Raw genomic sequence first — 72,089 nt, 5'->3', positions numbered from 1 at the left:
AGTGGGATCTCCACTCCGAGAATCGGAAAGATTCAAGCAACCCTAACTTTTATAGGATTGGTTGCTTAATCCAAGAAAAGAATTTCTCATTTATTGAGGTAAAATTCCGATTTTGGCCCTAACTTTTATAGGTTTGGCTAAAAAGGAAAAGGTGGAAGTCTTTCGTTTATCGAAAGGGATGGCCCGATCTTAGTCCTAACTATCTGTAAGTTTGACTAAGTGAGGTTGGAGGCAATCCTAACTTTTATAGATTTGATTGCTCAATTTGGAAGTGGACTTCTCGTTCATGGAAGGAATCGAGAGGGGATTTTGGTTATGGTCCTAACTGTTTAAAGGTTTGACCGAGATGGAAATTTGAGACGACCCTAACTGTTTAAAGGTTTGATCGTTCAATTTGTGGACCTCTCGTTCATGGAAGGAATCGAGAGGGGATTTTGGTTACGGTCCTAACTGTTTAAAGGTTTGACCAAGATGGGAATTTGAGACGACTCTAACTGTTTAAAGGTTTGATCATTCAATTTGTGGACCTCTCGTTCATAGAAAAAATCGAGAGGGGATTTTCGTTGTGGTCCTAACTGTTTAAAGGTTTGACCAAGTAGACAGTGGGAGTGGGAGTACAAATCACAGTAGGAGTATTGACTTACACAAGTCACTCAGAGGGGGTTCCTAGTGTTAAGTGACAAATACTTAACACAGAGAGGTTTGATAATCGTCAATGACCAGGAGATTAAAATTCTGAATACTATGTCCGGACTCTAACAATGAGAATGTTGAGTGCACAGACGTAGCGGGAGTTTGAGTGGGAGTTTTTTATTCATCACCTTCTTGTAGTAACCGGGTTATCCCTAAGAATACACTATAAAGAATTCTCTCAGGAACTTCCCGTTACATAAATTATCTACCCCCAGCTTTCTTCGTGAAACTGGGTCTAATATTGTACTCAGTTGTATGACCGGGTTATCCTTAAGAATACTAGGCATGGCACTCTTCAGGAACTTCCCGTGAAAGAAAAGAAATAGTTTAGACTCATATACCCATTGGAGTGTCAGGGAGCAGTTTAACCTCTTATACCGGTTAGAGGTTTGAGAAGCAGTTTATACTCATATACTCTTCGGAGCGTGAAGGAGTAGTTTATACTCTTATATTTTTCGGAGTGTGAAGGAGCAGTTTATACTCTTATACTTGTCGGAGTCTCGAGAAGCAGTTTATACTCGTATATTCTTCGGAGTGTGAAGGAGCAGTTTATACTCTTATACTTGTCGGAGTTTTCATTCGACTTAATTGAGCATTATGATACCGGCTTCAACCAAGGTTTGGATGCTATTTTGAGAGTAAAGCAATCCTTGGTAGGATGAAGGATCCTTCTGTGATACGTACAGTATTTTGGATCCGAGATATTATCAGCTTCCTCCTGATTTGTGATAGGTGGCAGCTTGATCTTATTGTTTTTAAGGAGAGATTCGAAAATAGCTGGAACATCTTCATCCTTGAATGAGTACTCTTTTTGGAGTCTCGGACCCGAAGTCTTCTGTTGTCTTCGGGGTTGCTGTTGTGACGTCTGATTAACATCAACAGCAGCTGCAGGAGCCTTCCTTTTACCACGAGAGACGAAGCTTGAGTTCGGAGAGTTAGTCGCTGGTTGGCTTCTCTCGGTTTTCTTTCTTCTGAGGAAGCGTTCGGCCTGCTCGCCACGCATCTTCAAATCTTTCCAAGTCTTAGACGGATTTAATCCTATAACTCCCAACACATCCAAAGAGAGGTTGTTGTGGCAAGTTTGTAGGATGAATTCCTCCGTGATCGGATCTCGGCAATTTATCGCCTTGTTCCGGAAGCATTTAACAAACTCGACGACTATTTCTCCATCTTTTTTGCTTCTCATCGAAGAGTGTCCTGATGGATACCTCGACGTCATCATCAAAGAAGTTCCCGAGGAATGAGCTCTCCATATCGTCCCAGCTGTTGATACTTCCAGGCTTGAGACGGAGGTACCAATCGAAAGCAGGCCCACAAAGGGTGCCGATGAATGACCGAACCATCAAGACTTCATTGTCGGAGATCGTGCGCAAGTGGGACTTGAAGTAGATTAGATGCTGAGTTGGCGAGCCCTTCCCGTTGAACGGTGTGAAGTTGATCAAGTTGAACTTCGCCGGATACGAAATCGAATCCCACTCTCTCGGGTAAGGACACGGAATGTCGGTCTTCTTTACCTCTCGAGCAGACATTAGAGCGTTTATTTTGCTCTCGAGGTCTTTCATCTTCTCGTCCTCGTCTGTATCATGTTTTGGATGATTTCCAAGAGGAAAAATGTGGTCACCCCCGGCCTTATTAACTTTGGCGGGACCACCCCCAGCATTGTTATCTGTAGGGAGTGCATTTGAACCACCCCTAGTATTTTTAGGGGATGCGTCGGCCAAGATGATTTCATCTACTTCTGGATCATTGTCAACTACGACGTTCTGGGTGCGGCGGCTGGATTCACCAAGTTAATTAGACAGAGCCTGCATCTGTCGGTCATGCTCTTCCTTCATCTGTATCATGGCTATTTCCAATTCGAACTTGAAGTTCTCTTTTTTCTTAGCCAAAGCATCCTCGATGATCTTGGTCATTTGTTCCGCATTGATCATGAACGTCTCACGAGATTGTCCTATGCTGGACACCGTATTGTCAGAAGCGATGGTAGAGTTCATATCTGATGCTTCATCATCTGAGGAAAATCTGCTATTCATCCTCTAATAGTTCCTACGCCTAGTAGTTTCTGCACATAACTGAGTTATATGTTAGGATACGTCCGAAAAATAACGAGAACTGAAACTTCGCGTTGACTTCCCTTTATCAGCTATATTGATAGTGACCTCTGGGAGTTCGTCATCTTGCGTAGCTGATCTTTTTCCATGGAAACGCCTTGGCTTAGTTTCCGACACTTTATAGGAAAGCCTTTGGAATACTGAGACCCTCTGTGGAGCGGTCTTGGGGTAGCTACATGCTGATAATACTATCCTGATAACTTTGGTACACGGATAGTAAGAATCCGCTTTTCGAATACCTCTCTTTCGAGATTTATTCGTACCCCCAGCCCGATAGTACAACTCATCGATGTTGCGGTCAGAGTAACCTATCGGCTGTTTACATGAATTCTCAGGTATAACACGTTCGTCTGCTTGACGCGTTTTCCTCTAAGTAAACAACACCTTGTTGGCGTCTGTAGGAGTCACTCGTTTGGAATCACACTTTTCTGAGGGTGAAACTTCAACGGGCTCCTGGCCTTCGACTCGCAGTCCGATGCGGCCAGTTGCTGGAATTTTCTCCTTATGAGAATGCTTCATATGGTCATGAGGGCGCATGCGACCCCCAGCTCGTTGAGTTGCTCGAGGTTCCTTCACCGGGCCCAAGCATTCTTTAATAGGAGTTTTGCCTCGATCTTCATATAGAGGACCCAAGCGAGCCTTCAATGGAATTCTTGATTTGGAGAGATCCACACTGTAGTAGGGCTTCACCAGAGGTGCGGGAGTAATAGGAGCGGGATCTGAAATTGACGAAAGCTGGAGATCAGCGTCGGGTGCTTTTGCCTTAGGCGCTGATTTGGCCTTTGACATCCAAACTTGCTTAGATCTTGGTGGCTTTTTGACCACCTTTTCCTTCTGCAACTCCTGTGCCTTCCGCATAATAATCCTTGTCTGTGCTATCAGTGCAAGGCGCTTATGTAAACGCTTCTCAAGAGTTGAACGGATCTTTTTGATACGAACCCATTCATTGGTTGCTGGTTTGGAAGAGGAGGCGTTTTCTTGCTGCTGGAACATTTGGCGCCTTCTGAGTTTCAGATCCGCATCATAGCAGGTCCCGTCAACAAGCTCCAAAAGCCTTAGCAAATTGGTGCGCGAGATTTTGACGACGCCTTTGACGAGCCCTCCTCATCAGCACTGGTGCACTTTCAATGGGCAACTCATTAATTTTCAAGGAGTCGTCACGAACGTTAGATCTGGTTTCTTTAGAGGCTGGTGGATCGTTACGAGGTGCAACTGCAGCAGCGACGACGGAGAGATCGTCTTCTTGGGTCTTCAAATCTGAAGACCAGCGGATCTTCCTAGAGGAGGAGGCCTTCCTATACCTGCAAGGAGAGGAGGATCTGGAGGAGGAGGAGGAGGCCTTCTTGTACGTGCAAGGAGAGGAGGATCTGGAGGAGGAGGAGGAGACGTACTCCTCGAACTTCTGTTGGTCAAACTCGTATTTGACCTCTTCAGCCATGAGGATCTTGATCGTTGGCTGCGACACGACGGCTTCGGCAACGAAGCTGTTGGCTCCCACTGTGGTCGCCAGCTTGTGTGCGGTGAAAGTTGATATCTTCATTTCTGAATCTATTGCACATTTATCGATTAAAGATTTAAAGTAAAATTAGTCTTTTTATAATACTTTCTTATACAATGAAAATAAGAAAAATACAACTCTCTTCAAACAAACGCAACGGATGTTTATCGCCTGCTGCTTGCGTATGATCTTGGCCTGTGACGGGGACGTTAATATCTGTGGACCACTAAAAGATCAGATCAGATCCGGAGCTTCGTCGATTCATGAAGGAATCAAGAAGCCGAAGCACTTATCTCGGCAACATCGAGATAATTGCTTTTCTTAAGATCACCGTAATGGGATAATCTTAAGGGACGAACCGGGTGTAGGCGTCTAAAAATGCCTATGGGTATCCACACACAGCTCGAGATGGAGAGAAGACGATGAACGTCATTATCCGAGTCTAAGAGGATTATCCGACGCCGACAAGCGCATGAAGCGAATCGGCGAACTGTTGATGACACGACAACGAACCACCACAATGACAGACGCCAAGTGGACCGCACGCGTCAATCAACTCAAAGCGTACAAACACGCCCAACAGTCAGTTAGCACGCACGCATCATTCAGCTCGTGCATGTAAATCCGTTCGCGCGTCAATCAGTTCGTGCGCGTCGGTTAACACGCGTGCATCAATCAACACGCGCGTATATCAATCAACGCGCGTTCGATGTTTGGCCTTGCGACGAAGCATACAAGTCAACAAATCGACCGAATACGCGACAAGAATAAGTCCCGGAAGAAAGAAAACAGAAAAAAGGAAAAAGTCGGCGAACCCGCGCGAGCGCAGGACGGGGCGATCCGACCCGCTCATGGGTCGGACTGATCCGACCCGCGCAAGCGCGGGTCAGACCAGTCTGCCGCGCTGTTTTGACCCCCTGACGTGTTTTTCGACAGTTTTAACGGTTTTCTTAGGATCTTTTCAATTCCAGAGGGTCCTAACTGACTTGATATCATCCCCAAACGTGGTTAGGCGGTTATTGACTGAAGATAAGGCCAAATCACTCATTCTCATCCACAAACCCGCATCTGGAGCCCTATAAATACAAGCCTAGGGCCTCCTTTCAGCGGGGCGGAGTTATTATCAAGATGTGGAGGTGCTGCTGGATTGAGGAGTCAAGGAGCACGAATTTCAGCGAAGGCAAATCAGATCCCGGCGAACTTCGGCATAAAGAAGGAGCTATTCGAAGGATCTGAACCACGTCCGTCCGTCCCTTGAGATTAGGCTTGGTCTTAATCTCGAGAAGAGCCCTGATTTCGCTTGGTCGATTTCAGCGCTTCAAATCAAATACTTCCTTGGCGAAGGCGAAGCTCTGCCGAATTTTCCATCAACCGGATCCAGATCAAAGGCGGTCCATGGATAAACCCTGGTACAGGCAAAGATCCCACGCAAGCAGAAGACCGATAAACGATCTCCCTGCGTTTGTTTGACGAGAATTGTATTTTTTTCATTTTCATTGTGTAAAAGTCTTATAAAAAGACTATCTTTTTGTTTTCATTGTAACGACCGAAGTTGTAATGAATACCGCAATGAATACATTAATTTTTGACGCAAACAAACTGGCGACCACAGTGGGAGCCGACAGCCTTTCTGCGAAGGCTGACGTGTCACAGCCTCGGATCCCGATCCCGGTTGAAAAGGAGGTCGAATATGAGTTCGACCAGCAGAAATACGAGGAGTACTTGTCCTCCTCCTCCAGATCGGCCTCTCCTCGCAGATGCAGGAAGGCCTACTCCAGGAAGACCCGTTGGACTTCAGCTGCAGAAGCCCAAGAAGAAGATCTTCCTGCCACCGCTGCACTCGTGGCTCACAATGCCCCGCCGGCATCCGACGAGGTTAAAACTACAGATCTGAACCCCTTGAGCAAGGGGTCGACTGTTGATGATGTGCCTACTCTATCAAAGAGAGCACGTCAGAGGCGACGCCAACGCCTCACACGCCAACTCGCCAAAGCCTTAGAACCAGTTGATGGAATCCGCTATGAAGCGGATCTGAAGTTCGGGAGGCGCCAACCACCACAACAGAGGGTGGACAACTCCTCCTCCTTCAAACCAGCGAGGAACGAATGGGTTCGCGTCTAAAGGACCCGATCAACTCTTCAAGAGCGGATTCAGAAACGCCGTGCATTGCTTGCACAAGCAAAAATTCTTATGCAAGAAGCCAAGAAATTGGAGAAAGAAGGAGTGGAAAATAAGCCACAAAGACTACACCAAGTATGGAGGCCAAAGTCTAAGACGGCGGCCAAAAAGTTCAAAAAATGCGGGTCACTCCAATCCGACTCACCGAAAACGCAGCGTCACTCCAATCGCGACCCGCCAATTCGCAGCTCCAATCCGACCCGTCAAAACGCAGGTCGCTCCAATTCGACCCGCCAAAACGCAGGTCACTTCAATCCGACCCGCCAAAACGCAGGTCACTCCAATCCGACCCGCCAATTTGTAGGTCACTTCAATCCGACCCGCTGAAACGCAGGTCACTCCAATCCGACCCGTCAATTTACAGGTCACTTCAATCCGACCCGCCAATCTGCAGGTCACCCAGATCCGACCTGCCAATCTGCAGGTCACCCAGATTCGACCCTCCAACTCACGGGTCACCTAAGTCTGACCCGCGCTAAGGTAAAGACAGAAGACGTTATGCACACGTTTCGTCGATCCCTTCGAGTTTCGTACCTCCGGCAGGGCACCATGACAGCGTGGATTTGTCCTAATTCAAGGTGAGGATAGTCGATCGCCTGGGTCCTTTGCACGAGGATCGAGGCAAAGTTCTGATCGAAGACAATCTCTCTGAAGGCGACCATGAGTATATCTCCGACTTACTATCGGGGAAAACTCCTGGTGCAGCCACGAAATCCAACGTTGGAGTCGGTCCAACAGAAGCAGGTCCTTCTAAAAGTAAGACCTTTATTCTGTAAACTACATATATGCATACATATATATTTTAACTTGATTAACCATATAAGTATTTGAATTATAGGACCAGTTGCTTTCTAAACACGTGACTCTTAAGAATGCTAATAAAGAGGCAAATCCCCTGAAAGAAACGTATTCATCTGACAATGACAACGTTATACCAGGGGAGTTATGTCAACACACGATAGGTTGCTCCGGTCATCTGACCGATGAGTTGTACTATCGGGCTGGGGGTATGAATGAGTCTCGGAAGAGATATGCCCGAGAAACCAAATCTCACTGCCCGTGCGCCGGACTAATCAGGGCAATATTATCAGCGTGCATTTGCCCTAAGACCGCTCCGCAGAGGGTCTCTGTATCCGAGAGGATCTCCAACGGAATGACTAAGTCCAAACCAAAGCGTCTCCGTAAAAAGCGATCGGTTGTTCAAGGTGACGAACTCCCGGAAATCACAATAAATATGGTTGATAAGGGAAAGTCGATTCGACCTTCTAGCTCTGACCCGCTTATATCTCATCGTCTAACCCGGTTGTGATCAGGGACCACTAGACGTAGGGACTACCAAAGAATGCAGAGAGGGTTATCGTCGGACGATGAAGCATCGGAAGCTAACTCTGCAGTTGCTTCTGACAATACGGTATCTAGCCCAGGACAATCCCGCGAAGTGTTTATGATTAACACCGAAGAAGCAACTAAAATGGTTGAGGATGCTCTAGCCAAGCAGAAGCAAGCATTTAAATTCAAAATGGAAATGGCTATGTTGCGGACGAGGGAAGAGCATGACCAACAGATCCGAGCCTTATCGAATCAGCTAGGTGAATCCGATCGTCGCAACAATGTTAGCCAAGCAGTTAGCGATTCAGACGTGGATGAATATATCAATGCTGATAAACCTCCCATTGACCAGAACACTGGGAGTGGTCCCACTAAAAACAATGACGTTGGGGGTGGTCCCACCAATGAAGACAATACCGGGGGTGGCCCCGTTGTTCCTATCACAAATCGTCCAAGCCCCGATACGAGCGAGGATGAGAAAATAAAAGATCTCGAGAGCAAAATCAACACTCTAATGTCTGCTCAAGAGGTGAAAAGGACCGGCATTCCATGTCCTTATCCAAGAGAGTGGGATTCAATAGCATACCCAGCGAAGTTCAACCTGATTAACTTCACGCCGTTTGACGGGAATGGTTCGCACACACAGCATCTGATCTACTTCAAGTCCCACTTGGGCATGATCTCCGGCAATGAAGCCTTGATGGTTCGGTCATTCGTTGGCACCCTTCGCGAGCCCACCTTTGATTGGTACCGCCGTCTCAAACCCGGAAGTATTAACAACTGGGACGATATGGAGAGCTCATTCCTCGGCAGTTTCTTTGATGACGACGATGAGGTATCCATCAGAACACTTTTCGATGAGAAACAAGAAGATGACGAGACAGTCGACGACTTCGTCAAGCGCTTTCGGAATAAAGCAATGAACTGCCGAGATCCGATCCTTTATCCTCCAGACATATCATAACAACCTATCTATTGAGATATTGGAAGTTATGGGAGTCGCACCGTCCAACACTTGGAAAGACTTGAAGGTGCGCGGTGAACAAGCCGAATGCTTCCTCCGAAGGAAGAAAGCCGAGAGGAGCCAATTGACGGTGAATCTTCCGAACTCAAACTTCGCCTCCCGTGGTAAAGGAAAGACACATGCATCGGTTGTAGACGTTAATCAGACATCGCAACAACAACCCTGAAGGCAGCAAAAGACTTTGGATCCGAGACTCCAAAAAGAGTACTCCTTCAAGGACGAAGATGTTCCGGCCATCTTCGAATCTTATGAGGTTAAACTGCTCCCTGATACTCCAATAGGTATATGAGTCTAAACTGTTCCCACTCTTGACGGGAAGTTCCTGGAGAATTTTTACATGTAATATTCTTAAGGATAACCTGGTCATGTAACTCACTATGATGTTAGACCCAGTTTCGCAAAGGAAGCTGGGGGTGGATGATTCATGTAACCAGAAGTTCCGGAAGAATTTTTACATGTAATTTTCTTAGGGATAACCCGATCACTACAAATAAAGTGATAAACACTAAACCCACCGTGATTTTCGAACACTCTTTTGCTGAGACAAGATTTGATCACTTCGTTGGATCAATCATCCCTCACAAAACTCCTATTGGTGTTTAACGACTCACGGTCTTCCACCACAAAATCCCCCACCGATCAGACTAATTGACGGTGGGACCACCAAAATTCCTTTCGGTTGAATCCACTCAAACTTCCGTTTTGTTCGTGCACTCAGCACTTTCATGGTTAGAGTCCGGATATAATGCTTGGAATTTTGATCTGTCCATCCTTGACGAATTGTCAAACCCCTTCGTGTTAAGTCCCTATCACTTAACACCAGGAACCCCATTTGAGTGATTTGTACAAATCAACACTCCTATTGTGATTTGCACTCCCACTCCATCTTGGTCAAACCTTTAAACAGTTAGGACCACAACCAAAATCCCCTCTCGATTCCTTCCATGAACGAGAGGTCCACAAATTAAACGATCAAACCTTTAAACAGTTAGGGTCGTCTTAAATTCTCATCTTGGTCAAACCTTCCTACAATTAGGACCACAATCAAAATCCCCTCTCGATTCCTCCAATGAACGAGAGGTCCACAAATCGAGCGATCAAATCTTCCTACAGTTAGGATCGTCTCAAACCTCCCACTTGGTCAAACCTTCCTACAGTAAGAACCAAAACCACAATTCACTCTCGATAAACGAGAAATCCATCTTTAGTTCGGCAATCAAACCTTCCGACAGTTAGGGTTATCCAAATCTTTTTGATTCTCGGAGTGGAGATCCCACTCTTAGTTTCACCTTCTCGGATTCTTGAAGTGGAGATCCCACTTTGAGTTTCCTTTTGTAACTGGAGATAGAAAATAAAATTCTTCCTCTTCAGCTTTGGGAGATAGAATATAAAATTCCTCCTCTCCCGCATCGGGTTCGTCTTTGCCCCAAGAGAAGACTCTGCTTTTTCAAACTTCTAAAATCCGTGCCTCACACGCATGGGGAATTTTATCTTGAAGCCTAAGCAGGGATAAGTCAACGCCTAACACGCGTTGCCGGTTAGTTCTTAACTTTAAAAGAACAAAAGCCCACATATTCGATATTGTGGCAGGTTGTTATTAATAACACTAAAATCCGTGCCTCACACGCACGGGGAATTTTATCCCGAATCCTAAGAAGGGATAAGTCAACGCCTAACGGGGAATTTTATCCCGAATCCTAAGAAGGGATAAGTCAACGCCTAACACGCGTTGCCGGTTTAGTCTTTGACCGATTGAAAAAGACACCAGAATCAAGTCTGGGGTATTTTATCCCGAAGCCTAAGTAGGGATAAGTCAGCGCTTAACCCGCGTTGCTGGGTGGTTCGTTCCCGTAAAAAACGACCGAGTCTACGTATTCAGTATCGTAGCAATAAAAATCCATGCCTTTTATGCATGGGGAATTTTATCCCGAAGCTTGAGCAGGGATAAGTCAATGCCTAACACGCGTTGCCGGTTAGTTCTTAACCGTAAAAAGAACAAAAACCCACATATTTGACATTGTGGCAGGTTGTTATTCATAACGCCAAAATCCGTGCTTCACACGCACGGGGAATTTTATCCTGAAGCCTAAGTAGGGATAAGTCAGTGCCTAACACGCGTTGCCGGGTAGTCTATTCCCGTAAGAAAGACGAAGTCTACGTATTCAATATCGTAGCACTAAAAGAGTTAACTCTTTTAGCACAACGTTATGTGCAGGACGGATTTATACAATCTGCATGCTAGCCCGACTCAAACGGTAGTCGGTAAAGGCTTATCAAACCCGTTGATGGCTGAGAATTTGCCAAAAATTCTATAAATACGAGTCATTAACGCATCAACTTCATTAGTTGGTCTTATGACTTGAGCATCCAACGACTTCGGGATAAGATCCATACATGCAGATGAATCAGCTTTAATAGTTGGTCCTGCAGCCCAACATTTGGGACCGCCACGCTCCAATACCTTAAGAGCTTAAACTGTGTAGACTTCAACAAAAGTCAACGCCATACAACACGTTACAGTAAAGATCGATGCTGGTCAACGCATCAGCAATTTTGTCAGAGATGATCAGTTCAAAGTCAACTCAATGACACGAGCTAAGTTCGAGAACTTACACACCAATCTCAGTTCAAAATTTCGACAACGGTCAGACAATAAACGCAGCGCCGGAAGAACTTCATCTACTCGACGAAATAATGAATAGATTGAAGGCTGAAGAAGTTAAGAATTGAGGTAGTTAAACGTCACTCTACGAAATTGCGGAGATGGCCTATCTTATCCAAAGCAGTCCAGACTCCTCTATAAAAGAATGAGTCTAAAATACTTTGGAGGGGGTATCTGTAGGCGTCTAAAAATGCCTTTGGGTATCCGCACACAGCTCGAGATGGAGAGAAAACGATGAACGTCGTTATCCGAGTCTAAGAGGATTATCCGACGCCAACAAGCGCATGAAGCAAATTGGCGAACTGTTGATGACACGACAACGAACCACCACAATGACAAACGCCAAATGGACCGCACGCGTCAATCAACTCAAAGCGTACAAACACGCCCAACAGTCAGTTAGCACGCACGCATCATTCAGATCGTGCATGTCAATCCGTTCGCGCGTCAATCAGTTCGTGCGCGTCGGTCAATACACGTGCATCAATCAACACGCGCGTATATCAATCAACACGCGTTCGATGTTCGGCCTCGCGACGAAGCATACAAGTCAACAAATCGACCGAATACGCGACAAGAATATGTCCCGGAAGAAAGAAAACAGAAAAAAGGAAAAAGTCGGCGAACCCGCGCGAGCGCAGGACGGGGCGATCCGACCCGCACAAGCACGGGTCGGATCAATCCGACCCGTTCAAGCGTGGGTAGGATCAATCCGACCCGCTCATGCGCGGGTCGGATTGAATCCGACCCACGCAAGCGCGGGTCAGACCAGTCTGCCGTGCTGTTTTGACCCCCTGACGTGTTTTTCGACGGTTTTAACGGTTTTCTCAAGTTCTTTTCAGTTCCAGAGGGTCCTAACTGGCTTGGTATCATCCCCAAACGTGGTTAGGCGGTTATTGACTGAAGATAAGGCCAAATCACTCATTCTCATCCACAAACCCGCATCCGGAGCCCTATAAATACAAGCCTAGGGCCTCCTTTCAGCGGGGCGGAGTTATTATCAAGACGTGGAGGTGCTGCTGGATTGAGGAGTCAAGGAGCACGAATTTCAGCGAAGGCAAATCAGATCCCGGTGAACTTCGGCATAAAGAAGGAGCTATTCGAAGGATCTGAACCACGTCCGTCCGTCCCTTGAGATTAGGCTTGGTCTTAATCTCGAGAAGAGCCATGATTTCGTTTGGTCGATTTCAGCGCTTCAAATCAAATACTTCCTCGGCGTAGGTGAAGCTCTGCCGAATTTTCCATCAACTAGATCCAGATCAAAGGCGGTCCACGGATAAACCCCGGCACAGGCAAAGATCCCACGCAAGCAGAAGACCGATAAACGATCTCCCTGCGTTTGTTTGACGAGAATTGTATTTTTTTCATTTTCATTGTGTAAAAGTCTTATAAAAAAACTATCTTTTTATTTTCATTGTAACGACCGAAGTTGTAATGAATACCGCAATGAATACATTAATTTTCGACGCAAACACCGGGCTGCAGATCTGATGAACTCCTCTTCTTTATGCCGAAGAATCCACTGAAGTCTACTCCTCCTCTCTAAAATTCATGGCTCTTCCAGTCTTCAGTCCGGAAGGGCTTCACCAATGCTCGAGAATTCCAGATCTCAAAAAATAAAGGCCCTGGGGCTGTATTTATAGGCTTCAGGAGCCCTGTGTTTGGATAAGAATGGCCGATTCCTTCTTATATTTAGTTGAAAACCACTTAACCACATTATCAGATCAGTTGGAGCAAATCCAGGCGGGTAGCGATCGAAAAATCGTCGAAAACAACCAAAATCAGCTTTTTTGTATTTGAGACACTTGTGACATATTGGAGACACTTCTGAGTGTCTTGGCCAAGCCAAGACACTTGAGAGTGTCTCGGCTTGGCACCCCGGGGTGTCTTGGCTTGGCCAAGACACTTACAAGTGTCTTGGCCAAGCCAAGACACCACGGGGTGTCTCAATTTGGCATTTTTTGGTTTTGGTTTGTCGTGTTTGTTTCCACCGTAAATTCGTCATCCGGACTCGGAATTACGTAGTTTAATATGCGTTGAAAAGCCGGTGAGGAGATCTACAGGCTCCTATGATTGAATTACATACGGAGTAAATGAGGCGCGAGGGGTACTCTGCCTTTCGTAAACGACGCGGGGCTCCCGATCAGGTCTTATTCCTATTATTCCGAAGTTTCGTTGCTTAGTATGGTTCGTCGACTCACTTTATGTGTTTGTCGTCGTCAAATGAGCTCCTGTGACTCAGGTAGCAACATTCATCATCTTCTCTCTGTCTCGAGCCGTGTACGGGGACCTATAGGTAATTTTGGATGCTTACATGTGGCAATGGATCTCCCTCACAACATATCTACTACTTCCTGTCTCAAACAAGATTTCTCATGGGGAATGTTCATATCCCTACCCGACTATTCATTGGCACCCTGAGAGGGGTAGCCTTTGAATGATTCCCAAAGCTAGAACTAGGCTCTATCAAAACATGAACCAATGTGGAAAAGCTTTCTTGGCCCGATTCTTCGATGATAACATGGAAGTGTCGATGGCCACTCTGCTCGTTGAGAAGCAAAAGAAAACGGAGTCGGTTAATGACTTCATAAAGAGCTTTAGGAATCTGTCGTTTCATTGTTGGGACTAGGTCTCTGAAAGCACCTTGATCGAGATGTGTCGCAATAATCTCTCGATCGACGTTTTAACAAGGTTGGTGCGGTGGAAACCCGAACCTAGAAGGAACTTGTTAGCCAAGGCGAGCAGGTAGAAAACATGATCAAAAGGCTAGAAGCTAAAGAGCCTCAATCTAAAAGAGGAACTTCGGAACCAAGTGCTCCCAGGATCCCTTCTCAGTCAAGAGAGAAAGAGATCATGGCTGTCGATTCTACTCCGGCCCCTAAGTCAGCTCAAAGACAGAAGCCTAAGTCTTTCGAGCAGCACCTCATGAGGCAATACGACTTCAAGGAAGACCAAGTTATTGCTACATTCGACACTCTCCTCAAGAGCAGTAGGATCAAGCTACCAGAGATCATGAAACCTGAAGACATGAACAAGACAGATGATTTGAACTACTATGCGTATCACAGGTTTTTAGGTCATCATACCTCCAAGTGTTATATCCTCAAGGATATGCTGCAAGCTCTTTATGATGCGGGAGTCCTAAAGAAGAAAAAGGTACAAAAGAATGTGACTGCAAATATGGTAACTCTGAAGTTTGGGACAAGCCTTTTTAAGATTCACGCACTATTAGGTGTCGTGTCTATCCTAAAAGCAGTGCTGAAGATCACCAATATTGATCCTTATAATCAACGAGAGAAAGGTTTGGTGCCACAGACCTTGCCATCAGGATAGGTGATGTGGGTTTAACCTGATCTACTCGACGACGAGAGGTGGACTTCCAACAAGTCCAAAGGCAAGCCTAAGCTCTGCAATGTCGTTTTGGTAATTCGTGATGATGACAAAGTAGAGGTAACGACCCTCACCGATTCTGACAGCAGGTAGATGCCTTGATTACCCGAGCAGGGAAGGACTTTGCCAAGAACTACCCTCCGATAGCGAAAAGTCTAGCAAGACCACCGGTGGGACCATCACTAACAATACAACTAAATCTTGACAAGCCAAGTTCAAGCGGTTAACCCTTTCAGTTCGACCTACTCACACAGCCGAAGAACATCCTAACTAGGATCACCTTGTATGAGCTCTTGCGGCTATACAAGTCTACACTGGAAGATATACGGGAGGCACTAGCTGACTCAGAGGCTTTTGCCACGCATTTCTCACCTACTTTGGAAGAGGACACGGAGAAAGGGTGTCCACAATGCTACCGGACATCCAGACAGCAGATTCCCTGCATTACCTTCACTCCTGAGGATATGCTCATTAAGAGTACATCCCATGGTCGACCCCTATACTTCATAGGATACGTCGGATCCTCTCGAGAGGACAGGATCCAAGTAAATACAGGGTCTACACTAAGCATTGTCCCCTTGAAGCTCATCAAGCACTTGGAGGTGCCTCAAAAACGATTGTCTGCAACAACTATCACCATCTTTGGCTTCAACGCCATCGAAACTCAGCCACTGGGGAAGATCCCCCTTAAGTGCCGGCAGGTGGACATGAAGACGGAAGTGACCTGCTACGTCATTAATGCGAAGCCTTCTTATAAAATGCTATTTGGTCAGCCATGGATCCATAGCAACCGGGTAGTCCCATCCATATTGCATCAATGTTTGAAATATATGGACGACTGTGATCAAGTAAAGACGGTGGTCGCTGATAAGCATCACTTCAAGAATATTGAATACTACTTCACCGATGTAGGCGTCAAAAAATGCTTACAGACATCCAAATACTACTCAAGGCAAAGAAATGACGATAAACGCCATCCTCTTAATCAGAGGGGATTATTCAAAGAAAGCGAGACAACATGGAAGAACACCAACAAGCAGTACATGGCGGCACGGCCGAGGCACGACAGGACATGGTGCCGCGGCTAAGGCGCGGCAGCCCATGGTGTCACGGCTAAGGCGCGGCAACCCATGGTGCCGCGGTTAAGGCGCGGCAACCTATGGTGCCGCGGCTAAGACGCGGCAGCCTATGGTGCCACGGCTATTACAAGGGAGTGCTGCGGCGGTTACAAGGCAGTTATACGATGATTATTTGAAGCCAAAAAGGTGGTTAAAGGTCGTGGGAGAACGGTTTCAAGCATGATGAAACATGCTGGTAACTGCCTCTTTGGCCGCGGCAGTCCACACTGCCGCGCCAATAGCCGCGGCAATGTAGACTTCCGCGGCCAAAGAACAGTTGTTTGGTCAGTTACTTTGCCCCGATTTTAACTGTTGTGCACCCCTACCCCTATAAATACCTCCCTAAACACGAAATAAAGGATAGGGGGCAGATTGGAGCAGAAAAGGCTTGAGCTTTTGGTGAATTGGAGCAAGAGAGAGAGTCTTCCTTCTTCACAAACATCCTCAAGAAGCTTTTGGCGATTCCTAGAGATCTAAGCTCAGACTTGATCTTTGGAAGAGTAAACATCTTACATCGATAAGATATTCGCTTTAAATTCTTACTTTGATAAACGAAGGAAGAATTCCCAAAACCTTCACGATTCAATCAGAATCTGTGAATCGGTGGTCCACGGGCTAACACACCCCCGGCACAGGCAAAGATCCCACACAAGCAGTGATCCAAACAACGATCCTGCGTTTGTTTCTAAAAAGTTATAATTTTCCTTTTGTTGTGTAAGAGAAGTCTTATAAAAAGACTATTTCTTTTGAATTTGTTGTAATCGACCGAAGATATAATGAATTCTACAACGAGACTAACTTTTGACGAAAACAAGCTGGCGACCACAGTGGGAGCCAACGGTCTCACTACCGAGACCGTCGTGTCGCAGTCGATCAAGATTCCAGTTGAATCCACGGTCGAATACGAGTTTGACCAAACCAAGTTTGAGGAATATCTCTCATCATCCTCTTCAAGATCTTCATTATCTCGCAAGTACAAGAGGATCTCATCATTGAAGAAGACTTAAATGCCAAAGAAGGCACAAAATGAAGACTCTTGCCTGATTGTTGCTGAGGATTCTACTCGCAACATCTCTGCTCGCGATGACTCTTATCTAGTTAAAGAGTCATCGAACCAAAGCCCATCGGCACTGACGAAGAGGGCTCGTCAGAGACAACGTCAGCGCCGCGCTCGCCAAATAGCTAAGGCCTTGGAAAACCGACGGGGGGTTCGTTATCACGCGGACCTAGAGTCGAGGAGGCATCGAGTGGTTCAGTTGTCTCAACAACCAATCACTCATATTTCTGCTAAACTAACGACGGATGAATGGACTTTTGTCAAGAGGGCTCGCTCAACCCTCAAAGAACGTATACAAAAGCGTCGTGCAAACGCTGCTTATGCCCGTGCTCTCTTACAACAAAGACGAGAAAGAAACAAGAAAACAGTGGCCAAAGAACCATCAAAATTCTACAAAGTTTGGATTCCGAAGTCTGGAGTTATGCAAAATCAGGATTCAGAGCCCGTTAAGAATCCATACCCACAAGGGGGGTTCTAAACGTGTGACTCTCGACATAACCTTGGATCGCTCAAAGACAATAATAATTTGTCCTGAGAATGCCAACAAGGCTTTACACCCCCAGAAGAAGACGTGTTCGTCAAAAGACATCGTTATACCTGGGAGGTCATACCAATAGTCGATAGGATTTTTCGGCAATCATACCGATAAATCGTGCTATCAAGCTGGGGGTGCGAATAAATTTTGAAAGAGAATTGTTCAAAAAATGAACTCTCATTGTTCCTGTGTGCGACTCATTAGAGCAGTATTGTCGGAATATGATTACTCCAAACGAGAAGCCATCCCGCAAAGAGTCTCAATGGTCCAGAGACTTTTCACCAAAATGTCAAAGCCCAAGCCGAGACATTTCTGCAAGAAACTTGCTGTCCAAGAGGATGAATTCCCTGAAGTCACCATCAACATGGTTGATAAAAGAAAGTGTAAGCAGCATTCAGGTGACTCAGATCCTAACTTTTCCCCGACAGGAAAAGTCAATTCAAGAATTGCTCAACGGATGTCCCGACTCTAGTTAGGAGCCAACATACGTAGAGACTACAAGAGAATGCATGAAGGAATGTCATCAGAGGATGAGCTCTCGGACACCTGTTCTGCGATTGCTTCGGATGATACAGTATCTAGCACAGGGCAAACCAGAGAAGTACTCACAATCACCTCTGATCAGTTCGCTCAAATACTTCAAGAAGCTCTAGCCAAACAACGTGAAGAAATTAGAGCTGGAATGAAGACAGAAATGGAGTTGGCTATCCAACAAATGAGAGAATTACTATCTCAACGGCCTCAACCTCCTGAGTCCAGTCAGCGAGCTGAATCCAGCTGCCACACTCAGAATGTTGTAGATGATAGCGATCCAGAAGTGGATGAAGTCATTATGGCTGATACTCCTCCCAATAGCAATAACGCTGGGGGTGGTTTAACGGATCCTCCTAATAATGATATTGGGGGTGGTTCAATGGCACCTCTTACAGGGGGTGGTCTAACTCATTCTCCTCAACGTACTTTGAATAAAGACATAAACGATAACGGGAAAATGAAAGAGCTTGAAAACAAAGTCAACGCTTTGATGACAGCTCAAGAAGTGAAGAAGACGGGTATTCCATGTCCCTATCCAAGAGAATGGGATTCAATACCGTATCCGGCAAAGTTCAATCTGATTAACTTCACACCGTTTGATGGGAAGAGCTCGCCTATTCAGCACTTGATTTATTTCAAGTCTTATTTAGGCCTGATCTCTAAAAACGAGACTTTAATGGTCCGATCATTCGTTGGCACTCTTCGTGGGCCCGCCTTCGATTGGTACCGACATCTCAAGCCAGGGAGCATCAATTATTGGGATGACATTGAAAGTTTGTTCCTCGGCAATTTCTTCGACGATGACACCGAAGTGTCAATCGGAACCCTTCTAGATGAGAAGCAAAAGGACGGAGAGTCAGTCGACAATTTTGTCAAACGTTTCCGTAACAAAGCAATGAATTGCAGAGATCCTATTACAGAGGAGTTTATCCTGCAAACATGCCACAATAATCTCTCCATCGATGTCCTGGAAGCCCTGGGGGTCGTACCATCCAAAACTTGGAAAGATTTGAAAGTGCGCGGTGAACAAGCTGAATACTTTCTTAAAAGAAAGAAGCTGAGCACTTTCTTAAAAGAAAGAAAGCTGAGAGAGGCCAACCAATGACATCTGCAATCATTGAGAATGCGACTCTCGATCCGAGGTTCCAAAAGGAGTATTCTTTCGAAGATGATGAAGCTCCAGCCATCTTGAAATACCTCCTCGCCAATGACAAAATTGAGTTACCTCCTATCAAAGATCAGGAGGGAGCTAAGAGGATTACGGATCCAAACTACTATGTGTACCACAGAAGGGTTCTTCATCCCACTGAGATTTGCTTCGGACTCAAAAACGAAATCCAAGCCTTAATTGACTCCGGCGTCATAACAGCGAAACAAGCCAAATAAAGACGACTATTACTCCATTGGGTACACGAGTATAAATTGTTTTCCCTAACTCCATTGGGTGCACGAGTATAAACTGTTTCCCCTCACTCCAAAGAGTATATGAGTATAAACTGCTCCTCGATACTCCAACAGGTATATGAGTCTAAACTGTTTCCCACTCTTGACGGGAAGTTCCTGGAGAATTTTTACATGTAATATTCTTAAGGATAACCCGGTCATGTAACTCAGTATGATGTTAGACCCAGTTTCGCGAAGAAAGCTGGGGGTAGATGGTTCATGTAACGGGAAGTTCTCGAAAGAATGCTATATGTAATTTTCTTAGGGATAACCCGATCATTACAAACAAAGTGATAAACACTACATCCCCACGGTGATTTCCGAATACTCTTTTGCTGAGATGAGATTCGATCACTTCGTTGGATCAATCTTCTCTTACAAAATTCTCATTTGGTCAAACCTTTAAACAGTTAGGACCAAAGCCAAAATCCCCTCTCGATTCTTTCCAAGAACGAGAGGTCCACAAATCACGCGATCAAACCTTTAAACAGTTAGGATCGTCTCAAACTCCTACTTGGTCAAACCTTTAAACAGTTAGGACCAAAGCCAAAATCCCCTCTCGATTCCTTCCATGAACGAGAGGTCCACAAATCGAACGATCAAACCTTTAAACAGTTAGGATCGTCTCAAAACTCCCACTTGGTCAAACCTTTAAACAGTTAGGACCAAAGCCAAAATCCCCTCTCGATTCTTTCCATGAACGAGAGGCACACAAATTGAGCGATCAAACCTTTAAACAGTTAGGATCGTATCAAACTCCCACTTGGTCAAACCTTACTACAGTTAGGACCACAACCAAAATCTCTTCTCGATTCATTCCACGAACGAGAGGTCCACTTTTGAACTGAATAATCAAATCTTATGACTATTAGGATTATTCAAACCCGTCCAGATTCTCTAAGTGGAGATCCTACTTTGAGTTTTCTTTGCACCAGGAGATAGAATATAAAATTCTTCCTCTCCATCATCGGGTTTATCTCTACCAACAAACAAGAGACCAAGAGATAGAATATAAAATTCTTCCTCTCCGATTTTGGGTTTATCTCTACCAACAAAAAAGAGACCAGGAGATAGAATATAAAAATTTTCCTCTCCGATTTTGGGTTTATCTCTACTAACAAAAAAGAGACCAGGAGATAGAATATAAAATTCTTCCTCTCCATCATCGGGTTCATCTTTACCAACGAAAAAGAGACCAAAACACTCCGATGAGTATATGAGTATAAACTGCATCTCCTTGAACCTCCCAACGGGTATATGAGGTTAAACTACTTCCCGAACACTCCAATATAGTATATGAGTATAAACTATTTCTCCAATCTTCAACAGCAGTTTTAATTCAAGACTTCGACAATGACCACGTGATAAACGCAGCACCGGAGGAATTTTAGCTATTCTACAAAGTACTGAATAGACTAAAAAGATGAAGAAGTCAAGAATTGAAGCCATTCACAGACCATTCTACACAACTTCCCCAACAAAGCACTGGAGAAATTGCAAAGAAAGCTTATCACATCCAAAGTGTCCCAGACCCCTCTCTAAAAAATGATGAGTCTGAGATACTTTGGAGGGGGTATCTGTAGGCGTCAAAAAATGCTTACAGACGTCCAAATACTACTCAAGGTAAAGAAATGACGATAAACGACATCCTCTTAATTAGAAGGGATTATTTAAAGAAAGCGAGACAACATGGATGAACACCAACAGGCAGTACATGGCGGCGCGGCCGAGGCGCGACAGGACATGGTGCCGCGGCTAAGGCGCGGCAGCCCATGGTGTCGCGGCTAAGGCGCAGCAACCCATGGTGCCGCGGTTAAGGCGCGGCAACCTATGGTGTCCGGCGCGGCAACCTATGGTGCCACGGCTATTATAGGGGAGTGCTGCGGCGGTTACAAGGTAGTTATACGATAATTATTTGAAGCCCACGTGGCAGTATATCAGAGATAGAACGTGTGATGACGTGGATAAGCAGTTAAACCACGAAAATGTGGTTAAAAGTCGTGGGAGAACAGTTTCAAGCACGATGGAATGTACTGGTAACCGCCTCTTTGGCCGCGGCAATCCACACTGCCGCGGCAATGTAGACTGTCGCGGCCAAAGAACAGTTGTTTGGTTAGTTACTTCGCCCCCATTTCAACTGTTGTGCACTCCTACCCCTATAAATACCTCCCTAAACACGAAATAAAGGATAGGGGCAGATTGGAGCAGAAAATGCTTGAGCTTTTGGTGAATTGGAGCAAGAGAGAGAGTCTTCCTTCTTCACAAACATCCTCAAGAAGCTTTTGGTGATTCCTAGAGATCTAAGCTCAGACTTGATCTTTGGAAGAGTGAACATCTTACATCGATAAGATATTCGCTTTAAATTCTTACTTCGATAAACGAAGGAAGAATTCCCAAAACCTTCACGATTCAATCAGAATCTGTGAATCGGTGGTCCACGGGCTAACACACCCCCGGCGCAGGCAAAGATCCCACACAAGCAGTGATCCAAATAACGATCATGCGTTTGTTTCTAAAAAGTTGTAATTTTCCTTTTGTTGTGTAAGAGAAGTCTTATAAAAAGACTATTTCTTTTGAATTTGTTGTAATCGACCGAAGATATAATGAATTCCACAACGAGACCAACTTTTGACGAAAACAACCGACTCTTTGCTCTATTAGGACTCTGAACCGAACAACGATCCACCGATCAAGGAACATGACACTGGCAATAAGGCCGATAGTGAGTCTAACTGTAATGAGGGTCTTGAATGACTTTGAACCCATTGTAATCGGCTATGGAGGCCTTGTTGTAACCAACACTGACGAAGTGGGCAGGTTTTGTTGGCCTTCTTGTTTTGATGATGATTTACAAATAATTTACTACTAATGTTATTTGTCTAGTGTTTGTACATTCCTATGTATTGTAGACAAACAATGTTGTTGGAGGATGGATGGAATAGAGCTTCAACGATCACATCCAAAGGAGGTTGGCGGAATGTCGGTGAAGCCTTGCAATTCAAAGTTAAAGATCAAGTTCAAGCTTCATCCACAACGTGTACCAAGTTGAGCTACATTGAAGATCAAGATCATTGCTTGGGTAATTTAGTTTAGGAATTTATATTATATGTGTTAGTACTTTAAGCTCAATCATATACACACATACACGCTTTGGTTTTGGTTTTGTATATATACAGTTATATATATATACATATATGTTTTTGGTTTAATAATTTTCGAGTTTATATATGAAACAAATAAATAAAATTGGAAAATACTATTTTGTTTCACGTTTATGTGCCTATATATGATTTCGTCTTTAACAAGTTATATTTAATGAAATCATATTTAGTGTTTTGAATATATTGCATAGAATATGCAATTTTATGAAAATATTGCATTTCTAGGTTATAGACTTCATAACAACATATTATATCTTTTATCAAGTCTATACAATCATTTCATAAGGTTTCAAAATGTTGTTTAAGTCAAAATATCAAAATATCAATTTTCAGGTTTCGGTCGACCGGTCCGGTCGACCGAGAGCTTTTTCGGTCGACCGGATCGGTCGACCGATGCCTGTCCAGTACAGTTCCAACGGCTCTTTTTATGACCGTTGCCTTGGGGCTGTTTTGTCTTTTGCTCAGGTTTTTTGGCTGAGTTCTTGGGAGGTTATATATACCCCCATTGCACTCTTTTCTAAATGACAAGAGAATAGTTTAAAAGATTTTAACAAGGGTTTAAACTTGTTTAGTGTTTGTTTTAAAAAGCTTTTAAGCATTTACAAGAGTTTGATTTGTGGAGCAAATTTCACAAGAGCAAGTGGAGATCATCCTTGGTGTTTGAGCATTCATTCTTCTCCCTCTCTCTTGTCATCTATAGAGAAGTTTCCTTAAACTCAATTCTAGCATTTTATAAGTTTGTTCTTAATTTCATAAGCCACACACAACTATTTGAGCTTATTGTATTTACATTCATAGTATAATTTAGGGTTGTGGGTTTGTGACATTGAGAGTGAGCTTAATTGAGTTCTCACCTTGTTTAGAGAACAATCAATTGATTTATATTGTGCTTAATTGTGAGGATTCACTTGTAATACACTTGTACACCGAGAGAAGTGTGTGGTGAGAGACGTGGTCAAATCCAAGAGGAGTGGCGTCGGTTGACGTGCCTAGGGAGAGGTTGTAACCGAGCACTTGAGGAGGAGGACACGGGCTAGGACCAACACTTAGTGTGTGAGGTGTGATTGCATAGTGATTGTATTGTGAGGTGTAAACGTTGTTCGGGTGAACGTAGAAAACCCGGTTGAGATAGTGGAGATCTCCTCGAGGTGAGGAGCGGAGACGTAGGTCGTGGGGACCGAACTCCGTAATCATATTGTTTGTTTGTGATTGCATTGGCGCACTTACTTTTACATTCATATCTTATATCGCCTTTGTATATTGCTTGTTGATTATATTGCCCTCCATCTAGTTTAGCGTATTTACCCTTGTGTTAGTTTTATATCCTTGCACATACATTGTCTATATCTCTTTGTTAGGATATATCTTATTGTTTATATATCCTTGCATATATTTCTATCATATAGGATATATCACCTTGTGTATATTGCATATTCTTGCACATAACTCTTTGTATATCTATCTTGCAAGAATATATTTGTTAATTAGTTTTAATTGGCATTTAATCGGATTAGATTAGCATAAGACCCTAATCACCCCCCCTCTAGGGTCTAACAGGTTTATCTTGAATAAAGACCCTGACTTTGCTTACTTGCCATCTAGTTCAGAATGTAATAATGACGAGTTTAGCGACCTGGTTGCAGAGTTATATAAGAACTCTTCTTTGCACTTACCCGTGTACTCGTTGTTCACCACAGACAAACAAATGATCAATTCCTCGCAAGCTATGTTTGTTGTACACACCCGAGGTAATCATCAGAAAGATATTATCTTTGGAAGGACAGACTGGCCTATGCCCACAATGTGGGATGAGTCAGACGATGATGAACCCGCTCCTTAATTCTCGCACTATGATCAAATTGCAAAGCGTATGATGAAGAGCATAGATTATGACTTCACCCACAATGAAGGCTTGAATTACGACAAAGGGCGAAAGGCACTCGTCCGACCTGCTTATATTCCTAAAGGGCGAAAGACACTTCAGCAAAAATCGAAGAGGGCTGGGTTATACCTCCTCTTCATCAGAGTTATATTGTAATTTCGGTGAAGATTCCAAAGGCAATCCTTCAGGAGAATCATTGTCAACATCCTCCATGTGGGATTTGGATGTTAGTATGGGAGATCTGTTTAGTAACCTCACAGTTAACATAGCTACGGTCAATCCCATCTAAATCAAGGAGGATGATCGGATCCCGCTTTTTGATGAAGCATGGGATCGCCACGTCAGCACCCAATGGAGTGGTCAGTTTGAACAACGTGAACCACCCACGGAGGACGATACTCCAAATAAATATAGGAGACAAGGCTAATCCTAAGCCCATATTTATCAGTGACAGCTTACCTCCCCAAGAAAAAGAAGATCTTATATCCCTCATCCGGGAATATATTAACGTCTTCACATAGAATTATGAGGACATGCCTGGCCTTCATCCCCAGATCACCATGCATCGCCTCAACATCAACTCGGATGCCAAGCTTGTTAAACAGCAGAAAGGAATGTTTCATCAACAACATCCTCGGTGTGGGATTCAGATGTTAGTATGGGAGATATGTTCAGGAGCCTCACAGTCAACATGGCTACAATCGATCCCGTCGAAATCAAGAAGGATGAACAGATCCCACTTTTTGATGAAGCATGGGATCGCCACATCAGCGCCCAATGGAGTAGTCGGTTTGAACAACGTGAACCACCCATGGTGGACAAGATACTCCAAATAAATATGAGAGACGAGGCTAATCCTAAGCTCATATTTATTAGCTACAACTTACCTCCCCAAGAGAAAGAAGACCTTATATCCCTCATCCAGAAATATATTGACGTCTTCGCCTAGAATTATGAGGACATGCCTGGCCTTGATCCCCAGATCGCCATGCATCGCCTCAACGTCAACTTGAATGCCAAACCTGTCAAATAACAGCAAGGAATGTTTCATCCACAAATCATGGAGGTGATTGATGTCGAAGTGAAGAAGCTGATTGAATCAGACTTTATCAGGGAGGAACAACACCTCGATTGGGTGGTTAACATTATTCCAGTCCTGAAGAAGAATGGAAAGATCCGTATCTGCATCAACTTTAGAGATCTCAACGCTAAATGTCCAAAGGATGAATTCTCTTTACCCATTACAGACGTCATCATCGACAATACTTGTGGGTTTGAAAGGATGTCCTTCATGGATGGGTTTTCAGGGTATAATCAAATCAAGATGCACCATGAAGATGAGAAGCACACTTCGTTCAGAACTTCGGTAGGGGTATACTGTTACACAGTTATGCCCTTCGAACTTAAGAACGCCGGTGCAACCTATCAACGTGCCATGAGCATAATTTTCTAGGACTATCTATGAAAGATAGTTGAATGCTACGTAGATGACTTGGTCGTGAAGAGTCGCAGCAAAGACAATCATCTTTAAGACCTGAGAATGATGTTCGAGCTGATGCGATCCCATCAACTCAAGATGAATCCTATGAAGTCATTTTTAGGGATATCGAGTGGCAAATTCCTCAGATTCGTTATTATGACGAAGGGAATTCACATAGGCCCTGACAAGGTGCAAGCTATTCAAGAGCTTCAACCATCCAGGAATCTCAAGGAATTAAGTGGACTGCAAGGACGTCTGGCCTACATCCGAAGATTCATCTCAAATCTTTTGGATAAGTGTTAACCCTTCTCTAAGATGATGAAGAAAGGTGTTTCCTTCACGTGGAATGAGTCTTGCTAACAAGCGTTCGATGAGAACAAGACTTATCTCTCGAATCCACCTGTCTTGGCGGCCCCGATTTTAGGGAAACCCTTCTTTATTTATGTGCGGACAATGGAGCATTCTCTTGATGCCCTCTTAGTAGAGAATAACGATGCTGGCCACGAACAAGGCATCTATTACCTGAGTAGAACCTTGTAGGGAGCCAAACGGTGATACCCCATGGTCAAAAAGGAGTGTTTGGCCTTGATGTTCGAGTCGAAGACTGACCAATTCTAAGCTATGCCAGATGAAACCCATGAGGCTAATGCAACCTCACAGGAAGAAGTTTGTCGATTGTATTTCGATGGAGCTTCTCGTGTAGGCACAAGTGGGTCTATCATCGTAGGAGTAGGGGTGATCTTACTTGCTCTGCAAAACCATGTGTTACCCTGAGCTTTCTCTCTAAGTGAGCCATGTACCAATAACATGGCTGAGTATAATGCGCTACTTATTGGACTCATCTTCGCCAAGGAGTTAGGGGAAAATCATTTCGAAGTTTACGGTGACTCTCAGCTCATCATCAAACAGATGAAAGGGGAATACGAAGTCAGAAACAACGACTTAATCCCATGTCATGAAGTGGCTATCAAGCTAGACTAATGATTCAAAAGCTTCCGCATTGAGAACATGCTTTGTTCCAAGAACACGCACGCAGATGCCCTAACGTCACTGGCAGCTCACCAAGCTCAACCGTTGGGAACAAGTCAACACGTCACCGTCGTAAGCCTTCCGACCAAAGCATGTTCTAGAAGTGAATGCAACTAACCAGGCTACGTGTCAACTCGAGCTAAGAGATTGGTGTTTTCTAATCATCAATTTCATTTTATACGACATACTACCCAAAGACGTAAAGGAGCAAGATTCTGTTCACAGACGTGCTCCGAGATTCTACTATGATTCTACAACAAAAGCATTGTATTGTAAGTCCTACGAGAGCATGTTGCTTTAGTGTCTCTTAATAATAGAAGTACAGGAAGTCCTACAGGAAGCCCATGATGGTACCTATGGCGCTCGCTAACCCGGAGCCAAGCTCTAGGATCGCTTGCGAGGAATGGGCTATTATTGGCCCAGAATGATCCACGACGTTGTGATTTATGCCATGCGTTGACATGTGTGTCAAATCCACGCTAACTACATTCAAAAACCACCTGATGACCTGCATCCGACAGCAACTTTGTGGCTGTTTGAGAGATAGGGGATGGATATCATCAGACCGATATCTCCATCATCAGCTAAAGGTCATCGCTTCATCCTTATGATAACCAACTACTCCGCTAAGTGGGCTGAAGCCGTTCCCGTAAGAGAAGTCAAAGCTGGTGATGTGATCATGTTCATCAAGCATCACACTGTCTACCGATACAGCATCCCAAGACATATCATTCATGATAACGAATCACAATTTGTTAGTCATGCATTCACTCGGTTCTGTGACAAGTTCAGAATACAGAACCTGATGCCGACGACTTATAATCTATCAGTAAATAGACTAGCCGAGGCTTTCAACAAGACGATCGTCTAGATCTTGACCAAGCTGACATCAAACAGCAAGCGCGACTGGAATGAAAAGCTTGATGAAAGCTTGTGGGCATACCGTACTACGGTTCGTATACCGATTGGTACCACACCTTATTTACTGGTATACGGTTGTGAAGCAATACTACTGCTGGAGATTCAGATTTCATCCCTACATGTCATACTCGCAATGGGAATGATGACTGAAGAAAGTCATCTATGATGTTTTGCAGAATAGGAGGCGTTAGATGAGAAGCAACTCGAAGCTCAACAACACATTGAGTTCTATCAAGCCCGAATATCCAAGACTTTTAACAAGAAAGTCAAGCACAGATCTTTCAAGAAAGGTGAGCTGGTCCTCACTGTTCGACGACCTATGACACTCAACTGTTCGGGTTTTTTATCTTTTTGCTTGGATTTTCTTAGTTTTTGGGATTTGTTTCATGTACCTATGTATACCCTATTCCCTCTAGAATAATTTTATCTGGTATCAGAGCTTGGTGCTCTTGATTTGTGGCTTAACAGCCTAAAGTCAAAGATCCAAGTTTTATATCTTGTTTATCTTGTTTTGAGATTAATTCATATTGCTTGTATAATATATCATGGATATGCACAGTGCACCTAGCTTAGGTTATGCCATTAATATTGCTCCTAGAATTGATAATTTTTCCTATACTCAATGGTGTGTTAGATTTAAACTTTTTGTTAGATTTAGACATTTTGATTTATGAGAAATTATTAACGGTGCTTACATTGTACCTACTACGGAGAAATCTAAGTAGAGTAAAAATGACAAAAGAATGTTTACTATGAACAAGCTCTTGTTAGAATTTTTATTAAATTCTTTTGACTCATCCACATCTAACAAGCTTGATTCTTTTGATAGTGCTTATACATTATGAAAATTTATAGAAGCACATCGAGGGAGCTTGGAGGACATCCACGAGCTTTGATGGATTCCGCTTCAAGCTCAAATGGAGCATGTTCATATACACGGTCACTATGCGATAGCCCTAGTGAGATATGCGAGTCCAATACTGATGATGAACTTTCTATTGATGAACTCGCTCATGGATATGAAAAATTAATCCATTAGTATAAGAACTTGCAACACAATTTTATTGATATGAAAAGTTAGCATGTTAATTTGAAATCCGATTATGAGACACTGGCATCTAAGTTTGATGTCATTGCAAATGAAAACGCTAATCTTAAACAGAGCAATGAAAAATAAAAAATTGAAATTACTAGTTTATCTCATGAGAAAAATAATGCCATGTTAGAAGTAGAGAACATTAGAAATAACTTTGATTATTTCAAAAATAATGATATATGTTCTACTTCTAATAACAATATATTTATGCAAGAAAACAAGTTGAATCATGTTAAGAATCACATATCATCTTTAGATTTAACATTAAAAACACACACTGCAAATAATAATAAGCTTTTAGACTTATGTGCAAAGTCCCGTGCAAATTCTTCCAAAACTCCCACACAATATGCACACATGTATAATCAAATTTATAAGTGTTCAATTTGCGGCCGTAAAAGTCATCTTGCTAAATTTTGTTATAATGCACAAAATCTACCAAATCAAACAATATTGGCACTTGTGCATCCCATCAAACTTCATCACATCATACATATGCACATGCTCACAAAGTTTATCATAAACATGCAAATGTGTATAAAGGTTATTATTGTGGTAGATTTGGTCATTTGACCAAGTATTATTTTGATTTAAAAAGAGTTTCTCATTTGCAAAATGCTTTTAAAGAACCATCTATATATGCAAATAATTCTCGTGCACAACCACAAGGACAACACATATCTTTTCAACCTTTTTATTGCATATATTGCAATCGGAAGGTTCATTTGCATATGTATTGTTTTGACCGTGTTCGTGCAAAATGCGCCCAAATAGGATCATAACCGAAGGATATTGAGCATGAATGATAGGGTCATGTCCCTAAACAATTCGGCACCAAAAATATTTGGGTGCCAAAACAAATTTGAATCTTAGTTTGATTTTATGAATTTTGTGTTTTGTTTTTGGTGATTCTTTTTGTTTCATGTTTTAACAATAAAAATTCATCAAAATCTTTAAAATTTATTATTTATTTTTATAACGATTGAAAAAATACATTTTGAAAATGGTTAATAAAATAAAATAATTTTTTATGATTTTTTAAAGTATTAAAATCCACAGTTCATTATTCTTGAAAAACTCATTCTGAGGTCATCAGTCAACTTATCACTCGACGAATGACATCAGTCGACTTATAAGTCGACTGACGGACTCTAGTTTTTCGGGTTTGGATGTTTTGTCTTCAACTTTTTGACCCATTTGAGACCTGATCCACTTTGGCCTTTGATCCTAGCCCTTCACCCTTCAGTTTGACTTGATCTTGGCCGTCATTTTTAGCCTATAGATGGAAACCCTAGCTCCAGGATCCCCAATATTCCAAATTTCCTCTCTTGTTCTCAACTTTTTCAGCTGACAAGCCCTTCAGTGTCCTCCTCTGATCCCTCTAGTCGACTGGACCTTCTTCAGCCGGCCGCCAAGTTTCTTGTAGTTGTCAAGCTCTTGTCCTCTTTGATTGCTCAGTATCTCTTCTAAACCCTTGCATTTCATTTATCAATTTCTAGAATTTGTTGATCTAGAGACTTCCACTAAGGGCTTGTCATTCTAGGTTTGTTATCATCTACATCTGCTATTTTAGGGTGGTTTTTCTATTAGTTTGTCATATATCATCTATTTTATCTGCCTATCATGTTTCGATGTCGCACAAAACGTGCTAGAACTAGTAGAGCTACACCCGTGTATGCTCTTGCTCCTCCTCCCAAGGCCAATTATGAATTTTAGAACGTTATCTTAGAGATCCTTCCTTAATTGGCAAATATCATGCTTTATGTTAGTTAAAATTTTAGAGATGCTTGATTACTTGAATTACTTACTAGTGATAATCATCATCCACATTTTCCTCATCTAGTTCTGCTATTTTATGCCAACTTGCAAGTTAATTCAACTAATCCTAACACTCCCTTCATTTCATCCAAAGTCAAGAATCGTCGTATTCTATTTTGTGCTAATCAGTTGTCTGAGATTCTTAATATTCCTTGTGGGAACATTTTATTAGAAGACGTTATTTACGATGACCCAGCAGTGGATTCCTTATTGACTCTCCCTAACAAATATTTTCCATTTGATTCTAGCTCTGCTTCTGATTTGGCTAAAATTATTGGTTGTATCATCTGCTACAACATAATTCCCAAAACTGAGGGTTATAGTCATTACTCCTATGAACTCACTCGTGCTATTTATGCTATTGTTGGGAGTTGTGATGTCAAGTGGGGCAATGTTATATTTAATTCTATGGCTTTCTCTCACACTACTTTTCTTCCTTTTGGAGTCATCTTAACCAAGGTTTTCTCTCATTTTGAGGTTGATTTATCTTGTGAGACCCATGTCAAAGTCTTACCCTTCTTTGACTCTTCAGCTCTTCATAGGATGGGTATCCCTACAACTCAATATGAATTAGACTATCCTATTCAGCATCAGCCCTCCAGCTCTGAGTCTTCTAGTTCTAGGGATTCATCACCTTCTCCATCCAGTTCTAGGGTTCCTCCTCCTGCACCCACTTCTAGTATCCCAGATTATATAGTTGATCGTATGGATAGATTAGAAGAGGGAGTGTACGCTCGCTTGTCTAATTATGAGCGGAGGCGGAAGAGATTCGTGCTAAAGCTCAAGTTTGGTATGGTGAGGTACTTAGGAGGATTGATAGATTTGAGAGAAGCCAGGATATAGGTTTTGCCAGCATTGATAGTAGATTTGATGACCTTTTCAGGATGGTGCAACAACCTCCTCCTCCTCCTCCTCCTCTTCTGGGTTCAGGGCCATCAAATTCGTGAAGACAAATTTCATTGCACTTGTATTGTTTTATGAACTATGTAATTTTATTTTAGCTTGTAGTTATTTTATGAGTTTGAACTATGTAGTTTGGATTGTTTTGTTTTTGGTGTGAACAATGTATGAGATCATTGTAAACTCCTTGATGTTGATGTGAGCGTTGAGGTTTTGTTTAATTATTTAGCCATAATCATCATTGCATACATTCTATGTGGTTTCTAAATAGGGGGACCAATCCCTATTTATGATTATACTCACCCCTGCTTGGTTGTAGGAGGAGCTTTAGCTCTCTTTATATTACTGTTTCCCTATTTTGATGTTGCCAAATGGGAAGAAAAAGTGAGTATATTGTGATTTTATTGTTGTTTTATTGGTTTCATATATTTATTGAGAAATTATTTATCATCATCAAAAAGGGGAAGATTGTTAGGACTTATGTTTATGAGCCTACTATCTAATCTTGTTTTGATGATTTAACAAATAATTTATAACTGTGTGTTTCCAGTGTTTTGTGTTTATTATATATCCAGGGCGATGATATCTGAAATGAAACCAATACAAATTAAGTCAAAGATTCAAGAACAAGCTTCATATGCATACACTTGGGTATATTAGTTTAGGATTTATATATTGTGTGTTGAAACTTCAAGCTCAATATTATGCACACACACGTTCTTTGTTTTATCACAATTTGGTTATTTTTATAAAAATACTATGTTATTGGTTTATGGACAAAATAATCTTTGTATACATGTTTTATTAAGTCTATAAATCAATTAAAAATGTTTCATAATTTGGTTTAACTTAAAAGTCAAAAATCTAGTGTTTTATATACACACGTATTTGTGAGTTTTTGCAAAATAAAGATATTTCACAAACGGGAAATGATATTTTAAAAATTTCTTTTATAACATGTTCATTTTCATGTTTATAAACATTTTCCCAAATTTTATATTTTTTGAAAATTATTTGATATTTTTAATGAGGGTTCAAAGTTTAAATTTACTGTTCAAAAAACTCATGTGCGCATTATCAGTCGATTGATTCTTGTTATCAATCAACTAATGAAACACACTAGAAAGTGCATTTAGTTTCTGTTCAGTCGACTGATGAACCATCAGTCGACCGATGTAGATTATCAGTTGACTGATGAGTTTAGCAGTCGACTGATAGCAGATGAGTGGCCTGTAACACTCAGCTCATCAGTCGACTGATAAAACATATAAGTCGACTGATAGCACTGTAACGGCTAGTTTCCAACTTGCGGATTTTCTAGTTTTTTTTATCTTTTTGCTTGAATTTTCTTGGTTTTTAGGATTTGTTTCATGAACCTATACATACCCCATTCCCTCTAACTTCTGAACTAACTAAGAAAAGTTTTAAAACAAGATTACAAGGGTTTAAGTTTATTTAAGTGTGGTTTTACAAGTGTTTTGTGAAGAAGTTTTCACAAGAGAAAGAAGAGAACGATTCTACCGTGTTTGAGCTTCAACTTTATCCATCTCTCTTTCTTGTTTTTAGAGAAGATTTCACTAAACTGAATTTCTAGCTCTATACATTTATTTGTTGTTTATTCATTTTATTATGCTAGAATTTATATTGAGTTTAGTTTCGATATTGCTCATTGTTCACACACACCACCTATTGAGCTTTTAGTTTTTCATACAATATATAATTGGGTTGTGGTGAGTGATACGTTGAGTGTGAGCTTAATTGAGTTCTCATATTGTTAGAGAACAAAACAATTTGTATTTGAGCTTATTTGTTGAGTGAACACATTGTAATATACAAGTGCACCGAGAAGAGTGTGTGGTGAGAGACGGGGTCGATTCCAAGAGGAGTGATGTCGGTAGTAAAGTCTAGGAAGAGGTAGTAAATCCGAACACTTGAGGAAGCCGACACAGGGCATGCCAACACTTAGAGGGTGTATTGTGTGATTACAAGTGTGAGTGTTATAAACGTTTATCGGTAAGCATTAAAAACCGATTGTGAACGTTTTCGGTGAACGTTGAAATCCAATTGAGATAGTGGAGATTCTCCTCGAGGGTGAGGAGCGAAGACGTAGGTCGAGGGTGACCGAACTCCGTGATCATATTGTGAGTTTGTGTTTGTTATTTGGCGTACTCTTTTATTTTGCTCGTATTGCTCATATCTCATACTCTTTGTTTATATCGCCTACTATCTCATATCCTATCTCATATAACTTGTTGTATTCCATACTTGCTAGGAAAATCGTTAAATAGTTTTAATTTAGCATTAATATTGGATTAGATTAGCATATACTCTATTCACCCCCTCTAGGGTAATTTCAGAATGTCCATAAAAGCTAAACTCATCAATTCAGTTACTTCGCCTACTCCTAAGCCTGGCCTGGTTTTACGGCAGTCAACCCAATTGGAGATAATTGACTCTGATTGTATCATGTTCTCAACATTCCATATGAGGAGATATTGATTAGATACTCAATCTCTCTACTTGAGAACTTTCATAGCTTACCAGATCTGACATACATCAGATGTACCATCCTACACCTATGAGGCACTACAACATGGATCTACTAGTAGGCCAAGTAACTAACATCACAACCTCAGTCATCAAGATGGTGACTGTAGATGCTGATCTGCCGTAGGTAACCTGTATAAATACCCTTGCTACCTAAGGTAAAATAAAAGGAGATGCACATAGCCAATTGTGGTTCATGATCACGTTCTCTTCCAAAACCATAACCTAGAGTTACCTAGTGTTTTGACTTTTTATTATCAAGAGTCTAACTTAGGTATCGGATGGGCGTTTGTGGACAGCCCACCATCATCAATCTGACACTTTTTTTTATACAATTAGCCAATTAGTTAAGTGCTCGCATCAGACATCAAAGAAGACCACTAGGCTCTCATTCTTGAACCTATTCCAACGGACTCAATGTTGTAAGTTGATTCACTGCATTAACGAGTCTCCTTACGGATAGTGAAAGATCCTTCTAGATGATCGAAGCATTGCTTCCAAGGTTGTGATAGTGAAGAAGCAAACCGAAGACCATGGGAATGCTCATAACGTGTTAGCTAGTGTTGCGGTAAGTATTAAAACGACGAAGTCGGAACAACTTTGCAATCATTATAATAACATCACCAATTACGCCCACGAAAATGGTACCCATGTTTAACAGCTTAGTAGTTATCACCGAAAGTGACACAGCTTAGAGATCTTTGACTTTCACAAATTGCAGCGAGCTCAGGATACTGAAAAGTAAAGCACGACAAGGATATAATAAAAGCTTTGTCAACAGGCCGAGTAAAATGCACACTATTGAAACCCATCTCGCTTACTTTCTCATCATGAAGAAACTAAGCTGGCCCTTTCATTCTCACAAAAGCTAACTCACTCAACAAGTAGGAGATAGAAAAACCAAAATTAACTAACTCAACATATAGGAGAAAGGAAAAACTAAAATAAACTGTCTAGCTCCTAGAAAAACTAAAATTAACTAAGTCAACATATAGGAGATAGAAAAAACTAAAATAAACTATCTCCTAATCAATACTCAAAGTTGCAATAAGTAGGGAAATGGGCATTCAAGCCGGCTTACGTTTTCTTCACCAGTTCCAGGTAAATTTCACAAAACCCCTTATATGTTTGGACTTTTCACACCTAGCCCCATTAGCAACCCCATTTATTATTATTATTATTATTATTATTATTATTTATGAGAATTAAGGATGAGGCCCCACGCAGAAGACCTCAACCTGGTTTTGGTTACCCTCACATGAGAAACAAATAAAAAAAAGGGAAAATTGCTTGGGGGAACCAAATAAAATTCGGCTATGCATCTCCACCCCCAGTCCAAGAATTATTACCGGAAAACCCTTATACAGAAAAAAATGCAACAAAGCCCCCAAATAGTATTCAGAACCATAACCCAAAAAAAAATCCCCAAATTATCCTTGGCAATTTAAAACTGAAAAAGTCACATCCCCACCGTCATTTTCTGAGCAGCACTGTTACCGAAACCCCCAAACCTCCGTCAAAGAGTTTGAAACTCTCCCCCTTCCGGAACCCTCTTCCTCCGCCGCCGACGACAACGCTTCAGCCGTCTCGTTCGTCGACTTCGTGTTCGTCTTCGTCGTCACAATCGAAGACCGCTGCATCCTCGACTTCTTCGACTTCGTGCTCGTCGCCTTCTTCTTTGGCGAACCCTTTAGATCGTCATCCTCGACTTCATCCTCGACTCTTCGACTTCGTCGTCTTCGTCGAAGACCGCCGCCACGACTCGTCTTCTTCGAAACCCGCTCGTCGCCAACTTCGAAACCCTGTTCTTCTGAAATCCATCACCGCTCGTCGTATTCCTCTTCGGCGACTCTCCTTTACTTCGTCGACTCTCGTCCGCCGACAAGGACCCCCCCACCGACGACCGCAAGCTCGTCGACCGCCAGAATCTCTCATCCTCACCGAACCCCACAGTGACGCTGCTGAAAATACAGATGTCGAATTCATCATCTGAATCAGCTACAATAAAGCCTGAGATGTAAGTATCTACCCAATTGTTCACATCTGTTCATTTAATTTGTTTGGCATTGTGAATTTATACGCATTAGAACCCTAAGTTAGTTTTGGCATTGTCAATTCATCATCTCAGACAGTTGATTTAGTATCTGTTGTGTTGTCTTTTACAGTAAACATGATATAAGAATTTGTTGCAATATCCGTGGATATTGTCAATTTATGGATGGCATTGTCCCACAAATGAGGTCTGAACATTGGAGGGCTTATGGATCCTCCAATTTCAAGAACTATGTTAGTTTTGGTATGATTCCATCCGACAAGGCCACCATCATGCTGCTGTTGGATAATGTGGATTTAGCCACGGGGAAGTTTTTCTTCAATGATAGCCAAACCGAGACTAAACAAGCGTACACGTTTGATCTAAATTGGGTGCGCAAACATACTCGGTTTAATGATGAAGGAGAACCCAGAAGGCAATCGCGACATGGATAATAGGATATGACGCACTACTTCAGCCAAGGCAACAATCACAATACAAGAGTGGCCGAGGCTTACCTTGAGGCCCTAATTGGAGAAAAAAAAAAATTATTCGGTCCAAAAGAAATCCGATGTTTCGGGATTATTGTTATGCATTCAATCCTCTATCAATTGACAATGATATGGACGCCCGACGCAGCGAGAATGAATGCACGCGCGGCATAATGTTCAAATTATGTGGCTGCGAGTAGATAGCGGTGATCAATTTCCCATGGCGACAATCATCTATAAGGAATTGTGGGACTCCTTCAAGCTGTGAAGAAGCGACGAAGGGGCTGACATTCTTAAGCGGCTGCCTCCTTGCTATCGTGAGTTAACTATGATATTGAGATTTATATGTTACATTTGCACCTTATCTGTGATCATGACCCTTTATATGTGATATTGAGATTTATAAAATGTTAACATTTGCACCTTACTGTTTTATATTGCTTGTTATGTAATATTATATTTCTGTAATTAGTGTTAATGTTATCATTCTACAAGTATGATTGTGGCATACATGCGATTATTTTATCATGTCGATCCTCAGAGGAATAGGGAGATATGCAAGTTGATTTTGCGGCATGGAGTCACATATGGCTAGCGAGGCAGGACTTGCTGCTCAACTCATATGTAAGGGCGTAAAGGGAAAAAACTGCGGCTGAAATTAACAGTGATGATCAGATATTTTTTGTACTTGGGGTAAGTGATGTACTCTATGATTGAGTGGAAGTATTAGACTCTACATTAACTGTGTCATTTGTTTAAACGTGGTGATGTATAGGCTAACCAGTTTACTAGCTGTGTGTGACATTTGTTGGATTGCTGTTGATGACTTTTGGGGCTGTTACGCGATGTTTTAGTATGCCGTGTGACTTTTGAGTCTTGTATGTGTGACGTTTTAGTGTTCTGTGTGACTTTACTAGCTTGTATGTGACATTTTGTTATTTTGTGTGACATTTGAGGCCATTATGTGACATTTTAGTATTCGCTGTGACTTTTGAGTCTTGTGTGTGATGTTTTAGTGTACTGTATGCTTTTTGCTTCTTGTATGTAACATTTTGGTAGGTATGATTGACTTTTTGTATGTTGTGGTATGTTACATTTGTACAGGTCTGTAAATATTCTCCTTATCAGTTACTAGCTGTTTGTAAATTCTCACATGTAACAGCCAATAGTCACACATGACGTTTTAGTGTTCTGTGTGACTTTTGAGTCTTGTATGTGACACTTTGTTAGTTTGTGTGACATTTGGGGCCATCATGTGACGTTTTTGTATCTTCTGTGACTTTTGAGTCTTGTGTGTGACGTTTTAGTGTTCTGTTTGACTTTTGAGTCTTGTATGTGACCTTTTGTTATTTTGTGTGACATTTGAGGCCGTTATGTGACGTTTTAGTATGCTCTGTGACTCTTGAGTCTTGTGTGTGACTTTTGCTTCTTGTATGTGACACTTTTTTTATTTTGTGTGACATTTGAGGCGGTTATGTGACGTTTTAGTATGCTGTGTGACTTATTAGACTTGTATGTAACGTTTTGGTAGGTATGATTGACTTTTGGTATGTTCTTGTATGTTACAATAGTCACATGTGATATGCAAACAGGTAATACGTCACATTTTTTGTGGCAAAAGTAACACGAAGCGGTAATTTGTCACATACAAGAAACAAATGTCACAACAAAATGGCAAAAGTCACATGTAACAGACAATAGTCACAAAAGCGTTTGCATTCTGCCTGGAAACGTTAATCTTCGATAGGTTCAGTGCACGTGGCTCGGTTATGTCCTTCAGCGTGACATCTTGAGCATCTAATTGCACGTCTACTCTCAGATCTGTTGTTGATACGCCTATTCTTGTTCCTTCCACGTCTCTTTGTTGTCTTTGGGGGAAGAATGCTAATTGTTTCATCTGTGACATCTGGCTTATCGTAATTTGGAACAGGAAAGAGGATTGGTTCGTAACTTCTCCTGAAAGCTTCAGTCGTCATGAACCAATCGCAGAACTGGTACACATCTCTATGCATGAAGTTAATAGCGGCACACGCATGTTTACATGGTATTCGCAATATATCCCATGCACGACACGCTAATTGTTTCATCTGTGACATCTGGCTTATCGTAATTTGGAACAGGAAAGAGGATTGGTTCGTAACTTCTCCTGAAAGCTTCAGTCGTCATGAACCAATCGCAGAACTGGTACACATCTCTATGCATGAAGTTAATAGCAGCACACACATGTTTACATGGTATTCACAATATATCCCATGCACGACACGTGCATGTTTTGTGTTCCAAATCAACTTGTACTGATTTTTGTGATGATACCTCGAAGATTTCAGCTGTAGAATGCGATACTTCAAGAGTGCTTCCCTTGGTGACATTTTCTTGGAGGATTTTTTCCGCTTCAGGACAAAAATAGCTATTCCATTTTGTTGCCATCTCGCGACGAGTATTCATCCTTTCCATAATTTGCACACGAATGTGATCCATCATATCGCAAATGGGAAGTGTTCGCGCCACACGAATCCAACTGTTGAAAGATTCAGCGACATTGGAAGTGATATGCCCATATCTGATTGAAAACAAAAAATCATTACCACAATTTACCGCTATGTGTCACAAATAACTAACAAATGTCACAACTAACAACAAATGATCACAGATAACGGCTACTGGTCACATGTAATGGGGTATTGTCACACGATACAAGTAAAGGTCACACGTAACAGACGAACGACCCATATAAAAGCGAAATGTGACATTTAAAGGCTCAAATTCATATAACAGCATAATATAACAGTAAAGGTAATGATAATTGACGGTACCTTATACCAGGAAATACAGAATTGGCCCAATTACTAGGACCATAACTTAGAGCTACTTGGTAAGCTCTTTGATCTGTCATTCGAATCTGACGCAAAACAGCATTAAATTCTCCTTCCGTGTACTTGTATGCAGCAAACTCCAATAATTTTGAAATACGTTGAGCAGCACTTGAGGCAAAACCCATCTCTCTAAGCTTCAATTTATAATTCTCAACAAGATGAAGTACACACCTAGAGTGGTACGCATCTGGAAATATATTTTTCAAAGATTGCTTTATTCCTTTGTCGGCGTCTGACAGAATTACAAGGGGATGGGGTGGATTGTATGGTTCTGTTCGATTGTACAATATATACCGCAATCCTTGAATAAACCAACTCCAATTCGCTTCATTTTCTTGGTCACAAACGGAAAATGCGAGTGGAAATATGCCTTGATTACCATCATAAGCGGTCGCACCTAATAAGATCCCTTTGTAACGATCCTTCAGAAAAGTCCCATCTAGAAAGAGCAACGGCCTACATCCCTTGAGAAACCCCTGTATGCATGCACCATACGACACAAATAAACGTTTGAATCTCCTTTCTTCTTGTTCAATGCTGAAGACACTGCCTGGATTTGTTTCCGTCACCTTCATCTGGTACCTAAAATGATGGTTAAATCACAAATAACTTGTTAAATACTCAAACGTCACATATAAAGTCAAAATATCACATATAAGGTTTAAATATCACATGTAATACTCAAAAGTCACATAGAAAGTCCAAATATCACATACAAGATCTAACTATCACATGTAATGCTCAAACGTCACATATAAAGTCAAAATATCACATATAACGTTTAAATCTCACATGCAGATGTAGGAACAAGTTGTCACAAATAACTTTGAAATATAACGTTCACGCATCAATAAATAACGAGGACTAACCAGGATAGTAAATCATATGAATGCCTTGCGCAACCAAATATTTCATCTTTTGCTGTCTCTTTAGCACGCCAAGCTTTAGAATAATTAACTCTTAATCCATATTGAGAGTGCAATTCCTTTCTAATGTCAGTTGGGGTTATATATGGACGCCTCTTCATAATTGATTGTAGCATACTCGCAATCCACCTTCTTGATGCTCTGAAGTGACCAGCTGTGCTGTTATGTTGTCCACATGTATGTTGAGGAACAAATTTCTTTATAGCAAATGTCGACACATGGCTCAATGGTGAAGCGAAAAACAACCACGGGCAGTTTGTTTCTTCTCTAAACATGCAACTAGCACGAATACGTTTTGGCTCATTGTTAACATATTTGAAAGCGAACTTCTTAGCTATAGAGTAGTATATAAGAGCCATTCTAACTTCTTTTGCACTTTCAAATTGCTGCCCTTTTCCAGTAATTGCCTCGTGCCACCATGCTGGGATCCGTGACGAGTCACTTACTACGTCGTTCATACTGTACACATGCTCTCCTTGAGGGTTGTCATTTGGGATCCTCTCTGATTCCTCGATTGTGATACTCTCATAAGGTTGCTCAATATGCTCTGATGACTGTGAGCTTACATTAGGAACACTGCAGGTTTAATGTACAGGTCACATATAAGTCACATGTGATACTTACCAGTAAAGTCACATATAAGACTCAAATGTCACAAATAAAGACAATATATCACAAATAAGGTCCAAATGTCACGTGGTATGTCTTCAGGTCACATATATAATAGAATATGTCACGTGTATCCAGAACATGAAAATATACTTTTGAATACTTACTTAAGCTCTGTTTCTGACCCTATGGCATGGGTGGGTCCTTCATCTCTTTCAGTAACAGTCATGGTCAACGTATTTAACCCCATTGAACGATGATAACCTATCATATTGAGAATATCTTCATCTTTTGAAAGCTCAAACGAGACATTGGGAAACTTATCGATAGAGTAACTTATCATGTGTGTGACATTTGTTAGATTGCTGTTGACGACTTTTGGGGCTGTTACGCGATGTTTTAGTATGCCGTGTGACTTTTGAGTCTTGTATGTGACGTTTTAGTGTTCTGTGTGACTTTTGAATATCACGTGTGTCATTTTAGTGTACTGTGTGACTTTTGCTTCTTGTATGTGACATTTTGGTAGGTATGATTGACTTTTGGTATGTTGTGGTATGTTACATTTGTACAGGTCTGTAAATATTCAACCTATCAGTTACTAGCTGTTTGTAAATTCTTTGTGATCTGTTCTGGAAGATATTAAATCCGGACAGGTAATATGTCACGCGAACAGGTGATACGCCACATATGGCAAAAGTCACATGTAACAGACAATAGTCACATGTGACGTTTAGTGTTCTGTGTGACTTAAATTCTTTGTGATCTGTTCTGGAAGATATTAAATCCGGACTGGTAATATGTCTCGCGGACAGGTGATACGCCACATTAGGATGAAATGGACATGTAACATACAATAGTCACATGTGACGTTTTAGTGTTCTGTGTGACATTTGAGTCTTGTATGTGACACTTTGTTATTTTGTGTGACATTTGGGGCCATCATGTGACTTTTTAGTATGTTCTGTGACTTTTGAAACTTGTGTGTGACTTTATAGTGTTCTGTGTGACTTTTGAGTCTTGTATGTGACACTTTTTTATTTTGTGTGACATTTGAGGCGGTTGTGTCGTTTTAGTATGCTTTGTGACTTATTAGACTTGTATGTGACATTTTGGTAGGTATGATTGACTTTTGGTATGTTGTGGTATGTTACAATAGTCACATGTGATATGCAAACAGGTAATACGTCACATTTTTTGTGGCAAAAGTAACACGAATAGGTAATTTGTCACATACAAAAAACAAATGTCACAACAAAATGGCAAAAGTCACATGTAACAGACAATAGTCACAAAAGCGTTTGCATTCTGCCTGGAAACGTTAATCTTCGATAGGTTTAGTGCACGTGGCTCGGTTATGTCCTTCAGCGTGACATCTTGAGCATCTAATTGCACGTCTACTCTCAGATCTGTTGTTGATACGCCTATTCTTGTTCCTTCCACGTCTCTTTGTCGTCTTTGGGGGAAGAATGCTAATTGTTTCATCTGTGACATCTGGCTTATCGTAAATTGGAACAAGAAAGAGGATTGGTTCGTAACTTCTCCTGAAAGCTTCAGTCGTCATGAACCAATCGCAGAACTGGTACACATCTCTATGCATGAAGTTAATAGCGGCACACGCATGTTTACATGGTATTCGCAATATATCCCATGCACGACACGTGCATGTTTTGTGTTCCAAATCAACTTGTACTGATTTTTGTGATGATACCTCGAAGATTTCAGCTGTAGAATGCGATACTTCAAGAGTGCTTCCCTTGGTGACATTTTCTTGGAGGATTTTTTCCGCTTCAGGACAAAGATAGCTATTCCATTTTGTTGCCATCTCGCGACGAGTATTCATCCTTTCCATAATTTGCACACGAATGTGATCCATCATATCGCAAATGGGAAGTGTTCGCGCCACACGAATCCAACTGTTGAAAGATTCAGCGACATTGGAAGTGATATGCCCATATCTGATTGAAAACAAAAAATCATTACCACAATTTACCGCTATGTGTCACAAATAACTAACAAATGTCACAACTAACAACAAATGATCACAGATAACGGCTACTGGTCACATGTAATGGGGTATTGTCACACGACTGGTCACATATAATGGAGTATTGTCACACGATACAAGTAAAGGTCACACGTAACAGACGAACGACCCATATAAAAGCGAAATGTGACATTTAAAGGCTCAAATTCATATAACAGCATAATATAACAGTAAAGGTAATGATAATTGACGTACCTTATACCAAGAAATACAGAATTGGCCCAACTACTAGGACCATAACTTAGAGCTACTTGGTAAGCTCTTTGATCTGTCATTCGAATCTGACGCAAAACAACATTAAATTCTCCTTCCGTGTACTTGTATGCAGCAAACTCCAATAATTTTGAAATACGTTGAGCAGCACTTGAGGCAAAACCCATCTCTCTAAGCTTCAATTTATAATTCTCAACAAGATGAAGTACACACCTAGAGTGGTACGCATCTGGAAATATATTTTTCAAAGATTGCTTTATTCCTTTGTCGGCGTCTGACAGAATTACAAGAGGATGGGGTGGATTGTATGGTTCTGTTCGATTGTACAAAATATACCGCAATCCTTGAATAAACCAACTCCAATTCGCTTCATTTTCTTGGTCACAAACGGAAAATGCGAGTGGAAATATGCCTTGAATTACCATCATAAGCGGTCGCACCTAATAAGATCCCTTTGTAGCGATCCTTCAGAAAAGTCCCATCTAGAAAGAGCAACGGCCTACATCCCTTGAGAAACCCCTGTATGCATGCACCATACGACACAAATAAACGTTTGAATCTCCTTTCTTCTTGTTCAATGCTGAAGACACTGCCTGGATTTGTTTCCGTCACCTTCATCTGGTACCTAAAATGATGGTTAAATCACAAATAACTTGTTAAATACTCAAACGTCACATATAAAGTCAAAATATCACATATAAGGTTTAAATATCACATGTAATACTCAAAAGTCACATAGAAAGTCCAAATATCACATACAAGATCTAACTATCACATGTAATGCTCAAACGTCACATATAAAGTCAAAATATCACATATAACGTTTAAATCTCACATGCAGATGTAGGAACAAGTTGTCACAAATAACTTTGAAATATAACGTTCACGCATCAATAAATAACGAGGACTAACCAGGATAGTAAATCATATGAATGCCTTGCGCAACCAAATATTTCATCTTTTGCTGTCTCTTTAGCACGCCAAGCTTTAGAATAATTAACTCTTAATCCATATTGAGAGTGCAATTCCTTTCTAATGTCAGTTGGGGTTATATATGGACGCCTCTTCATAATTGATTGTAGCATACTCGCAATCCACCTTCTTGATGCTCTGAAGTGACCAGCTGTGCTGTTATGTTGTCCACATGTATGTTGAGGAACAAATTTCTTTATAGCAAATGTCGACACATGGCTCAATGGTGAAGCGAAAAACAACCACGGGCAGTTTGTTTCTTCTCTAAACATGCAACTAGCACGAATACGTTTTGGCTCATTGTTAACATATTTGAAAGCGAACTTCTTAGCTATAGAGTAGTATATAAGAGCCATTCTAACTTCTTTTGCACTTTCAAATTGCTGCCCTTTTCCAGTAATTGCCTCGTGCCACCATGCTGGGATCCGTGACGAGTCACTTACTACGTCGTTCATACTGTACACATGCTCTCCTTGAGGGTTGTCATTTGGGATCCTCTCTGATTCCTCGATTGTGATACTCTCATAAGGTTGCTCAATATGCTCTGATGACTGTGAGCTTACATTAGGAACACTGCAGGTTTAATGTACAGGTCACATATAAGTCACATGTGATACTTACCAGTAAAGTCACATATAAGACTCAAATGTCACAAATAAAGACAATATATCACAAATAAGGTCCAAATGTCACGTGGTATGTCTTCAGGTCACATATATAATAGAAGGGAAAATAGAATATGTCACGTGTATCCAGAACATGAAAATATACTTTTGAATACTTACTTAAGCTCTGTTTCTGTCCCTATGGCATGGGTGGGTCCTTCATCTCTTTCAGTAACAGTCATGGTCAATGTATTTAACCCCATTGAACGATGATAACCTATCATGCTGAGAATATCTTCATCTTTTGAAAGCTCAAACGAGACATTGGGAAACTTCTTGATAGAGTAACTTATCAACAAACTTTCAAACCGTACTCTAAAATTCTCTGCGGCTTTCATCTTCAATTCGGCTAAACTTGTTGCTGAATTGACTTTAATAAGGGTTGCATTACTGTTAAATGAAATCACACACATTAAAGAATCTTCCATTTTGGTTGTTGAAGAAGTTAAGAGGAAAAAGTTCAGAATATAAATGATTGTTGAAGGTTGTTGAAGATTTTAGGAGTAGATCAAAAGAGAGAAGAGTATATATGAGGAATGCAATATTTTGGAGGGAACCGTGTACATTTTCCCCTCCAATTCTACCTCTTCCCTGCATAAAACCCAAGTGCTCACTGATTTGACAACCCGTACTTCATGATGGGTTGCTTGGCTGGCGAATAAGACAAAACCCAAGTTCTTCAAATCACAGCCGCTTTCAGCGCTGTTACCCAAATCGAAAATGAGAGTAGAAAGGGCAAAATGGGTAATGCTGGAAAATACACTATAAAGTAGAGAAACACTGTTGGGTTTGGGGTGAGATAGCATTAATACTTGGGTCAAGGTGCCCCCAAGTGTTTGACTCTAGTTGGGGGGTGGGGATGCATAGCCGAATTTTATTTAGTTCCCCCAAGCAATTTTCCCTAAAAAAAAACCCCTTTGATTGCGGACATCATATTGTTTCAACAAAATATCCAAAAGATAGGTTTTGCAGTTAAAGTTATTCTGCAGGAAACCCATTAAGCTCCCCTCAAGTTTTCTGCAGGAAACCCCTTTCGACTTCCAACATTTATGGAAGATGTAGAGGGTAAATATACAGTTATGAAAGGTTTGGCAGCATATAGCCAAATTACTTCAAGGGTGCGGGTTACGAAATTTACGCTCACGTTGACTGGATCCTCCGCACACCTCGGATCGCGCCAAATCACCCGTCTTCTTACTCCACTCAAAACCGGACACGCTCGTCCCGATCCGAAGCCAACTCGTCCTCATCCACCGACACGCGCCAGTCTCCTCTGCATAACTCCTTATATTAATCTCATCCGAAAACGCTCCCTCTCCTCTCTCTCTCCAAACTCTCTCTTGAGCGATCAATCACAGATCTCTCTTCTCTCTCAACAATCAACGATGGCGAGTTCGAGGTCGAGTTCGAGCGGTCCGCAGTTGACGGATGAGCTCGATATCGTGATACCCACGATCCGAAACCTTGATTTCTTGGAGATGTGGAGGCCCTTTTTCGAGCCGTACCATCTGATCATTGTTCAGGATGGGGATCCCACGAAGACGATCAACGTCCCCGAGGGGTTCGATTACGAGCTTTACAATAGGAACGATATTAATAGGATACTGGGCCCCAAAGCGTCCTGTATCTCCTTCAAGGACTCTGCTTGCCGATGCTTTGGATATATGGTCTCCAAGAAGAAGTACATCTTCACCATTGATGACGACTGCTTTGTGAGCTTTTTGGCCCTTTCATTTTTCGGTGATTTTGGATATTTGGGTTGATGTGTTTCGATTTCAGTAGGAAGGTGGCATCTGGCGTTTTTTATTTTATATTTTAAATAGTTAGATTAGATTTTGTTATTATGACTTTTGTCATGTCATATATCTTACAATGGAGGGATTCTTCTTGATCTCTACGATTAATTAATTAACCGTGTAACATGTTCTAGCCGTGAAAAATATTGGGAAATTTCCACTGGTTTACCAATTCCACGTATTCAGTGTTCACATTCACACATTTTGTGAAGGTGTTTAAGGGCGGTTTAAACAGAACCATATGTAGCTCTTCGGCTTGATTCTTTTTGTCAAGAACTATAGTAGCTTGATATAGATGCTGTTAGCGCATAACCCAACAACTCAAGTTTTCGGATAAAAATTGTCCCTGACATGGTGCTCGACACCAGGCTTCAAGAGCTTGTAAACTGAAGTTTCATCATAGGCACAGCTCATAATTAGTCATGACCAAATAGTTTAAACTTTCACTAAGTGGTCCTCGACACCTTTTAAGTAAGTTTAAACTGCCGTGTAAAATTTGTCTTTTTTCCTTCTAGAAAGTTGTCTACGTATACGTAGTATTGTGTAGCTAGCTCGAATTTACTGTAGTAGCATTGTGTGTAAGAATTTGAGAACTACATTTCACATTAATTTACATCTAAATATTCATATATGCTATAAGGTATATCCGTATAATATTAAATATGGTGATGAAAGCACTTGGCACAGTTCATCAATTCATTGCATTACACTTCGTAGATAGTTGAGGCTTTCAGTAGGAAAAAGAATAACCGGACTAAGATTAGCTGTTGTTTGGTTCTTTATCTTGTAGACCTCTCAGAAAGAACAATGTATTCATACAATTCGCTTTAAGCATTGTTAGATCTGTATGATCGATTCGTTGCTGTTTGCTGATAAGTTTGAACAATATATCACGTCGAAAGCCATTTGTTCATCTGTTTATACGTTTAGTACAGATCTGTATTGATCATCAGTTGACCTTCTTGATGTTTTTATTGTGCGTGCACATGCTTAGAAATCATTTTAACCCTCAGTTTCTGGATTTGACAATAATAAAATAGAATGTTGTTTCAGTTATATACCTTCTTTTGAAGTTATTAGGTGAGTCCTCTTAAATTTAATCTGTTGTCAGATTACTGCGCTGTACCCATGTACATGTGATTGTATTATTAGTATAAAAAAGGAAATTATTGGGATCTTTCAATAACATTTTGGGGCACATACCATGTGAAATCACTTTGGATCGAAAAGCTAATGCGTCTTTATTTTCTCTAACAGGTTGCGAAAGATCCTTCCGGCAAAGACATTAACGCACTGGAGCAGCACATCAAGAACTTGCTTTGCCCATCCACGCCCTTCTTTTTTAACACGCTCTATGATCCCTTCAGAGAAGGTGCGGATTTTGTGCGTGGCTATCCTTTCAGCCTTCGTGAAGGTGTTCCGACTGCTGTTAGCCATGGACTTTGGCTTAACATCCCTGACTATGATGCTCCAACACAGCTTGTCAAACCTCGTGAAAGAAACACCAGGTTTCTAATTTTTTTCTTGACTGAGTTTGGACATTTTATTGTTGGCTTGTATCTGTATAATGGGATGAAGATGTTTTATTTATTTATAATTATAATTATAATTATTATTATTATTTTGTGGTAGGTATGTAGATGTGGTTCTTACCATACCGAAGGGAACGCTGTTTCCAATGTGCGGGATGAATTTGGCTTTTGATCGTGATCTTATTGGCCCTGCAATGTACTTCGGACTAATGGGTGATGGACAGCCTATTGGTCGCTACGATGATATGTGGGCTGGGTGGTGTGTTAAGGTTTGTCATTCTGCTTCCAGTTTGTTCATATTGCTCTTGGGGTGTGGACAATTACCCTCATTTTTCCCAAAATTATTCTATTTCTATACAAACTTTTCCTCCGAACCTCAAAAAATTACCTTATTCTTAACTTTGGGACAATCGTGGAGAAAGTGGGATAATTTTGAAGAATTAATTTATTAAATATCTAATATATGTTAATTGTATTATAATATATAATATATCTAAATTATATTGTATTATAAAATTATACTATAGTTTAAGATAATAAAATATTATATAATATTATCTAATATAACATTATTATATATCATTTTTACATATTAGTTAATAGTATTTTATATATTATAATATTAGTATTATATTATTATAATATTACTTCATATTATTTAATATATATTTTATTAGTTAGAATAAAAATATTATTTTAGTATTTTTATGATATAACCTATTGTATTAGTAATTAACATTTATACATTTATAATATAATATTATATATTATATATAACATAAATTTAATATGATAATATTTATTCTATTATAAAATATTTTAATTTATATAATAATTTATTATTTTCTATTACACTTGATTATATTAATTAATAGTCTTAAATATATTTTTAATATTGTGGTAGGTATAATATTAAATAATATTTTATTGCTACAATAAAAATAATAATAATGTACTATATATTAAAGTATGATATTATGTTAATATTTTATATATATAATTAATATAATATAATATATTAATTAATAATATTTTTTCAATTAATAATATTGAACATATTAATAGTATATTACGGTTACAATAAATATTATATTTTAATAAGGAGCCATGTCATCAATTACCCATTTAAATTATAGTAATTATCATAAAATATAATATTTTAAATAATATTATATGGAATAAAATAAAAATATTATAATAGTTAAATTTATATTAAATTGAATATTGTATTATTGAAATATTATAATAAATATATTGTTCATATATTATATCAATTATTTTATAATATATCATATTATTATAATATAATGTAATATATTAATTAATAACGTTGAACATAGTTACAATTAATTAATAATTATAATATAACATATTATATTTTATTATAAAGTAAAATAATGCATTACATTATAATAACATACTAAATAATATACTAAGCCAATTAGATTAATTAATTTAGGCTTAATTGATAAATAAATATTATATTTTCATAAGGTGCAATATCATCAATTATCCCACATGAATTGTCTTCAAAATGTCCCATTATCCCAACTTGTCCCACTTTACCTCACTCAAAATATATCAAAGGGATAAAATTGTTCCATTAAAATATTTATCCTAGTTGGCCCCAACTTGTCTCAACCAATAACCTCACCTTATATCATTCTTTGAAAAAGAATCATCGTATAAAACTACGGTGTTAAAAGTTTCAAAGGCATTGACTAGGAACAATTATTTCATGGTTAATCTAGTGTGTGATCACTTGACCATGTTTGTTATAGTTGTAACTTTGAGCTCATGTTTGTGCATAAAATAAAATAGCTAGCCTAGTCAACAGATCCAAAGCCACACAATTTTGCATTCAGCCCGACTGAAGGCTCATCATTACTCTTGAAATCATTACTTTTTAACTCATTGGAGTCATGCAGCTTATCTTTAATATGCTAATGATAATAATGAGGTTCTATGTTGGTACAACCTTTTGTAATTAGGTGGTCTACAAGGTGCTATTTCTACAGCCTTTTAAACCACCTCTAGTGGATCGTGATTAACACAAACTAATTTGTGATTGTTGCTTCCTGAATTTTGCTTATTCATCTTAATGTCTACAGTATGTCATCATGATTCTCTTTTACCGTTGCCAACTACATGGCTTAACCTCTATCTTATCCTGCTTTCTAATTACCTATTATTTTAGAATTATGACTTACTCAGTTACTTAGAATGGAGATTAATCAAGTCCTATTCCTACATTCTTGTAATTTTTTCCATCCGATATATTTGCATCATGCGCTTCTATGTTGAAGGGTTTCCTCCATTCATATATAATTTTTTTTTTATCTCTGCTTCTCTAGTTATTCTAGCCATTGCAATGTTGACCTCAGATCTTTGTTTCTCTGAATTTTTATATGAAATCTTTGAAATTTATCCATATACCCATATAACCGTTATAATATATTCTTATTATTTTCAATATGAGACTAATGCCTTTTAGTAGACCAAACCGACACATGAACTGAATTGGCACGACACTTTTCTAACATTTCTCTCTAACATTCCTAATATACCAACTTTTAACAATGCATTTCTTGGTTAATGAACGTAAACAGGTCATCTGTGACCACTTGGGACTAGGAGTGAAGACCGGCTTGCCATACATCTGGCACAGCAAAGCTAGCAATCCATTCGTGAACCTGAAAAAAGAGTACAAAGGCATATTCTGGCAAGAGGAGATTATCCCCTTCTTTCAGTCAGCAACTCTTTCGAAGGAGAGCACAACTGTTCAGCAATGCTATGTTGAACTCGCGAAGCAGGTGAAGGAGAAGCTCTCCAAGGTGGACCCCTACTTTGACAAGCTTGCTGATGCCATGGTCACCTGGATCGATGCTTGGGATGAGCTCAACTCTGGGGCTCCAAAAGCACCTAATGGCAAAAATGCCTAGAGGAGAATGAAGAAGAATGGAGAGCTAGTACACACAAAAGTTTCTATCGGTTTCATTATTTATGTAGGAATTTCTACTTATATGCATGTTAGGTGCTTTTAAGAATAAGCATGTTAGATGTTGGTCCTTTCCCTTTCCCTGCATTTGAAATATTTTCTTTTAGTCATCATCATCATCCTCCTCCCCTGAGCCACTTCATTTGGAGATTCAGGTTGTTTACTTTTTATTTCAGTTGGATGATTGTAATATTTATATTGATACTCTGAGCTGATAATAAAATTAGCTTTTGCTCTGTTTTCTTTTCTGCTAAGTAAGCGAGGCCATGTGAACTGTTTCCTGTAGGAGTTTTTATTTTTGGAGCTCGTTATGTTAACCACAATTTGAAGATCATACTTTTGAGGAGAAAAGAAACTTGTTGACAAGCAGGATTGGGACAGTAATTTACAGTTGTTTAATCGTGTTTCATTTACTTGCAGTTTCATCAGGACTAATATAAAGTTGAGTTTTCTGGATTGAGGATGTTTGAATGTAATATTGTGCATTTTTTGTCTCCTTAAAAAATAGGAGAAATGAGAAAAGTATAAAAATATATATCCTGCATCTTTATGGGTTGTTGATCTCTCTTATAAAAGAGAACGAAAGTTAACCTCTTTTGATTGCTGTCATATACGCATCACTCAGACTTTCATTGTTGCTCTTTTATTAATATCTTTACATTTAGCAGTATTGTTATTTTTAGATCAATGTTGAAGGATTTGTGGTATCTGGTCGGCTTCACAATCTTTTGTAGCAATACTCTTTTCTAGTTACATAATATCCAACAGAAGTACTGCAAAATCAAACCTTAGGGTGTCTTTGGCGAACTACACAAAACTAGGTCAGCACCAATCCCCAAAAAAAAAAGGAAATTGGTTTAGTGGCCAGTTTTGAGCTACAAAAAAATTGGGCCAACTCTAGCACTCTTATTTGCCAAACAAGAAACTACTTAAAATTGGGTCAAATTCAGTCCTAGCCCAATTTTACAAGGTTGCCAAAGACACCCTTCGATTCTTGAACTCGTATTGTGCATGTGCATGCAAAGCATATCGACAATGTCACTTATGTTCTAGAAGTTAAAGAATCATATGCTTGGTTGGAGTTGTAAAGCGGAAGCCAGACAGTAAGAGAGGTTTAGCACTTTTTTATTATTTATTATTTTGTTATGTATGATTTATACTACCCATTTCTGTATGGTTTGAGTGAAAAAAATGACTAAGATCACATAGGGACGAGAAGGACTACGTACCTCTGGAGTCTATAGTTTGTGCAACTGTTTACTTGTTGTATTCATCTACTATTTAAAAAAAAGGAAAAAATGTCTCTAGATCTTAAAATTCGAAGGCTCCTATAATCCTGCACTTTTGGCCCATGTGCGAAAGTCAAAACCTAAATTTTCATTTCAAAAAGTCCCTTTCAGCAGCTATCTCATTAGAGAGAGAAACTAATACGAGTCGCCGTGCGAGCACCTTTGATCGCGAAATTATTAAAGGTGGATTGAGAAGAGGATGACAAAAACACAAGAACAATTCCGTGGTGACGAAGGAAAATACCTTCTCTAGATTATGAAGAATCAATTATTACAAAGCTCTCTCTCACAATCTCGCTAGAATCGAGAACAACCTCTCAATCCTCTCTAAACCCTAATACAATGATTAGAATTTCTCTCTGATCTAGAGAACAACCTCTCAATCCTCTCTAAACCCTAATACAATGATTAGAATTTCTCTCTGATCTAAGATGATGTTTAGAAACCCTAAACAACCCTTTATATAGGTGTACAAACGTGGATGGCAATTTGGTAAATAATCAGACCAAACCCTAACAGGAATTCGTGCAAACAGAAACCCAAACGAACCAGGAAACCTTCGATGAGTCGACTCATAACTGAGATGAGTCGACTCATCCGAAACTGGACAAAACACAAAAACCAGCGATGAGTCGACTCATGACAGGCATGAGTCGACTCACGGGCTGAAAACTGGATACTTCGATTCTTCGATTCACCGTCTCATTCCATGCTTCAACCTACGTTCCACTGTGCTGTTTTACACCTCTATTCTCATGCTATCATGAGAATCATCTATTCTCAAGCTCCCATGAGGATCACTAAGTTCCGAAGAGAAGATACACCCGTATCATGGGTCCTCTCTTTCAGAACTTGAAGTCTCATCCAAGTTAGAACTTTTGCTGAGGAAACTCTCGAGGTCCTCCATCTTTTCTGCACCATCTGGCCTTGCTAGGTACCTGATATCGACGTACAACTGGAAACGACACCTTCGCTCATTGCCTTGTCGTAGCTGTCTTCCGCTCCAACGCGCAATCCTCTTTCGATGGCTTTTCTCGAAGACTAATGCACAACTAGACAAACTTCTTGCTTGCGTTCACCAATCTCTTCGCTCGTGCCGCCGTCCCCAAGATTGTCTCCCTAGAAAGAGACACCGAATGAAATATGAACTTTTCACCGCCTTTGGTGAATGTATACTTCTTAACCCGTCTCTCGTAGATCTCATATCTATCACATAAGTACAGATTGCCCAGTATAATCTGACAAATATCCAATAGAACTACATCACATGTGACATCGTCAATATACGACTCATGGAGCGCAAATCTGATGGTGTACGCAGTCTCTCCTCCTTCTGAATCCATCCCAATGGATAGGGCTTCGGATGTTTGACCATCTTCAGACTCAGCTTCTGAACCAAGGCCTCAGATATCAAATTCTTCTCGCTGCCTGGATCAACTATGGCATCAACCAAACTGGTCTTCACTTGCAACTTAATCTCGCTGCCTGGATCAACTATGGCATCAACCAAACTGGTCTTCACTTGCAACTTAAGCACAAAGAGTTACTCTCTCGGGTCTTCGTCCTCTTTCGTGGCTTATTTCTCCGCCATAAGCTTAAGACTGTTGTTGGGCTCTGTCATCCCAGGAACTTCCTTCAGACCCTGTGCTATCATGTATGCCTTTATCTCCTCCTTTCTCTTCAACCCTCTTGGCTTCAGATGAGGATACTTCTCCCAGCATCGATCAGCTACGTGTCTTGTCTTCTCGTAGTGACTGCAAATCAATTCTGCTTTTCCCGGATCACCCTTCTTCCTCTCCTCCTTAGATTGAGAACCACTAGACTTGCCTCCAACTTGTTTTGCATCTCCCTTTACTTCATTGCTCTTCTTTTGCTTGTCTTCGATGGCAATAACCTTCACGCTCGCCTCTGTAATAGATTCTACCATGAATAACTTCATCTTCTTCCGGATGTAATCGCTCAATCCTGCCATATACTTCATAAACACAGAATATTCCTCTGTCGTAATGTTGAGGACCATCGCCTGCTGCTGGGACTTCGTGGTGTATTCTTGAATGGTTTGATTGACCCTTTGGCGCAAGCCGTACCACTTATACCAACACTCCTCAAGGAATCCCACCGAGTAGAACTGTTTCCTCAGTAACTCCTTGAACTTGTTCCACGACACCGCCTTCTTCTCCTGCTTGCAGTACGATTTTCACCACGTCAATGCGTGTCCTAAAAGCTTCAAAGTCGCGAACACTATCTTCTCTTTTGACGAATAGCCATAAAGAGTAAAATATGTCTCCATCCGCTCGATCCAGTCATCAAGCCTCTCGACGTCAACACTCCCATCATAAACAGGAATCTCCACCTTGAAATCAATCTTTAGGTTCTGGTAAGAATTTTTACCCCTTGATGCAACACAGTCTTAACGGTCTCCTCCTCGTCAGGATCTGAATCCACTCTCTCCCCATCAGACTCCACAGTTTTCTTCTTGGACTTCAAAGAAGATTTACGTTGTTTGTCACCTCCATGGATAAGACTGACGAGTTATGTGAGAGTCGACCCTATCGTCTCGATCTACTTCTCCAATGCATCAATCCTCGCTAAATTGTCTCCTTCAACCATCTTCTTCTTCCTTATCTTCTGGTCCTCTTCTAAAGAAATAAGGATCTCGCCAAGCTTCTTGTATTACGATCGAGTAAGGACCATACACAGGTTCCCCCTTCACAGGATCTGATTACTATGATACCAACTTGATACGAGTCACCGTGCGAGCACCTTTGATTGCCGAATTATCAAAGGTGGGTTAAGAAGAGGATGACAGAAACACAAGAATAATTCAGTGGTGGTGAAGGAAAATACCTTCTCTAGATTATGAAGAATCAAATATTACAAATCTCTCTCTTACAATCTCGCTAGAATCGAGAACAACCTCTCAATCCTCTCTAAACCCTAATACAATGATTAGAATTTCTCTCCGATCTAAGATGATGTTTAGAAACCCTAAACAACCCTTTATATAGGTGTACAAAAGTGGATGGCAATTTGGTAAATAACCAGACCAAACCCCAATAGGAATTCGTGCAAATAGAAACCCAAATGAACCAAAAACCTTCGATGAGTCGACTCATGACTGAGATGAGTCGACTCGTCCAAAACTAGACAAAACACAAAAACTAGCGTTGAGTCGACTCATGACAGGCATGAGTCGACTCAACCTGATGAGTCGACTCATGACTGTTATGAGTCGACTCACGGGCTGAAAACTAAATACTTCGATTCTTTGATTCGCCGTCCCGTTTCACGCTTCAACCTGTGTTCTATTGTGCTATTTTACACCTCTATTCTCATGCTATCATGAGAATCATCTATCCTCAAGCTCCCATGAGGATCACTAAGTTCCGAAGAGAAGATACACCTGTATCAGAAACCATCTTTTTTTATCTCTAAGTTACCCTCACCCTGAACCTCTCATCTCTCTCTTTTTTTAACATGAACTCATGAATCGTTGTTCCTCCATATCCTTCTCCTCAAGCATTATCTCTTTGACCGCTATCTTTGTCATTGCATCCTTCTTCTCTTTCTTTTCATCCTTTTTCCAATCATTATCTTTTTCACTGTATATACCTCTTCTTTGTCATTTTCCCTCTTTTCATGACCACCTCTCCTCCTTCTCCCACAATCGTCACCACATCACTCAAAGACCATCCCATTTGGCTAAAATGATGATCTCCTATAGTCACGTTGTATAGCTAACACTCACCAAATTTGTTTTTAGCTCAAACCGGACAGAGAAGATTATCATCATGTGAGGCCTTCGAGACTTGGGCTTCAGACGAGAAGAGAAGGGCTCTGGTCCACTTACACATTGTTTTTGTTAGAGTAAGATCTTAACCATGTGCCGATGGAGATAAGTAGAGGATTTCCGTTGACTATATAATTAGGTGGAAGGAGTTGACATTACTCTTTGTAAATTGTGCATCTTGGAGAAAGAATAGATATTGGTTGATGAAGACCAAAAGTTATTCTTTTTCTCACGTGGGTTTATTAGTGAACCTTCTTATGAGAAGAAGATAAGTCCAACAAAGGATGTCTTGTATAACACATTGAGAGGTTAAATGCTTTCAGACTGGTGGTTCTTAGGTGACTAGAAACCCTAGCAGACAAACCTCAATGAAGAGGTAGTGGGTTAATGAGAAAACCCCAATGAAGAAGAGGTATGTAACTCAAAGATCTAAGAAGAGTCCAAGGTAGCCCAAGAAACTCTCTAGGGAGAGCAGCTTTGCTGGAAGAAAAAGAGTTCAAACCCAATATAAGGAAAATCAGATAAAATTTTGGAGCCCTTTGATTATGGGCTAAGGGTCTCTATTTATATAGGAACCTTTGATTATGCATTTAAGAGTTTACACACCACTAGACTTACATGGGGTTGTTTATGAGCCATTAGATTTGTGCAAACTACTCTGATAACCTTTCATGCAAACATTTGATGGATAGCAACGCGACATCTTTTCCAAAAACTTATATAGAAAATTATTGGTTATGCGGTGTAAGTAGCATCGTGTAATGCCTTCAAGGGTTGCATTTTTAGCCTCACATGAGCTTTATGTAGGGTTTTTGTCTTGTAATGATCGGATGCTTATGATTTGCTATAGCTTGGTTTACTAGTTGAGTTGAAAGTTACGTGCAATATACTTTATGGGGTGGGCCGCATGAGTTTAGCACCATTGATCTTAGCACCGCGAGACTTTAACACTGTGTAAGCATACCTTAGGCCATTTTCAGTGACTTTTGATCAAATTCTCACTCTGCCTAGGCTTGGGGCTTTAGGACTTTGAGTCCTTAGCCCCTTGTGGGTCTATGTTGTCATGTTCAAGATGTCGGTCATTAAACCATCGATCAAGTAGGTAGAAACATTTGGAGACATTAAGGGTGTACGGTTGAACCCATTGAGATCTATACTAGTAGAGGTGTACTATTGAAGCTATGTGTAGTGTTGAACCCACCAATAAATTGTTCAAGGATCAACAGTGGAGTGCTATCTGATCAGATGAGAATGTTGTGGCCATAAGTGTATTGTTGATTTTAATTATCAGCTAAAAGAGGTGTGATGTTGAACCTTCAAAGATCTATCCTAGGATAGGTTTACTGCTAAATATCATTATTGAATCATCTAGGTGTTTGGTAGCGGGATGATAGGATCGTTGCCGTATTTGAAGTTGAACATAGTAGTGGATCACTTTAGTAGAGGTTTGATGTTGAACTTGTTAAAGTGCAATCAAATAAAATTGTACTTGATGATTACATTTTCATTATAATTTTATACCCTCATTATCTATTTTACATGAATAAATATACTACTAATAATTGTTTTTATCTTAATTTACAGGTTAATGAAGAAATAATGAATAAAAGCCCAAAAGACTCTAACTTCCTCATTTTGTAACCTTTTATTAAAGCCCGAGGTCTAGCCAAGAGGCATATAGAAGCCGGAGAAAATAAAAATCCAATATGAAAAGAAATCATATTCAAGATGGCTGGCCATAAAGAAATAACTATATTTCCCAATTCGGAAGGTAAAATTTAACATATAATATATGAAAATCGCCTATCTCGATGAGACGAAACCATCTGTCAAGTTAGATTTTTGATATAAGTGTGACGCCCTTCACACAATGCTGCAGTTCAAGATGAAACCAAGAATGTCAAACCTGTCATGTACCACATCGTGCAATAACATGTTTCACCATCACAATTACTATCTCTCTAGTAGAGTCAATAAAAGGTGTAGATACAAAAGCAAGTAAAAGATAATACAGAAATCAACAGATGAAGTAATAGAGATCAAATTAATATCCCATCATCTAGCATACTGAAGTACAAGATAATGTCTGAAATAAATAAACTGAAGTACTCAACAAGTCTCAAATACAAAATATCTGACAAGAGGAAATAAGGCACATAGCCTTTACAACTTCTAGAATAAAACTCTCAAATATCTAAACAAAAGTCACACAAATTATATACCATGTAGCTCAAATTATAATTTTCCTACGTATAAGAGGATTTTAGTATTTAGGAAATTACAACATGAGCATAGGTACGTCGAGCGAAATAATCCAAACAAGGAAACCCTCATGTATATACATTGTATCTCAAATTGTAAATCCTAAAATACCAAACCCAAAATCTAATGCAAGCACAATAATAAAAGAAGACAAATTCATCTTAGAACTTAATTACGGTATCATGTCACAATTCATATAAGTGTCGTGTCCAGTCTATACAGGTATAAGTGTCAACTCAAGGTCTAAACTGATGTCCAACACATGGACAAATAGGTGAATGTCCAACACAAGGACTGAAATGGATTATAGTCCAACACAAGGACTTCAATGGATTATAGTCCAACACGAGGACTGAACAAACTGTGCAAGTATCGATGAGATAGGTGGAAAGATATACTCATACGAAATTTCACACGTACCTCAGTTTGTAAGCTTAAACTCGTGTCTGCATGCCTTCTCACGTGTAAAGATACAAGTTAAATAATAATTTCTAATACCCATTATTCGAGGCGACTCCTCGTTCATATTAAAGCACACAACATCAATAAACAAGCATAAACAGTTTCAGTTAAACTGAAATAACTCAATTCATATTAAAGCACACAACATCAATAAACAAGCATAAACAGTTTCAGTTAAACTGAAATAACTCAAACAGATCCAAACTGAGGAAAAACTAAAAATCTCCTCATCAGTCGACTCATGAGTCGACTAGGATTGGTCGACTCATTGGTCAACTAGACAAAACACAAGACTAAAATTTTTCCATCAGTCGACTCATTGGTCGACTCATAAGTCGACTTATGAGTCGACTCATTGGTCGACTGAGCAGAAAATCCCCAGTTTTCTGCTTACGATAATTATCTATAAAATTGATAAACTAAAGTTCTTTTTGTCATATCAAGCAACCTATTTCTGATTCTAACACATATGTATCAACAGAAACGAGAGATTTGCATGTAATATCTTACATTAAAACCCTAAACATATTTATACTTGTTTAAAAACGTATTAAAAACATTAAATCATATGAAACCCATGTTTAAAACTAATTCCAGATCTGGATCTACATTACAAAAACTTTGGTGAGCTTTTTACTAACTAAAAAGTATAGATCTTACAGCTTATAATGTAAAGCATCTATTTTTATGCACAAAAATACGTTTTAGTCTCAAAAATCCGAAATAAAAACTCAAAGAAACTATACAAACAGTGGGTGAGGGCTGGGCGAGATGTTACTTGCCTCTGATATGATGCACAAACTCCTGGATCTGCCAAAGCACGATCTCCTCCACTGTACTACACGAAATCCCGTGCGAACTCCTTCTAAAATCCTCCAAAAATCGCCAAAAAAAAACTAGGGTTTGATGGGAGAGAGGGGCTAGGGTTTTTCTCTGGGATCTGATGAGTTTTTGGGTTTGATTTCGGGTAGGAGAGATTTTATGTAAGCGGTCAAACCCGAAACAAAACCAAACCAAACCCGCAAAAGAAAAGAAAAACTAGAAATCAGCCCGTCAGTCGACTCATAGGTCAACTCATCAGTCGACTCATTAGTCTACTCATAACTCGACTGAGTAGACATTTCCCAGATTCGTGCATGTTTTGCTAATCTGTCAAAACCAATGCACAAAACTCTATAAAATTACACTCATACTTTTCTAATAACTTGTTATTAAGTATATCCATGACCTCAAGTCCTTTACTACAATAGAATTATTTATCACTAATAATTCACATATACTTCTAACAAAAATATACGGGGTTTTACATTCTTCCCCCCTTAAAAGAATTTCATCCTCGAAATTCAGAAATCATAGTCAAACAAATAATATTACTCTAGACAAGCATATAGCGATATTTATATTTAATAATCCAGGATGACTATATTCCCACTCAACCCTTAATCCAATGGAACTAGTACGTCGGGCGAAAAAATCCAAACAAGGAACCCCCCATATATATACCATGTGTTCCAAAAGATTAAGAATTGAGCGGAAATATCCTCATTCTAGTGTTAAATCTAAATATAGTCACACAAATACTCATGCACATAAATCAATCCACTTCCTCAATAAATGCAGGAAGTAGCGCTACATATCATCTTTGCGCTCTCGAAAATCATCTTCGATGTCCACACTTAACCATAAAAAATGTAAATACCCCCACTTAACCCCTAACTAATTAGAAAAAGTACATCGAGCAAAAAATCCAAACAAGGAACCCCTCATATATATACCCTATGTTCCGAGTACTTAGGAGATAAGTGGTAATACCTTCATTTAAGTGTTAAGTATAAACATCGACATAATTGAATCTATAAGCCATATATAAGTCATACAAAAAGAAGTATAAACATCGACATAATTGAATCTATAAGCCATATATAAGTCATACAAAAAGATTTAATTTACCTATTCAAACATGTGTGGATAGTCACGACGCATGTCCTCTTCACGCTCCCAAGAAATCTCCTCAACGCCTCTTCGGCTCCACTGAACTTTCACCAAAGGAATTATCTTGTTTCTGAGTCTCTTGTCCTCTCTGGCAAGTATACAAACTAGAATCTTAATAGTAGTCAAATCCTCTTGAAGCTCAATCTCTGGTGCATCTAATACTTGCTGCTGCTCCTCATCATGTAAGTGTTTCTTGAGCATAGAAACATGAAATATATTGTGTATACTAGACATCAATGCTCGAAGATCTAGTCTGTATGACACAGCTCCAATGCGCTCCAAAATTCGGAAGGGTCCAATATACCTCGGTGCAAGCTTTCCCCGTCTCCCTAATCGTTGAACGCCTTTCATAGGCGATACCTTCAGCATAACTGCATCTCCAACCTGAAACTCCAAGGGACTTCGTCTCTTATCTGCATAGCTCTTCTGCCAACTCTGAGCGGTTAAACTTCACTCCCTCTTCAAACCAACAATTTTCTAGGGGAAACACAATTCCTTTCAGCTCTCAAATAAACTTTTAACAACCAAATCTGTCATATCCAAATCAATCTCCTCATCATCAAGCTGTAAATCACACTCCTCCGAATTCTGATCAAGATAACCGTCTCAATGTTTTGGAAAAAGGTTTGGAAACCATAATCAAGGTCTCTACAAAACCACAAATATATTGACTCAAACATCCAACACTTTGAATTCCTTTATGCAAACAACCACACAAATACTCACCTTTAATACTCAAACCACAGCTAGATTAGAAACCAACTTGGTCAACTTGCTAGTGTCATGAGTGAAAGAGAGAAAGAAAAATTTCTGAGTAAACCCGTGGTCAACCCTAAGGACACAAGATCTAGTTCATTCTACAAAGCTCAAGTGAATGTAATTCATTCACTATGGTCAGGAAAACAGGTCGATAACCAAGTTAGAACACCTCCAAGTTAAACTCTTGAATCAGAACAAATTCATTCTCCTTCTGATAACTCGATTAAAAAATAATCCCTTTCTGATGACCAAGAACCCGAACCCAAACCCAAACCTGAGCCTCATTTTGACAGGTTTAAACCAGTTTCTCCCTTCCCAGAGAAGCTCAGGCTTAGGAAACACTCCCCTCAGGAGAAGAAGATCCTAGAATCTTTCAAGCAGGTTAAGGTCAACATTCCTCTCTTAGATGTAATTGAACAAGTCCTTCTTATGCAAAATTTTTAAAATATTTGTGCACTGAGAAGAAAAGAATAAATGTTCCAAAAAAGTCTTCTTGGCTGTCAATATCAATGATATGCTCTCAAAGCCCATACTTTAAAACTTAAAGATCTAGGTTGTTCCATCATTTCATGTGTTATTAGAAATACCTACATTGATAATACGCTTTTAGACTTATAGGCTAGTGTCAATTTGCTTCCTTATTCAGTCTACCAGCAACTAAGTATAGGTGAATTAAAACTAACCAGTGCACCTTACAAATAGGTGATAGATCTGTTAAAGTCCCCATGGGTGAGATAGAGGATGATTTGATTAAGGTTGGGGATTTTATTTTTCTCGTGGATTTTATAGTCTTGGAAATACAGCTCATTTCTAATTTCAAAGGATAGATACCTATCATCTTAGGAAGACCATTTTTAGCCACTTCTAATACTCTCATCAACTGTAGAACTGGTCAAATGAAGCTGTCCTTTAAGAATTTAACTGCTGATCTCAACATTTTTTACCTAGAGAACCAACTAAATGATCAACCTCTAGAAATAAATTACATTCAGGAAAGACCAAGAGAAGAAGAAGAGAATGAGTTAGATCTTAGTTTTGAGGAAATTTTTTGTGAGGAACTGAAGATATTAGAAAAATCAGGTCATGTATTTCAAAACAAGGAAATTGTGTTAAATACATGCTTCTTTAACCCAATTTTTAAAGAACTCTTTGTTGATGAACTTAGATTCTTGAGAAACTAACAACCACTAAAGTTTCATACCTTAACCATGAATCTTGGTGTTGAGGAAAATTTTAAAGAAGAATTGGTTACTAGAGGACAAACCTTTATAAATAAAGTATCTTAGTTCAATAAGAAATTTAAAATGCATGACACAAGTGATACCTACCTTCAATTACTACAAAAACTATTGAAACCTTTGGAGAATGTAGAATTTAAACATGTCATTGATTATATCATTTTAGATTTCTTTAAAATCTAAGGTTGAATTTTTAGCAATAAGGTAGGATTTAATGTAGAGTATGAGCTTTTCATGTTTAATCTTTCATTCTATATTTTTATGTTTTGTCTCATAATAATAAAAAGAATTTATTCTTCTCTCAATTGAGAGTTTCTCATTCTTTTATAGAGAAAAAATATATGAAAAAAATATAAGAAAAAAATTCTAAAAATTGATGAAAAAAAGAGAAGAATGATATTTTTTTATTTTATCCTCCTCATACCAAAGGTAATTACAGATTTTTTTTATCATTGTTCTAGGTTGACCGAACAAATGTAAGTACTTTATTTCTTAACTGCTTTACATTGTGCATCATAGAGTTTGTATTGAGGAGAATATAAAATTTAGGTGTGAGGGTGTGAACTAGTTATTTTTCCACTTTATTTTACCATTTTTATTCTTTTTCTCTTCTTTCTATGCCATAATTATTTTTTATCTTCTTTCTATGTCATAATTTTTATTCGTTCTTTTGAAAAAAATTATAAAAATATTATCACTTGCCAAATTAATATAGTTAATTAATAATTAATCTATTTGATAAATTTTAAATTTTCTAATCCCTAATTAATTTTATATTCAAGTTCACATTTTATGATAACTCTAGGTAAATTTCTTAAGAAATAAAATTTCAAAGTAGTATACTTTACTTAAATCTAAACTTAGACTTTTAATTAAAGTAATGAAATTTTTGCATGCTTAACTTAGAAGTGAAAATAACTTTTCAAAATGTATTAATCTATATATATATATATATATATATATATATTTAAAAAAAAATTAACTTTGCAAAAGAATAGTGCGAAAAATGAGCATAAAAAATTTTCTTGAATTCAACGTGATTCTACCGTATAAAGCCTAAGTTGACCGAATAATTAAACTAAAGGAGTATTTCCATACTTAATAACCTAAGCCCAATTTGGTTGGGATTCATTATCCCAAAACTTGTTAAATAGTCACTTAGAAAACCCGATAAAGTAGAAAAAAATCATCAAGGAATAAAGAGTAAAATTATATATATATATACTAACAATGGTTTTCTATATATAGTTGTATTTGTATATGTGCTCTTGAAAAATTATCTTGATTAGGAGTCTTGAAAATTGTTTAAAACAAAGAGCTAGCATGTCCTTTTTTAAACTTTTAAATTAAATTTCTAAGTTAGACTTGTTTTTGTATAGCTATAATAAAAAGATTTTCTAGAGTTATATATAAAAAAATATTTTCTTGAGTAATATCTAGGTTCAATTAGAATGTATAAATATATCTAGAAAATTAATTATTCACTAACTTTTTAAAATTGGCAAGTTGATCGAATTTCATGGGTATATTTACTGCAAACCCTCACAAGACTATAACTCGTCCACTAGGGTAACCGAGGGGTTTAGATGCTTGTTGTATGAACTTAGAATTTTTAGATATGGGGGTATTTGGTAATCATATTTTTATTACAATTTAATACCCTCATTATCTATTTTACATGAACAAATGTACTACTAAAAATTGTTTTTATTTTAATTTGCAGGTTAATAAAGAAATAATAAATAAAAGCCCAAAAGACTCTAACTTCCTCATTTTTAACCTTTTATTGAAGCCCAGAGTCTAGCCAAGAAGTCTATAGAAGCCAAAGAAAATAAGTTTAATCTAAGGGCTCTCATTCATTACTGGAGGCTATAAATAGGGGCAAAGAGTGAGGAGTAAGGATGTGAAATATTTTTTTAAAACTCCTTTTGGAGAGGAGAGTTACTCTTAATTGAGAAGACTTTTCAAATTGTAACTTTTTATTATAATTAATAAAAAAATATTTTCACCTCTTTATTTTTTTTCTCTTTGTTTGATTATGAAGATGAAGGTGAGATGAATATGAAGATCAAGAGGAAGGTTTGCTATCACCTTGAGGCTAGAACCCTCTTGCAATGTAAACTTTTTCTTTATTAATAAATTTATCTTTTACTTCTTTTCGTGCTTAAATAGCCAAGAGGTTAGAACCCCTTTGCCTTAGATTATTTTCATGCTTAATAGAGTAGATTTACTTTCTTGTCTTTACTTTTTTGCTTTAAATTCTTGTATTTGTTTCTTGCAATTTATTTTGTAGTTTTGATTTTATTTTCTTGCACTATTCGCCTTGAGGATAGAACCCTCTTGGGATTAAACCCTCTTGGAATTAGTTTTTATATTTTTTTTCCCCTTTCTTTGATTCACCTTGAGGCTAGAACCCTCTAGGGAATTATCTTTTTTTAAATATGTGGAACTAGTACTTGTGGAAACTCTAGAAATTGCATGAAACTAGCTAGTGGATTCAATTCTAGATTCCTCATATCTCTAATCGAATCCTTCATCTTTTACTTTCTTTATTTTCCTCTTTATTCTTGATTTTTCTCTCATTTGTTTCTTGATTTTATTTCCCATCTTTTACTTTCTTTATTTTCCTCTTTATTCTTGATTTTTCTCTCATTTGTTTCTTGATTTTATTTCCTTCATCTTTTTTTCTTCCCTTTTGTCTTTATTCTTGATTTTTCTCTCATTTGTTTCTTGATTTTATTTCCTTCATCTTTTTTTCTTCCCTTTTGTTAGTTTTGTTTACACTTACACTTTATCACATCCAGTCTCTATCTCTTCACTCTCAATCTTGTTTAATTTTTATTTACATACAATCACTCTCACTCTCTTTATCTTTCCACAATCACATCCATCACTCCTAATTGTCACACACACAACATAAGAACCGATTTTGATTTTCTCCTACAAACACCTTCCTCATGGGATCGATAACTTTTTATACTATAACTTGATGGTTGTGTACTTGCAACTCTAGAGGTATACTATAACTTTTTATACTATATAACTTGGATTATCATATTAGCTGGTGTATAGCCCACATAATCGAAGTTGAGATTTTGTCGTCCTTGGTTTAATGTTGAACATGATAGATGATCATTTATGGCAGAGGTGTTGTTGAACCTGCCACAAAGTTTAGATCATGAGGATTGCTCATTGATTAATAGAAAGTTGCTTGAAGATAGTGGCAGAGGTGTAGGAACGTGCCAACAAATAATTGTTGCCATCACTCGAAGTGTATTGAACTCGGCAGTAGGTTGCTGAGCTGCATTGATGAAGAGTTGATTTTGATTAAGATTGCATCCATAGTTGACTTAGACAAGTATCTGATAACAGCACTACGTTGGCTGAGATATCAGTTTGTTGACTAAACAATAGTTGACTTAGACAAGTATCTGATATCAGTTTGGCAAAAACTTTTCATCGGACCATATAACATCTATTTGTATCAGTTATGCTAGCCATGAGAGGAGAAGAAAATTTTACACATAAATCCTCATCTTTGTCACATTTCATTATTCCCAAAGTCACATGGATTTCCCTATATATACACTCAACCTTACACTATTGATCAAGTTTTTCTTTTGTTTAAGAACTCCATAACTCCCTCCCTCTCAACAGACGAGAAGAAGAAGCAAGGGGAGGAAGTGATTTCATGATATCTAGGAAGAGGGGAGTGTAGAACTTCTTTTAGGTACCAATTCAATCATATTTCCATTTGCATGTTCCTTTCTAGTCTAAATCTATATTGGGTATGGATGATATCTAGCTAAATCATGCAAGCATGAATTCGGGTTGATTTTACACTTGCACGTAGGGTTGGATAAGTTTTGAGTTTTTTCATTTCTCTAGCATGTTAAAGTTATGATCTTTATGCCTATTTAGGAAGAAATGTAAATTGCATGTGTTTAGCCAATTACTTATCCAACACCATTTCATTGCTCATGTTTATTTAGTGGTTGATACATTATTATGCCCTAAGGAGACTAAGTGCCATGTATGAGGACGCTCATCGGTGGGTGTATACATGAAAAATGTGCATGATTTATTGTTATATCTAGTGATTGGAGAACTTAGAATACTGAATATTGAGCTTGATTATTCATTATTGATATTCACAAGTTTTATTTTGATCATTGATTATATTATGAGCATCAGTAGCTTATTGTTGATATTTATTAGTTTTAATTTTGATCATCTACACTATCATTTCTTTTTTTTTCCTTACAGATGTACCCCAAAATTTTTTAATTATTGTTTCATATTGATCCATATGCTCACAAATACTTGTTTCTACATTCAACTATAGGAAGCGATCTAGTTAAAGGCAAGGAGATCGCAAACTCGAAGAAGACTAGCTCTAGTTCTCGACAAAAGAAGAATGTACATATCTAGTAATGTTTTTGTAGTACTTTTCCATATTGCTGGACAAGTAATGATGTGTAACAACTGTACGTTAAAACACTATGATGTAACTATTCCCTTAAGCTTTTACTACTAGGTAGGTATTCTGTAGATTTCTGATTATGCGCATTGTATATTTTTATTGCTTTATTTCGCTCTTTGGTATCAATTCAACATGAGTGTATATAAGAATTGAGCACGTTAACCCTCTATCTTACGGCTGAATCATGTGTAATTTTTATATATCTCCTAGGCCCTCCTTGATTGTAGTTTTTGTTGTCATTTCCAAGTAGTATCGGAGCACAAGTTGACACATTAAGAGTCCTACGTAGAGAATACCAAGGGAACTTAGCAGTAGATAGGGTCAATGTTGAAGTAGAGGGATTATACTTGCATAGCATTCATGCCTTACCTATATTCATTTGTAGATAGAATTAGTATATTGCTGATGAATGGATTTTGATAGACATGGCTAACTTGTATTCATCAGATTTTGGATCAGAGGGGTCCGCTAGCAGTGAAGATGTGTTGTTGGATAGTTCATATGATAGGGGATTCAGCTCTAATGAGTTTGACTTAGGGGAGCCCATTGTTGATAGTGCAAGATCATTCGCAGTGGGCAACTAGAGGAGGGGATGATAGGCGAGGAATGTAGAGTAGGAGGCCAGAGACTCTAAGGTCGAGGAGACATGAAGGAGTATCCAGAGGAGGAGGAGGAGGATCCTATGGAGGAGGAGCTCGTATAGAGTGAGATCTTAGAGGGGGTGTCTCATAAGTGGGAGTTCAAGATAGAGCAGGAGTTTGTGTAGGACAAGTTCCTATATGAGGTACCTCTTGTGTGGGAGTTTGAGGTAGAGGAGAAGCTTATTGAGGAGCCGATGGAGGAGGATTCGATATGGGAGGATGAGCATGGAGTGGAGGATCCTGTTGAGGGGTAATGAGCAGGAGGAGATTAGTCTGGATGACAACAACCCCTCACCGAACAAGGACTCTGATACAGAGTTCACCATGGACAACTCTTCTTCCTTGTTTTAGAGATTGACCATTAGGATCACTATCTTTATATGTTTTCTTCTTTTGGTAGTAATAGGACACCCAAGTGTGGTGTATTTTAGGATTGTATTATATATATTTTGACCTTTATTCAGTTATGAAGTATTGCACTTTTGAGAAATCCTAGTGATGCTAACAATTTATATATAAATATTTCATGAATGAAAAAGAATCTTCTATTGGATTTGTACTTTGTGTTGATTAAATTCTTAGTTATTATGTATCATGCAAGTAATACAATTATTCTAGTTTGAATACTATTGGTAATTTATGAAATCTGAGACTTGGCTATGTTTGTATATAAATAATGGTGAGATCAAGATCAAATAAACCCAATAAAGAGGCCCAAGGCTTAGAAAGTCTGAGAGATGGCTGTTTAGCTGACAATAGGGCAGCAAGGAACATTGGTAAGCGAGCTACTAATCAAATAGAACCAATGTTGGATCCCTTAGAGCGGCTGGCCAAAATCCTCAAACAACACATCAATCCTAGAGGCAACCAACTAACACTAATTACCTTAGCCTTAAAACAATTTTGGAAGCTCATATCTCCAACTATTTTGAGAACCACTAATCCTTTAGTGACGGAAGGCTGGATCTTGTAAACAGAGAAGATTTTTATAGTTCTGAACTATATCAAGGAAAAGAAGATGTTCTTTGCCACCTTCAAGCTTAGAGAGGAAGCTGAATATGAGTGGAGGACGACCCTCATACTAAAGAGGGTTGCCCAGAGGCAAATTCATTAGGAGAGATTCATAGATCTGATGAACAAGAAGTATATCCATGATGGTGCTAGAGATAAATAAGCCATTGAATTTCAGGAGCTGCAACAAAATAATATGACTGTACAAAAGTACGAAGCCAAGTTCACTTAGCTATCATGATTTGCTCTGCATCTAATAGCTGGAGAATTAGAGAAGGTCAGGAGATTCCATAACGGACTTAGCAAACATATTAGGGGAAAACTAGTGGCCATCAGACTAAGGGTTTACGTGAATTACAGGGGACTGCAGTCAAAGTTAAGAAGGACCAACTAGAATATTAGGAAATCCAAAATAAGAATCAAAACTTGGTAAAGCACCCAAGAACTAGCTGAGGCTCAAAGTTCATAAGTCAGCATCAAATCAGTCTGGAAGGATGGTGACATCAAATTTTTATCATCATGATCTAACTAACAAGCTAAACAAGTCACGAGCCAATAGTGTAAAACCCCGTAAATTTTAAAATATTATGAAAAATAATATTAAATAAGTTTTTATTATGATAAATATCATTTATTCATGAATGAGTATGGTAGTAATCGATTTGAGATCGATTAAGTGCATAAATGTGTGTATATGAGCGAGAACATGCACAAAACTTACAAATCAGGATATGTTCTGGTCGGTGGACTGACCCAAGCTGATCGGTCCGCCGATGATACCTAATTGGTCGATCGATGTTGTGTGGTCAGCCGACCGACGGGGCCAAATCCAGATTCCCAGTTTGAGTCAGATTTCAGGTCTTTTTGAATTGGTTCAGGTTTGTTGGTATATATACAGATATAATTCATGAAAATCTCTCTTTTGCATTTATATTTCTGAACCCTAGCAGCCACCCTCTCCCCTCAAAAACCCTAGATCATATTTTGGTGAATTTTGGGAGCTTTGTGAAGAAAATACCGAGAAGAGGACGAGATCGTTAGTGTTTCGCGAGGGATGACTTGTTTTCTTGCACCCTTGGTTTTTCCAACAGCAATTTGAGGTGAGTCTCATCTCCTCTAATCTCATCCCTATTTTTAATTAATTTTTACTAAGATTTATTTGGTTTTATTGGGCCTTAAAACCTAGTTTAAGTATAAAGATTGTTCTTCTAAACTATAAGCTACCAAGATTTGATCTTTTTGATTTTAAAAAGTTATAGAACATATTCTCTAATTTGGATTTAAGTTTCATGATAATCTGACACATACGACACATATGAACATGTTAGGGTTTTTGTTAAATTCTCAAATTTGAATTCATGTTATCATGAAGTAGAAATAACTCTAAATAAGTTAATTTAAGTTTTATACATTAGTTCTATTGAGAAATTTTGAATTTTGATGAATTTATGAGATTATTCAAACAATTACAGAATTTGGAAAGTTTGTGTTGATCGGTCGACCGATCAAAGATGATCGGTCGACCGATGTGCACTACTCAGTCGACCGAACGAAAGGGGTTGGTCAACCGATCTGGGTTATTTGCACATGTTGTTTCTTTCTCTTATGTTTGTGATCGCGAACACGAAGTACAAGTCATACGTTGATACACATGCATTGTTTACAAGCATACACACATGGACATTGGGCATGCACGAGCATTTGGAGGTACGTAAAAATATTTTGTTTGATCATGTAGAGTTTGACAAATATATTGCATTTCATGATAGTTGGATGCTTGAGTGCATTAGTTGCTATATTGCAATGAGACCACAGTAGACTACACTCAGGATGGCTAGTTAGTATGTTGCAATGAGACCGTAGTAGATTACACCGTATTGTGCATCATGCTCCCATGTCAGTTACCCGAGAGTAGGGTATAATATTGAGGTTGTCCTACATGATATATTTCATGCGAGATTCCTTTTGCTGGATGCTTATTCTTGTGACTGCACCATCTATCCGAAGGTAGTATGAGGATTTGAAATGACTTATATTGGTTGATATTTGGAGTTGTATTGCTTTTATTTATTATTTTATTCATAGGATTTGGAGTTGGTATTTAGCGATTCACAACTTGAGGCATGGGATATATATGAGAGTTTCCTTATTTGGATTATTTTGCTCGACGTACTAATTCTCGTGTTGTGCATTTCTAAATATTAATTTTCGTTTAGTCAAGGATAGATGTTTATATAATCATACTATGTACTAACTTGTATTTTATATACTCCTAACCCCCTCCCCATGGGGGTAGTGGAGATGATCTCGCTAGCGCTTTAACGCTTGTTGTTTCCCCTCTTTTCAGGCAGCGAGTCAGGTGCATGGAGAGTCGCAGGTTGATGGAGTTTCGGCTTAGTGTGCATCATTACTTATATTAGTAGTTTATTTCATGCTCCACAATAGTTAGTATTTGTTTTCAGACATTTAGAGTTGTACTTCATTTTGGAAAGGCTATATGCCTCAATACTCTATTCAGTTTACTCTATGTATCGAGATATTTTATATTTGATGTAGTTTGTCAATCGTACTTCATTTTATTCAGTTGGAAAATAATTATGAGTAT

At 39.3% G+C, this 72,089-nt stretch overlaps 3 protein-coding genes across 3 annotated transcripts; 1 reads left to right on the top strand and 2 right to left on the bottom strand.

Annotated features, from left to right (window-relative positions):
• Positions 38,663-41,566, bottom strand: LOC109847508. Its single transcript, XM_020416736.1, has 6 exons — positions 41,505-41,566; positions 40,672-41,304; positions 39,743-40,384; positions 39,243-39,489; positions 38,971-39,110; positions 38,663-38,885 (listed from the first exon to the last, which is right to left on the bottom strand). The coding sequence occupies exons 1-6, from the start codon at positions 41,564-41,566 to the stop codon at positions 38,663-38,665; spliced, it is 1,947 nt and encodes a 648-aa protein (XP_020272325.1).
• LOC109847507 lies at positions 42,656-45,413 on the bottom strand. The gene is made up of 5 exons (XM_020416735.1): positions 45,352-45,413; positions 44,507-45,139; positions 44,017-44,219; positions 43,577-43,907; positions 42,656-43,292 (listed from the first exon to the last, which is right to left on the bottom strand). Exons 1-5 carry the CDS (start codon positions 45,411-45,413, stop codon positions 42,656-42,658), a joined length of 1,866 nt encoding a protein of 621 aa, XP_020272324.1.
• Positions 46,476-51,805, top strand: LOC109849488 (UDP-arabinopyranose mutase 1). Its single transcript, XM_020419330.1, has 4 exons — positions 46,476-46,943; positions 48,285-48,535; positions 48,660-48,828; positions 51,169-51,805. The coding sequence occupies exons 1-4, from the start codon at positions 46,617-46,619 to the stop codon at positions 51,499-51,501; spliced, it is 1,080 nt and encodes a 359-aa protein (XP_020274919.1). The 5' UTR covers positions 46,476-46,616; the 3' UTR covers positions 51,502-51,805.

Source organism: Asparagus officinalis, chromosome 7, assembly GCF_001876935.1.
Source record: "Asparagus officinalis chromosome 7, Aspof.V1, whole genome shotgun sequence".
Lineage (NCBI taxonomy): Eukaryota > Viridiplantae > Streptophyta > Magnoliopsida > Asparagales > Asparagaceae > Asparagus > Asparagus officinalis.
Note: the sequence above shows the minus strand (reverse complement) of the source record. Positions and strands in the feature narration are given on the sequence as shown.

What these genes read in the sequence shown, in the direction of transcription:
- LOC109847508 (XM_020416736.1), bottom strand. Translation starts at nt 41,566, where the DNA reads ATGACTGTTACTGAAAGAGATGAAGGACCCACCCATGCCATAGGGTCA. An exon ending in CTACAGCTGAAATCTTCGAG is followed by an intron (nt 39,111 to 39,242) that starts GTATCATCACAA and finishes GATGTGTACCAG; the next exon opens with TTCTGCGATTGGTTCATGAC. An exon ending in GGATATATTGCGAATACCAT is followed by an intron (nt 38,886 to 38,970) that starts GTAAACATGCGT and finishes TGAAGCTTTCAG; the next exon opens with GAGAAGTTACGAACCAATCC.
- LOC109847507 (XM_020416735.1), bottom strand. Translation starts at nt 45,413, where the DNA reads ATGACTGTTACTGAAAGAGATGAAGGACCCACCCATGCCATAGGGACA. An exon ending in TCATATGATTTACTATCCTG is followed by an intron (nt 44,220 to 44,506) that starts GTTAGTCCTCGT and finishes CCATCATTTTAG; the next exon opens with GTACCAGATGAAGGTGACGG. An exon ending in AGGTGCGACCGCTTATGATG is followed by an intron (nt 43,908 to 44,016) that starts GTAATTCAAGGC and finishes ACAATCGAACAG; the next exon opens with AACCATACAATCCACCCCAT.
- LOC109849488 (XM_020419330.1), top strand. Translation starts at nt 46,617, where the DNA reads ATGGCGAGTTCGAGGTCGAGTTCGAGCGGTCCGCAGTTGACGGATGAG. An exon ending in CCTCGTGAAAGAAACACCAG is followed by an intron (nt 48,536 to 48,659) that starts GTTTCTAATTTT and finishes ATTTTGTGGTAG; the next exon opens with GTATGTAGATGTGGTTCTTA. An exon ending in GGGCTGGGTGGTGTGTTAAG is followed by an intron (nt 48,829 to 51,168) that starts GTTTGTCATTCT and finishes GAACGTAAACAG; the next exon opens with GTCATCTGTGACCACTTGGG.